Below are 66716 nucleotides of genomic sequence, written 5' to 3' on the forward strand. Positions count from 1 at the left end.
TATTGTTTCTTCAAGTTCGGCGGGCCGTATTGAAAAGCTTCACAGGCCACATATGGTCCCCAAGCCGTAGTTTGCCCATGCCTGAGTCAGCCGCTTATTCACAAGACCAATCAAATACGTGTTTGTTTTCTTACCCACCTGTAGCTGGACTTTGTCGCTGAACTTCCTCCTCTGTCGCTCACCGTCTACCATGTGACCAGTGCCGCCGCTGGCTCCTCCCACCGCGCTCAGTACACCGTCCTGAATGACGCCGCCCCACCGGGCGACGCGGACAAACACTTCCGGGTGTCACGCCCAGCGGGAGACGAGGCCGCCGCCCCTCTGTCGCTCAGCAACCAGCACGTCCAACTATGGAGTTCCCCGGACACCGGCCTGCTGCAGGTCAGAAGAGTGTCAGCAGCAAATCTCTTTGTTTTAACTTGTGTAATATTGACTTTCGTCATCTTTTTTGTTTCTTTTGTGATTTGCAGAAAGTACGCCTCCGTCGGTCTGGTCTCACCCGTGAGGTGACGGTGCAGTTTCTGTGGTATGGGGCCAGGTCGGGGCGTGACAGGAGTGGGGCCTACCTCTTCCTGCCAGAGGACAACGGAGCCAAGGTGAGAGTCCGACCTGGTTGCATCTCTCTCTCTCTCTCAATCTCTGATTCATTCTGAATGTGTCTCGTCCCTCCGCCAGCTCTACTCGCACACAGACCCGCCCGTTGTCCGGGTGTCCAGCGGCCCCGTTTTCTCGGACATCACTTCCTGTTTCCGACACTTCACGCACAGAGTTCGGATGTACCACCTAGATGGTAATGAAGGGTTTACGCTGTTCATGTGTGTATCCAGACCTGCTGTGTTAAGGTCTGGCCCCATCAAGTGGTCAGAAAGCACGTTGCATACAACGTTGACGTCGCGCTCTTATTATACCAGCTGATTTTCAGAGTAAAATCAATGAATCAATCAGTCAGCTGTTATTTGTAAAGCGCGAGAGTGAGTTCAAGAATCACCAAACCCGAAACCAGTGGTTTTCAACTGGTGCACTCTCAGGACCCACATTCTTTTATGCCCTAAAGCAAATCTATAGTTCCATTCATTAGTTTGGAGTCACCCGCTCATTTTAGCACCAAACTCCATCATAACCAGTTTCATGAAATAATGATCTGGATCACTCCGCCTTTGTCATCGTGAGTGCACAAAAAATCAGTATGAGTGAGTATATTGCGCGTTTTACTCACTGCTTTGCTACCTTCCAAGTGGACCTCATCATAATATTTGTCAATATGAATCACTGCCCTGATCCCCGACCAAACTCTCTCCTCTCGCCATCTGTCTGTCTCCCCCTTACTTACCAAGGCCACGCCGGGCGATCCCTGGAGGTATCCAACACGGTGGACATCAGGTCAGAGGTCAACCGGGAGCTGGTCATGCGGCTAGTCAGCCAGGTCGACAGCGGCAACCGTTTCTTCACTGACCTCAACGGCTTTCAGGTGTTTGTCTGTTCTCCTCGGGCCCTTTCTGACTGACTCTGATTGAATCTCTGACTAACTCTCAGACTAACTCTCTGACTCTTTCACTGACTCTCTGACTGACTCTGACTAACTCTGACTGGCGCTCTGATTGACTAACTCTGACTGACTCCCTGTCTCTGACTAACTCTCCGACTCTTTCACTGACTCTCTGACTGACTCTCACTCTCTAACTACCTTTTTGACTGACGCCTCTGACTTGTCTGACTGACTCTCTGCCTGACTCTGACTAACTGACAAACTCTGACTAACTCTCTGACTGACTCTCTGACTGTCTCTGACTAACTCGCTGACTCTCACTTGACTCTCTGACTTGTGGATGCAGATGCAGCAACGTCGGACTCTGGACAAGCTCCCTCTGCAGGCCAACTTTTACCCCATGACCTCGGCGGCCTTCCTCCAGGACTCGTCGTCCCGTCTGTCTCTCCTGTCAGCTCAGAGTCAGGGCGTCGCGTCGATTCGACCTGGTAAGCCTTGACCACGCCCCCTGCATCAGCCAATCAGAACGAGCCGAGACACAGCAGCAACGTAAGACACTGTGACGTCACGCTGGGAATATAAAACTCTTTTCTGGTGATTTTATGGCCTTGATCATTCTATTGGGGAAGATTAAAAGACCATCACATAAAAATCTACAATAGAAAGATTTCTTATGAACCACATTTAAAGTCAAAGGTCGTCCTGTCAGCTGTTTTACAGGCCTTTATTTTTGTATCGCAGTCTATGGGGGAAAAATGCTTTTGGGGGATTTTGGCTGCATTACCTCTAGTGGCCAATCAGAATTATTTTTTTTTGCTAGACAGAATATAAATTGGGTTGGGGGTGCTCTGCTCCCTCAATTGGTCGAGCGCCGGCAGTGTTCTCAGTGCGTCCCGTTACTTTGCGCAGGTGAGCTGGAGGTGGTTCTGGACCGGCGGCTGAGGCAGGACGACAACCGCGGCCTCGGCCAGGGCGTCATGGACAACAAGCTGACGGCGAGTCTCTACCACCTGCTGCTGGAGGACAGGAGGGGCGTGGCCCAGGTGCGTGCGTGGGAGGGGCAACAGAAAATGTGGTGGAGAAACAACAGAGCACTGCCTCTGGGATCAAATCTGGGGAAAATACACACAGGAAGGGCTGATACCTATTTAAAGGGGCATTTCAGCGAAAAATATAAAATGGAGCCACCTGTGGTTGCGGCCACTGTAGCACTGAGCTCTCTGTGTTCTTCCGCGACAGGAAGTGGGAGGAGCCGCCGTTGAGCACCTCTCGCTGCTCGCTCACCTGTCCTCGCTCTCCCTGTGCCACCCGCCGCTCACCATGGTCGCCCCCGCTGACAGCAAGCTGCCCAAGCTCCGCCCCTACCTGCCCCTGGGCGCGTCACTGCCGTGCGACGTTCACCTGCTGAACCTCAGGACACTGGAGGACGCTAAGGTAAGCACAGACAAAACAAAACAAAAAACAGGCACATTTCAGATTTCTTAGAACTCTAGATTTTTTTTTTTTTTGCACCGTTAGTTTGTAGTTGTTTTTTTTTTATTGACAAACAAGCAGACAGCGCACTGAAAAAATGTGCCCTTTTTTCTCTGTTTGGTAAACAGGAAGCTGGAAGTCCATCACAGGAAGTGGCTCTCCTCCTCCACAGGAAGGGCTTTGACTGTAGCTCCACCCCCCAGCCACCGCTGCAGTGCACATGGAGCGCACAGGAAGAGGTAGACAACATACACACTTGGAGTTTCCTGAAGTAGCTTCTCTTGATTTTTTTTCCTGATTTATGTCTTCACTTCCTGCTGTGTTGGCCGACTTCCTGTGCTCGTCTTCACCAGTTTGTTGTTTTTTTTGTCACCAGGTGAACTTGGAGGATCTTTTCTCGCCCCTCCAGTTCAGGTCGCTCCGTCCGTCGGGTCTCACTCTGCTGCGCGACGACGTCGAAACAGAATCTGCCCGGCAACAGCAGCCCCAGCGCATTGCTCCACTGCGACCAATGGAAATCAGTGCTTTCCGGGCGGAGCTACAGTGATGAGTGACGCGAATCAACCAGATTCGAATTTGTAATTTTCACGCGATGTGAAATGACAACCGGTAGCCAAAGGGAATCAAACCAACTGGAAAAAAGTGTAGGAATCAGGAGAGGATGCAGTTACAATTTTAAAACTGTTACAAAATGTAACCAAATCTTGGAAAGTTGCTGGTATGATGAGGAAATATGTGATTTATGTGGCGAGATTTGACTGAAATGTACAGGGAGATTATGACGTTAGAGCTGGGAATCTGAATGTCTTAAATGTTCTCATTTATAATGGGAGAGCTCAGCTCAAATTGCACAATGAGTCAATCATGTTTAGAAGATGCGACGGAAAACTTTATATTGTTTTATTTAAAAGGTGAACAGGGGAAAACACTGAAATGTGCCTTTTTAAGACACTGACAGGGTTGGCTGAGAATGCCATACTTTGCAAGGAACCAAACAAGGTGTGTGCGCGTGTGTGTGTGTGCGACCGCGTGTGCGTGTGTGTGCGTGTGTTCAGTTTTGCAAAGGCGATCGATTGATTCTAAACTGTGAAGATGCATCATAATTGCATGTTGTGATCTGTTAATATGCAGGGCTGGAACATGTTATTGGTTTGTCTAATTTTGTGTTGAATCTCAAAGAATGTTCCTGAAAGCACATGCCATTGAACTCTTTAAACCTATTTCTGTAATTATTTATCTGTGAAAGGGAAAATTAAGGTAAACACTGGGTTACAAATATTTTGGGTGATTTTTTTCCCCCATCCTTTTTGTTTCAAGATGTTGTGTATGTCACGCATACAAGACCTATCTCAAAGTATTAAGTGGGATGCAATCTTAGTTTTTGTAATTTTATTCTAAATTTAAACATGCTATGATTTCACATGTCGTGCCATGAACTTGGGTACAAATATTATATATTGAGATTAAAATTTAAATGTTGGTGTGTGTTTTTTTCTTTTCTTGTGATCTCAGTTTGTAGTTGCATACGTCACACGTGCACATCTTGAAGTGAAGATTGTGTTCATGTGAAGGGTGAGCCCCTAATGTGTTTGTTATTATTAGTTTAATTAATTCGTTTATTAATATTTATTAATTATTAACACGTGTTTCAGCTCGGCGGCGTCCTGTTAGTCGCGCACACTGTCTTCCATTGGACTATAAACTGAAAACCCTCTAGATGGCAGTGTTGCGACGCTTGCCCTGATTTGACTCATGGAATGGTAAGGGGAGGGGCAGTGGGGGTGGAGTAGCGGGGCAGCCAATCACAGCGCACTGCGGAAGTGTCCGCAGGAGAGGGTCGTGTCTGTATTTCTCTCCTCTCTGCCGAAGTTCTGGTGAGGAAAAGTTTCTTCGGATGAGCAGAATTTCGCCGCCTTCTTCATGACTGCACAGGTAAAGTTCGCGCCCGTGAGTGTTTATTGACACACGAATGTGACGAGCACTCGTGTTGTTTTTAACAACACAAACACCCGTGCCTCTGTTGACTCGTTCCAATAGTGTAGTCAACGTGATATGCGCAAACATACGTCTAATTTGTCTTGTGACTGACTGCTATTCGTCACTTCACGAAAGTCCAACTGTAAATGACTGTTATATGTTGTGTTGCTTGTAATACATTTAAATTCAGACAATACAGAATATGATATAATTTTTTATTGTCATTATATAGGAGCACAACGAAATTTAAAAGTGCCTTCCTACGGTGCATCCGTAATAAATTAAAAAGCAATACATACTAAAAACCATGATTAAAAAAAAAGAAAAAAAAGACACATGCCACAAGCAACCACATCACATCAACATTCTGCAGTTTTACGTCATGATTCATCTCGCCTATGTGTGTATGCTGGATACTTAATGCATTACTGAGCATGGTGGTTCTTGTTTTGTGTTGTGTTCAATTCGTTTTAAATGAAGGAATTCCTAATTGGGATGTCGGGGTATAGTAGTGTATTTGTAGTAGTAGTAGTAGTTGTAGTGTCATGGGCCAACGCGGTTCCTCGTGAGACGCACGAGAGGGCCCGTAACTGACGTCACCATCATGGTCGTCCTCATTTGAAACCTTATTTTCAGGTCACATGTACACCACCAGTGAAAAGTTTGGACACGTACTTCTGGTTTAATGGTTTTTCTTTCATTTTCATATGTAAATGAAAATGAAAGAATATATGTATATATCTCCCCTCACGTTACGCTGCTTCCTCCTCTTCCTTCAGGTGCTTGTGCTGTACTTTGCTAAGAGCGTGGAGCTGGCAGGAGTGAGGGAGGAGCAGGTCGTCTCGCAGACGCCCATCAGCAGCGCTGACCTGTGGCTGCTGCTGCTAGAGCGCCATCCCAGGTGCTCGCTGCAACGTCGGCTAGAACTGTCGACTACCGACGGTGTGCCGCCCGTGTTCACGCTGACCTGTTCTGTGTGTGTGTTTAGACTCTCTGTTCTGCAGGGTCAGGTTGTGTTGGCAGTGCGGCAGCAGTACGTCGCCATCGACGACCAGCTGCTGACTCTGGGAGACGGTGACGAGGTTGCCGTGGTGCCGCCGCTCAGCGGCGGGTAAATTACGGGGTGAGTGGTGGTGACGGCACTCTAGTGGTGAAACCATCGCAATGTGGTCACGCCTTTACGTCAAGACAGTTTAACAAATTGTAAAGTATCTTCTGTGTAAACCCCAGCGTGGGGGTCTCTCTTGTGTCAATGAAAGCATGTTGTTGCTGTTGTTGTTGCTGTTGGTGAAATGAAGGATGGCTGTCTTGGAGACAACCTGAACTGATTACTGACTGTACATTATTGATCCCAAACTGGGAAATTTCCACCACTGCAACTACGAGCCACTTTAGCTCAGTGTTCCCAATGTTTTTTTTCCCTCTTCAGAGAGATGGGCCAGTTGGGGACGGACACATTCAAGCTGACGCGCGATTGGCTGTCTGTACAGCAAGCGGTGGATGCCGTCAGTAGCCCGTCCTGTGGCGCCATTTCAGTTTTTATAGGTGAGGATGTATTCACATCTGCGCAATTTTTTTTTATTTTGACTGAAATCAGTTTATAAGCTTGTAATGCCTTAGACTGGGGTGGGCAACAATGGGTTCGAGAAGTTGACAGAGGGGGCTGGAGCAGCAACAGATAAATGGAGTTGGGGTTGTCGGTGGGGGGTGTGTATCATGTGTTCACAGGTACGACCCGGGAGGATGAGCTGGACGGCAGGAAGGTGATTGGTCTAGAATATGAGGCGTACGAGCTCATGGCCCAGTCGGAGTTCACCAAGTTGTGTGCCGACATTAGAGAGCGCTGGCCAACCGTGACGCACGTCTGCGTGCACCACCGGCTTGGGTGAGACAACGTTGTGTTTCCATAACCCCTACAATTGCACAGAACCTAAATATCGCAATAAAAAACTGGTCACGGAAACAACTTGGAAAAACCTCTCAAATAATCCCGAAAAGGTTTTGACACACTCATGCTGTAAACCGACCTCCAGTTTAAAAAGGGGGATTTGGCTCCTCAGGTGGGTCGAGGTGGGTCAGGCCAGTGTTGTCATGGCAATATCATCCCCGCATCGACAAGATGGTCAGCAGGCCATCCAGCACTGCATCAACCAGCTGAAGGCCAAGATCCCCATCTGGAAGAAGGTAAGGGAGTCTGTAAAATCCCACCACAGGTAGTGAGCCTGACTCCAATGCACACATGCATTGACTAACATCATTGACTGTCGATTGACAGGAAGTGTACGACACACAGGACTGCAGCTGGAAGGAGAACGCTGAGTGCTCGTGGGCAGCTTGCGGTCAACAGCGTTCAGATCCATCGTCCACAAACCTTGTATAAAATGCAATAAACAACTGCTGCCGGCATTGATTTTAATGTGTTTGAGATTCTGTGAAGCTTTGCAAGGTGTAAAAAATAAAAGTAGATTTATAGCTTTGAAATTGCACCCAAAGGTCTCATATGATCAAAGTGTCTTTCCCTTTTCAAAATACGCTACAAAGTAAGTAAGTAGCACAGTTTATAAAAGTTACGTTTATTAAAGCTAAGTACTAAGTTATGGAAAGTGGCTGATCTTGTCACTGTTTTCTTTATGCTGACACAGTTATAAGTGTTGGGCGTGGCCACGCCACGTGCCAATCTTTTATAATTTGTGTGAACTTTGACTTTGCCGCTGTTTATTATGTGTCCTGTCAAACAATAGCGACTCACCTGTCTGGGTGGGGCCTGTATACTTTAAAAAAAATAAAAGAAAAAGAAAACATTTGTAGACAGGATTAAATTATCAGCTGGTTCATATTTATCATAGAGGTGGGAGCATGTTAAAAGTGTGCGTGTTAGAAATCCTTAAGAGCAACTACACTCCTTATTGAAATCTTAAGACCAGTCAAGAAATTGCAAGAATTTGCATTTTGCGCTGCTGGATCAACAGAAGGTTCAAAGTAGAGCTTCAAAATGCAAAAAGAAGAAATGGAAGCAAGAGACCAAACATTTTTGAGCAGGCAATATACTGAAAACAACAATTTAACTAAAATACGCTCTTAAGATTTTAATCAAGAGTGTATGTAGCTTAAAAAACAAACCATGAAAGCGCTTTACTTTGAAACCGGAAAGGGTGCCCTTGCCACTCACCAGCGAAAGTGTCTACCGCCGCACCCCCCCTGCCTCGTCAGCTGACTTAGCAACCGGGTCTGGTGACCGACAAACCCGTGAATCTTGTGCCGTGAGCCGAAACATTTGGCACCGCCAGACTGCGGCTGCTCGTCGCGTCCAGGTGACTGGAGACAGGAGCTCTGGACAGAGACGAATTTTCCTTGACAACCCCCCGGAGGCCGGCTTCCGCTTCAGCAAAACCCAGCTCGTCGCTCCCGTCCCGGCGTGCACCTGCCATTAGTTCTCCCGAGGTCCGTCGGGCTCGTCTACTCGACCCGGAACCTCCGTGACCTCGGCCCCGGCAGAACCCTCCCCACCCGCTATGGCCCTGCTGGAGCTCGCCATGCAGGGGTTCGCCTTATTCGGCTTCATCCTCTTCTTCGTTTTGTGGCTCATGCACTTGATGTCCATCATTTACGTGTAAGTTCACCGCGAAGCTAAGCTAACTAGCAGGCTAATCAGCGGCGACGCACCTGCTTCCTTCTTCGTTTTATGTCTTTTTTTAATTGTCAAGTGCTAGTGATAATGTTGGATTGAGTACAAAAATAGTACTCATATTATTCCCGTGTGCTTTAATTTCTTCACGGCTGATAGTGTTCACAGATGAACGGTTGTCTCATGGGCGTTTTCCATGTCAACCGCTAGCCTGCTTAGCTCTTCCGCTTAATGTCACTAATTTATTCTGCTCGTCTTCCTAGAACGTAATTTCTAAACTTTTTCTTGTGACGTTTTTGTCGGCTCGGACACTAAAGAACGACTAGTATTTTCATTTAATCTTATTTTATTTCTTCATCTCGAAGGTGCCATTTTCGAAGTGTCTTCCTCGTCAGTATCGCGCTTGGTGCTTGCATTTCCTGTTTCCTGTTAACGAGGATTTACATTGGAAGGGGGGAAGAAACTTCGAAATTTAGTCACCTGAGATACGTGGTTAATAATTCCACTCTCGTAACTGTAAGCGACCACAACAATTCACTGTATTTGCCCCCTCTGGTTCCGTCAAATTCGCCAAATTTACACTACCAGTCAAAAGTTTGGACACACCCTATAAATGTAATGTCTTTTATTCTCATGACTGTTGACATGGCTGTTTCTCACTGAAGACATCAAAACTACGTATGAACACACATGGAATCATGTAGAAAATAACAAAGGTGTCAAATGACTCAAACACGATTTATATTTAAATCCTTCAAAATAGCCACCCTTTTCTTTGCCGTATTATTGCAAATATTTTGTTTGTTTATATATTTGATGTCTTCAGTATCTATCCGCAGTGTAGAAAGTTCTAAAGATTTTTATTTATTTTTTTTTAAACACATTTCTTTTGCATCAGATGTGTCCAAACTTTTTACTGGTAGTGTATTTATTTAGTGGGTTCACGATGCGGCTTCCAATCATCGGGAAAATTCTTACGTCCTCTTTCCAACGCCTCAAAACGTGTTTTTTAACTTGCGCAACATACTGGAGACCGAGTCCATCGTTGATTATCTGTATATGAACACGTCAAGCCTTGATGTGTGGGCAAACTATAGAATATACCGAGAAAGGGGCCCTCTGTCATCCCCAGAGATCAGAGGCTTGGTGGATTTTCTGAAGTATCTGGGATTGAGGGGAACCCCCTGATCTCCTCAGTGTGTCACAAGGTTGATGGCTTGCCGGTAATTCCTCTGCAAAGCAAAAAGGCTATTTCGTAAATACTGTGACGTAATGGCAAACCTGCTCTGGTTTTGATGGCTTGGAGATAAAGCTTTGTTTGGAATGCGGTGTTGCGCAATTGTGCAACATCATGGAGGGCCACAGATGAGGTGAGGCAACCGTGCCGGAGCGGCGCAGCCTCCTGCTTTCATCATCAGCTCGCCTTTGCCTTCGCCCGGAAAAATGTTGCCCATGAACCCCCTCGGTCCGTCACGGTCACGGTTGCAGTGGAGAAATTGAGCGTCGCCGCTGATGACTTCAGACGACTGACGAAGGGCTTTTTGAAATGACCATGGCTGGATGTTCAAGGTTCAAATGATAATGACCCATAAACACAGCAATGTGCTCCAGCTGACGATCACTCTCGACAGTGTGGCTGTGGCAGCGGGGCCTTTTTACCTTTTTGTTTACACCATGTATCAGTTCACATGGAGTTCCTTTCACTGCATGGAACGACCATGTCAGTTCTGAAAGAGGCACAACTCTGATGTCTTTTTTTTTAACGTAGTTACTGTGCGAAATGTTTGCTCTTTGCTATATTATGTTCATAAGATTCAAGCATCTTTTTTCCTTTCTCACTCTATAAATATATTTATATATAAATATCTTTTAATATGCTTTTCGACCTTTTTACAATATACTGTTACTGTAAGTATGCACATTTCCCCAATGTGGGATTGATTAAGGCATTTTATTTAATTATTATTAGTATTAGTGTTAGTGTTAGTATTATTATTTTTATTGCAGGCCGGTGCCATTGCAAGATTAGTTCCAACTGAAATCCTCTCTCCATTCTTCTTCTTCTTCTTCTTCTGCTGCTGCTTCTGTTTCTTCCACCACACGGCGCTGTCCTATGGCGTCACTGTATTTGCGCTTCCATGACTTTTTTCGCCGCAATTTAGAAGCAATATTTCTAAAATTTTGACAAAGCACAATTGCGATTCGCGTGTGTTTCCATTGAATGATGTGAAACGGCATTTAGGTTTGCCGCAATTCTAGGGGTGATGGAAACGCAGCTAGTGACTTTGTGTGTCGCCTCATCAATGCACCGAATCGCTTCTGTGGAAACATGGAAAACTGTCGGAACTAAAAAGAAAACTTGGCTCGCTTTGGAGAGAGAGAGAGAGAGAGAGACGCTTGTTTAAAAAAATCCCCCCCCAACTCTTCCAGGCGCCTCCACCTTCACCGAAAGAGGTCAGAGGTCAAGCAGCCATTCACGCAGATGGCGGGGGTCTCCCTGCTGAAGCCGCTGAAGGGAGTGGACACCAACCTCATCTCCAACCTGGAGACCTTCTTCACTCTGGACTACCCCAAGGTGAGCACCCCTCACTCACTCCCCAGCCCCTCACACACACACACACACACACACACACACACACACACACACACACACAAACACACACACGGCTCCCACGTGACCTCCACCAGCTGGTTGCTGCGACCATGTGACTGACTGAATGCCCCACTTGGCTGTCCTGCTAAATCCACCCCTAAAGGTGGGAGGGAGAGATTGGTAAATTATATATATATACATATATTATTATTATTGTTGTTATTTTGTTTTTCTTATTATTGTCACCAATTATGACAATTTGAATATTTCAGCCACTCCTTGTTTATGCACTAAGCTGCTACCAGTGAAAAGCTTGGACACATACTTCTGATTTAATGGTTTTTCTTTCATTTTCTTTTTTTTGTCATTTCATTTTTATTGATTTTCAATTTTTTGCATAAGAAAAAGAGTGAACATGAAGACCTTCAGACTAGTGCAAAAATATCACAGGGGAAGTAAAAATGTTTCATGACTATTTACGTTGTAGGTTGTCACCCAAGGCATCAAAACCATGTACGTGTGTGTAGAAAGTAGTAAAGATAAAGAAGAAACAGCACTTCTGACTTGTAGTGCATAAAGAACATCAATAAAACCTTGTTAAAGATAAACCGCTCATCACCCTCCCCCACCACACACACGCACACACACACACACACACACACCCACCCACCCACCCCTACACCACCCAGCAGGCAACAGTGCGTTCACACTCACTTCACACCTCCTACACCCCCCCTCCCCTCTTGTGTTGCAGTACGAGATCTTGCTGTGCGTTCAGGACCAGGACGATCCGGCGGTCGACGTCTGCAAGAAGCTGCTGGGCAAATATCCCAACGTGGACGCCCGCTTGTTTATCGGTGAGGCTCCTACACGTCTTTCTCACGCCTCTGTCAACCTGCGCCCGTCGGTCAGTTTAACCCTGCGTACCGTCAGGGTCACATCTCCCGTGGACGTTCAATCTGCAGTGAAGTTTTTTGTCGTTGAAAGATTCAAAGATTTATTTGTCACAAGTCGCATTACACGGCAGTGAAATGTTGGCGGGGCAGAAGCCGACGTGATGGCGTGACACGAGGAATAAAAGTGTAAAAAATACATATATATGGGAAAGTGACTAGTTAAATGTACGTTTTAGGTACGGTAAGGTGTTTCAAGGAATACTACAGAATATAATATAATCAGTTGCAAACAATGGACTGCAAAATACAGACATTATGCCATCATAATAGATAATAGTAATATATGAATCTACATGTTGTACAGTAGCTGTACATGAATCTACAGTTTGGTTTGGTTTTTGATGTCTTAGGGGGAAAGAAAGTGGGGATCAACCCCAAGATCAACAACCTGATGCCGGGCTACGAGGGAGCCCGGTACGGCCTGGTGTGGATCTGCGACAGCGGCATCAAAGGTACGTCGTGACGGCAGCCTGCAGTGCACTAGAGAGGGAAAAAAATACACAGATTCAAGAAAAAAAAGAAAAGAAATAAAACAAACGATTTATAGAGTGGACATGGACAGTTCTGTTTTTTTCCACGTCTGTCTGTCTTTGCTGCAGTGAAGCCCGACACGCTGACCGACATGACCAATCAAATGACGGAGAAGGTGGGGCTGGTCCACGGTTTGCCGTACGTGGCTGATCGGCAGGGTTTCGCCGCCACCCTGGAGCAGGTACGGCCGAAACACTTCCACTGCGCAGGCGCGGCCAAGCGTTTCAAAAGTATTATTATTATTATTATTATTATTATTATTATTATTATTATTATTATTATTATTATATTTTTTTTACAAATGGTGAAATACTTTTTTTTTTTTAAGAGGCTGTGTGGATATGCTAGTACACTCGTTAACATTAGAAAATGGGCTCAGCGATCTGGCGTTGATACATTGATCAGGTGTTGTGATGTCGCGTAACCTGACGCTGACTTCACAGAAGTGCCGTGCGACGCCGCAACAACACTAAACAGGGGGGGAGTTTTATGACCGTAGTTGGAAAGGTTTTATTGTCATAAGCTGCGTTTCCATGACAGTTTTTTTTTTTTGCAAAACAGAGGCGATATTTCGGAAAAAAAAATCGTTTTTCAAAGACATATCGGTCTAATTAATGACAGCGGGTTGCGGCTGAGGTGAGTTGAGATAATTGAGGTTGTGAGGTGCAGCTGTCAAAAAGCCTTGCGCTTCTGCGCTACTACACTACTGCTGTCTGCTCTTGCGTGGATCTGCTTGTACGACATGCGTGAACCAACGCTGACGCAAAAAAAAAAAAAAAACGTTTCCAGGTGTATTTTGGGACGTCGCACCCTCGCTCCTACATCTCTGCCAACGTGACGGGGATCAAGTGCGTGACGGGGATGTCGTGTCTCATGAGGAAGGACGTGTTGGACCAGGCCGGCGGGCTGGTGGCCTTTGCTCAGTACATCGCTGAGGACTACTTCATGGCCAAAGCCATCGCTGACAGGTGAGCGGGGACTCTCTGCTGCCTCCGGTGGAGTTAAAAGCAACGTCACTCTCACATCCTGCCTGCCTGCCTGCCTGCCCGTCTCCCCCCCTGCCCCCTCCCCCTCCCTCCAGAGGTTGGAAGTTCTCCATGGCGACACAGGTGGCGATGCAGAACTCTGGTTCCTACTCCATTGGCCAGTTCCAGTCCCGCATGATCAGGTGACTCCTCACATAGTGTATATGTATATATGTGTGTGTGTGTGTGTGTGTGTGTGTGTGTGTGTGTGTGTGTGTGTGTGTGTGTGTGTGTGTGTGTGTTTATCATCATCATCAAATATTTTCTTCCCCCTGAGAAATTTGAGACACTGAAATTTTTTTTTCTTTCACAACCACCTCAGGTGGACCAAGCTGAGGATCAACATGCTGCCCGGCACCGTGCTGGAGCCCGTCTCCGAGTGCTTCCTGGCCAGCCTCATCATTGGCTGGGCCGCTCATTACGTGTTCAGGTACGCGGGGCCGATCAGCTGACCCATCATCACGGAGCTGATCCCTGGTCTGGTGGTCAGCTGATGGCTGACTGCTTTGATCACGATCAGCTGACCGTTGTCACGGATCAGCTGACCATCAGCGATGAGGAAACACCTCTTGACTGTGTGTGTGTGTGTGTGTGTGTGTGTGTGTGTGTGTGTGTGTGTGTGTGTGTGTGTGTGTGTGTGTGTGTGTGTGTGTGTGTGTGTGTGTGTGTGTGTGTGTTGCAGATGGGACATGATGGTCTTCTTCATGTGCCACTGTCTGGCCTGGTTCATCGCCGACTACATCCAGCTGACGGGAGTTCAGGTGCTCAGTCGCGTCCGTCTCCAGCGCCGACCTCGCTCCAGCGCTGCCTTCTCAGTTTGACCATTCGATTCATCATTCATGCAAGTTGATAACTCCTCCCCCCTCCCCCTCTTCCTCCACCTCCCCCAGGGCGGCCCGCTGTGCTTCTCCAAGCTGGACTTTGCCGTGGCGTGGTTCATCAGGGAGTCGATGGCTGTGCAGATCTTCCTGTCGGCGCTGTGGGACCCGACGATCAGCTGGAGGACCGGCCGCTACCGGCTGCGGTGCGGCGGCACCGCCGAGGAGATCCTGGACGTTTAGGAGGGGGGAGCTGCTGCCGCCGCCACAGAAGGAGCGAGAGGAAGAGAGAGAGAGAGAAAAGAGACTGATGTGTTTTTTGTTGTTTTGTTTTGAATGGTGAAACCGAAGTGTGTGTGTGTGTGTGTGTGTGTGTGTGTGTGTGTGTGTGTGTGTGTGTGTGTGTGTGTGTGTGTGTGTGTGTGTGTGTGTGTGTGTGTGTGTGTGTGTGTGTGTGTGTGTGTGTGTGTGTGCGCCTGTGCTTGTTTTTTTTGTTTTTAAATTATTGATGTTATTATGATTATTATTTTTTTTTTTCGGTGCTTAAGTTAAACGATGCCAGAACAAGCCAACGAGAGCGCAGGAAGGGAAGAGAGCACGACTCGCCCCCAGAGGAGGAAAAATAAAAGAAAAAAATGGGATTGGCCAATCAGGAGAGAGAGGAAGCCGCTGCGTCGGTAAGCCGCTGCAGCACGGAGACATTCACTCACTCAGATTCCCAGATTGCAGCGAGGCAGCGCCGCCGCCGCCGCCGCCTCCTCATCTTCATCATCACGCGATTAGCACAAACCGCATTGTGTGTTGCCTTTGCACCTTTTTTTTTTTTTTTGACTGAGACTAAAACGAAAGTGGAAAAAAAAATGTCAAAGAAAAAAAAGTCCCACTGTGATGTCATCCACAGCCAAAAATCCCCCCCACCAAAAAAATATGTTGTCACTGCTCAGAACGGAAGCGCAACTAACTCACGAGCCGCAGCTGTTTTCTTTATGAACTGAAGGAGTTGGGAAACAAGTGGTGTGTGTGTGTGTGTGTGTGTGTGTGTGTGTGTGTGTGTGTGTGTGTGTGTGTGTGTGTGTGTGTGTGTGTGTGTGTGTGTGTGTGTGTGTGTGTGTGCAATGGTTCAGTTGTATGAAGGGAGCCATTGTTGCACTCAAAGAGCAGCTCATGTTGTCAAACATCCTTTTTTGTGTCCTTTGGTTGTCGGAACTGCTTTGGCAGAAGAAAATGAAGAAGAAGAAAAGAAAATGAATGAAATAGTCCAGGCGAGTCGACGCACGATATGTTCACCTCGTAAAAACTGGCTTCACGTCGGAAAAGTGTTCAGATTGAATTGAAAACGATTTTTAATCCCGGCTGGATTTCTTTTTTTAATTATCATCGTTATTGTGATTTTGAAAAAAAAAAGAAAAGAAAAAAAAGTCTCCAAGTCGTAGAAATGGCTCTCTGCAAGCTCACTTTTATAGTTGCGCCCACCTGTCTCTCAAGACTGAAAAAGAAAACAATCTTGCGCAATATGAAAAAAAATTTAAAAACAATCCAGAGATAAAAATGAAGAAAATGTTGAACTCTCGCATTTTAAGTAATAATAATTTTAAGAAAAAATCAGTGACTTTCACCCAGCTACAAGGTGGTCGACAAAAACCACGTCATTGGCTACCATGTCAGTGTCCACTAGGTGTCGCCGCTGCTTCTCTCGTCAGCACGTTTAATCCCAAAGTCCCCAGTTCCAAAAATATCTCTTATCTTTTTTTGTCATGAGAACACAGCTTTTTCACTTTGGACGCGGGGGAAGTTGCAGTCCACGTTTTTTTCTTTTGTATTTTCTTTTTTCTTTCCCGTCCCCCGTGTGGGTCTCATTGCGCGGAATGAATTGCGGGGCTTCAGTTAACTTCGACAATTAGCTCTTGCAGTTAGCTCCATTAGCTAGCTCTGGGAGTTAGCGCCGACAGTTTGCTCTTACAGTTAGCGGTCGTAGACATTTCAAATGATTTCACTTTAAAAAAAACAACAACAAACAAAACAAAAACAAAAAAGCCAAACGCAAATACCGGACCAAATTTTGAGGAACAAAATATAAGAGGACACAAAACAAACAAGAATTACATTTCTGACATGCTTTTTTTTTTTTTTTTTCGTTTTCTTTTATTTCTTTTTTTGTCGAATCCCAACACTAAACTGTATGCGTCTTCTCTAAGTTGTCACGTCACTGTTAGCTGTTACCATAGCGACGGCAGGTTCGGGTGAAGACTCGGTGCCGAGTCGGATGAACCTCAGCAGCCGTCGTCCTGTAGCGACGTTTGCAATGTTTGCTTCTTCTTATGTTGCTGTCGCTATTACTGTTGCTGTTGTGTTTTTTTTTTATTACCGTGTCAGTCATCATCTATCGTTGACAAAAGCGACCTGATCTCTTTCTCTGTCCATAGAGAGAGAGGTAGACAGCAGGAACAATAAAGTTTTATCCTTTCACATGTTGTTTCCACCTGGTGGTGGTTCTTGATAATGGGTACAGGGGAAAGAAACGGATGCCGCAGGCACTTTGTAGACAATTTATTGATTCAGTGACGATTCATGCTACGACTTTCTGTCACACTTTTTTTTTTAAAGAATAAATCAAGGTTTGTTTTCCCTCAAACACAAATACCACATCCACTCCCCCATAGCCGTCCACCCTTACCACTTCATGCAAGAATTTTTTTTGTTCTTAAAAAATATTTTATATACCAATAATGGCAATAGCAGTAATAGACCCACAATGCACCACAAGTACTTTTACATTCATGAGCATAAAACAAACAATACATTCAGGCGTTCGAACCAGCATGAGTTGGGTCTTTACGCTCCGTGAAAATGGTCGTAAAATGAAACCCAGAAAATGCGACACAAAATTATTTTCCATGAAACAAAAAGTATTTTTATAGGTGTCATATTTGCTTGACGTTTTTCTACATCTCCCCCCCCCCTATTTTTTTTTATGTATTCTTTCTTCGAGTAAAATGTTCTTGTTTTACCAACAAAAGAAGCCCCACACAATTTATTACAGTACGTGTGTAAGAGTCCGTAACAAACATACATACGTGTTACACATTATTTACAAAAAAAAAACACACTGCAGTTGATGAAATGTGGAGCGTTAACAAGGGTTCTGAGCCAAAAACAGGCATTTAAAGTAGAAACGTTCTGAACATGCTGCCAAGTGCTATCAGTACAGAAAGGGTGTAAAAAATGTGACATGTTTGAAAAATGCAACAGAATTTGTTAAATACTGCATTTTACAAAAAAATGTTTTAACATGCTGTGTATTTTATAAGTGTGACACATAAGTAGGGATTGAACAAAGTGGTGCACAAGTATACCGTACCATTGTGAACATTTGTTCCAGTTCAATGAGACGTGTTACAAGACATACGTGCAGTAACAACGTGACTGTACGTGTTTGTAAAACTTTTGGTGTAACATATCACAGTGGGTAATGTAAAATATAATAATAATAGGGAACACGTTCCTTAGTAGTTTGTGCGACACCAGTGTTTCACATAGCGAACGCAACACCGGATCCGTGTTACAATGTAACAGTATTCCTTTGCTGTAACATTCCCATTTATAAACAGGTTGGTTGACTGGCGACATTTCTCCCTCCACGGAGAGAGAGAGAACGAGCACTCGTAACAGCTCGAAATGCATGCTGGGAAGTTTAGCATAGCCTCTGAGGAGTGAGTTTCCAAGCAGCAGTGGTAACATTCCTTTGGTTACAGTCTGGGTTGTGTTACTTTAGTATGCAGTTCCCCTGAAACACTGACTGTTGTAATGATTTGACGCCACAGTGTGCTGATGCTCCGATGATGAAGATGCTTATTGGAAGGTTTAAAAAAAAAATAAAAAAAAAAAAACTTGAAACGAGTAACAGGTTACCTGAAACAAGTTAAGACATGAAAATATAATAGTCGGTTAACGTAGGCAGTGTCGCAGATGTTGGAGTACTCGTCAGAAGTGAAGAACATGTTTGATGAGCTGAATGAGTTGGTCCAATGAAAAGGCACGCACACTTTGGTTTTTGTCAGACCTCATCCTCCCCTCTGAGTGGCCCAAGGCTTAATTATTTCGAAAATAAAATGAAATAAAGGAAGGAAGAAATAAGCTACATTTAGAAAAAAAAAAAAGTTACTCAATAATTCAGATTTTGTTTCAGTCACCAATTTCATATATACAGATTTTATTTATTTATTTATTTTTAAATCAACTTCATGTTATAAAAACAATTTCTACGGTGCCACTTAAAAGGACATGAAGTGTGAAGCCTTCATGTCCTTTCATGAAGCTATTCTGTGTAATGTTCAACCAGTCAATCAACTCTGGTCAGGTCAGAGGTCAGAAGGCAAACTGGGAATCTGCAGCTTCCTGTTAGTTGTGGCTTATTTCCTGAAAGTAATTACTAACCTAACAACCAAATTTTACGTGTGTGAATATCTATCTATCTATCCATCTATATATATATACACATACTGTATATGAACAACTCAAAGGTGTCTATAATCATAGATTATAAAGTAATATAAAAACAACAGCTGTTAATGAATTAAATATATATTTAATGGGGGGAAAAAAGAGGGACAACCAATCACAGCTCAGCTTAAGATACACCCATACATACAGATAAACAGTGTGCGTACACACACACCTATAAATACACACACGCAGGAATGACAGGAGGGCGGGACATAGAAAGCATTACCTATTTCATGTCCAACAGTATAAATACATTCATGAATTAAAAAACTTAGTGGAAAAAACCAGAAACCAACACCAGAACATGGAACAAGAAATATATGTGTTTACCAAAGAAAAAGACCCCAAAAATAAGCCAAACTGACACAACCCAGCACCCAAAACCTCAGCTGAACAATATGAAAAGACAGAAACAATTAAAAAAACAAAAAACAAAACAAAAATTAGAATAACCAAGAAAATTAAGGCACAGAAGAAGGTCGAGTCCGCCGCCACCTAATATCCCACGATAACAATAATCCTCATAGTCACAATAAGAGATAATAAGAACCGATTGAAGTGCCGATGGAGAAGGCACCTTTGTTTAAAACTGGTTTTCTGAAAATCTCATTAAATCAGTAAAGGGTTTTGGGGGACAAAAATAATTGATTTTTTTCCGGAATCTTTCTTCCATTTAAAATGAACACGTTTGGAAATCAAAAGAAGGAATGTTTTTTGTTGTTGTCCTCCTTTTCCAATGGAAAAACAAAAATAATCTAAAAAATAAATTACTCCGGACCAGATAGAAGTTCATCTTCTGTCCATGCTGTGTAGCTGTTTAACTTTAAATACAAAAGAAGCCTAAAACAAAAAACGTCTTGCTAGTCATTTAAGGGAAAACTATTGTTGTCCTTTGTCTTTTTTTTTTTTTTACATTTTATTTTTTGAAGTTGAAATTTTGGAAAATGCCCCCGCTTAAACACCAAAATGTATCATTTAAACCCAACCCAATCCCTTCCCCTCTCCACACACCACACACACACACACACACACACACACACACACACACACACACACACACACACACACACACACACACACACACACACACAAAAAGGTTCAACTCACATTTGGCCCTTGATGGACTCCACTGCCCACAATGCATTGCTACTGGGCACTCAGTCGGCTCAAGAATGTGCTCTGTAACCACGGCGACGCCCCCTCCCCCTCCTTCCCTCACCTCCCCTCCCCCCGTCATGTTGGAGTGTTTGTAGGTGTTTGTAGGCACGGACTGCTTGCTTGGTATCTCCCGCTGGCTCCGCCCTCCCCCCGAACCCTCACCGACCTATCGGAGCTCCCACAGCCCTGGGGGGAGTCGGCCTGTCCGCTCTTGGGAAACCAAGGGGCGGCGGGGTGGACTAGGACTAGGATGTGGTGGGCGGGGCAAACCTGGTGATTGGCGGGGGAGGGGCGGGGGGGTGGGTGGAGTCAAGGGGGTGGGTCGGCGGTCAGGTGATGGGACTGGGAGAGAGAGCCGGAGCCGTGACGACCGACGACGACGACCCTGCTGGAGGTGGGAGGTCAGATGGTGGACTTGGAGAAGGAAACTCTGAGGTGCTGGTTGTGGTCCAGCTGGTGGTCGTGCAGGGTGACCAGCGCCTCGATGGCCTCCTCCACCGACGCCAGCTGCATCAGCGCCATCTTCCGGTCCTTCCTGCAGGTGTCGGGAAAAACACCCAAGTTTGTTTTTGGAGGTGGCAGCACAGGTTGGAGCACGTTGGGTGAACAACAACTCTGCCACCAGGGTCAAAGTGAAGGTCAGGGATGGAACCCCAGACCCAGACCTGCTGTTTTTTCTTCTTAAAAGTCTCCATATATTACACGCTGGACTTTGAAAGAAAGACCCCGGGAGAACAAAGACAGTGTTGCAGTGACTTACTGGAAAAACTTGAAGGCTTTGACTGTGAATCCGCTGGAGGAGAACAAATCCTTCAGGGCCTCCTCACTGACAGAGGAGCTGCATGGTGGAGACAGGAACACGTTGTTGACAAAACTAATTGGAAATTATGCACATTATCACAAATGATATGCATTTATAGAAAAATAAACAATAACAAATAGGTAAAAAAATAAACAAAAACAATCAAACAAAAGCCAAAAAGAAATTCAGAAGTGACTTTTTTTTCGATGTTTCAGAGAAGAAGAACTCCGAAAAATAATTTCCGAGAACCTTAAAGGGTCTTTCGTCAATTACAAAAAAAAATCCCCCAACAAATTCCAACTGGATTCTGCAACAAAGGTTGTGGCGCCATGCTAGTGTTGCGTCAGTGCTTAAAAACCTGGAAAATAGAAGGAGGAGGAGGACAAGGAGTGGAAGACTGAGGAGAGGAAGAGGGAGAAGGAGGAGGAGAAGTAGATGAGGAAAGAGAAGAAGGAGGAGGAGGTGAAGAAGAAGGAAGGGGGAGATAAGCAGAGGCAGAAGGAGAAGAAGAAGAAAGAAGGGGAGAGGGAGAAGAAGAAGGAGAAGGATCATCTCACGGGATGTTGGAGAGGTGCAGCGTGGCTGACGGCGGGAAGATGTTGTTGAAGTTCTTGGAGCCGGGCTTCTTGAAGCGGTGGAGGGCCGAGCCTGAGAAGTCCTGAGTCAGCGCCTGCTCCTCCTGGCCCGCCGCCCCGCGAGGCAGCTGCACCGCCGGGTGCTTGGAAAACATCACCCGGATCACGTTGCCGTGCAGACGCTGGCCGTTCAGGTGGCTCATCGCTGTGTTTGGACATACGAGACAAAACGAAAAAAAAAAAAAGGGTGAAAAGTGAGGGCCAGACGTCTCACCGCTGCCACCTGGTGGCCGCCGGGAGGCAGAATTCGCCCGGCGATAATTTCAGAAGGTGATGTGTTTCTGAGACCGAGTTGAGCTTGAGTGGCGTCGCTCATCTGAACCAGGGCGTTCTCCTTCTTGTTGAAGAGAATCTTCACCCGCTGGACGTCGCCGTAAACCCCTGTGAAGACACAACAGAGACACAGAGTGATGCTGGAGGCACACACACACACACACACACACACACACACACACACACACACAGTATAGAAAGACTGCAAAGGCAAATATTATGTTGCCGACACACATTTCATGAAGATGCAATAAAACATATTTTTTCAATGTAATGTAAATAAGTTGTTAAAAAAAATAGGACTGCACACCGCCGGTCAAAAGTTTGGACACACTATCCAACGCAATGTTTTTTATTTATCTTTAGTACTTTCTACACTGTAGATTTATTTTGAAAGGTGGCTATTTTGAAGAATTTAAATATAAAACATGTTTGAGATATTTTACACTTTTGTTTTTTCTCTTTGGAATTCATCTATTTTTTTCTCGTCTATTGCACTGCATGTCGCCGCAATGATGCACATTTCCCCAATCTGGGATGAAATACAGACATTCCAATTCTAACTCTAAAGCATCTCCATCCAGTGAGTACCTGTCCTCGTAAACTGTAGTCCTAGTACTCAGACTGCACTCCTAGTACTATTATTATTTCATATTAGTTATTCATTAACGAGAGGTTAATGATACTTGTACTGCATTGAAGTCAGGTACATACGGTGTTTCTAGGTCCTGTCAACCTTATTGGTTTTTGTATTGTGTCCTAAGTATGTATGTTCAAATAATTGCGTAATGTTTTTATTGTACGTGGAACCCTTAGGAAGATAAGCCATCCTGAAGAAAGAATGAAGAATCTAACAAATAAGAGAGTCAGCGGCTACACAAAGCCACCGCACAAGTTCTGCTGCCGTCTTACGGCACGTTCATTCCACAGAGGAGTGACGGTGCGGCGAGGGTCATGACGGGTCACAGTCTTTTTTTTTTTTTTTTTCTTTCTTTTTTTGTCAGCTGCTTCTTAAATATTCAAACGTTTCTCACCAAACAGGATGAAGAGGCAGTGTGGTGAGACGCTCTGTGGGGGGACAAGGAGTGTTAATCACAACAGTTAGTCGGGAGGAAGGCTGCAAGAGGCCCCTTTGATTAGTCAGTATCCGTGTGGCATGACCCCTGACCCCTGACCTCTGGATTCAGGTTGGACACCAGCAGCACAGAGTGGACAGCAGGGGGCGCCATCTGCAGGGAGACGCGCGGCGGCGACACCAGCGAGCCTGGAACTGCTGCCATTGACAGACCTGCAGGGACGAGAAAGACTACATATGTATATATATAAATAACATATATATGGCCTTTGTAATTAATTAATTGTAATTTCAGACTTGTATTTTAATCGCATTATCAATTATCGAGTTAGCAATGGGGTGAGAAGTACTTAAATATATATGTATATATATATATATATATATATATATATTATATGTACACACACATATGTATATGTGTGTATATATACACACATATACATATATAGATATAGATATATCTATATGTATATAGATATATAGATATATGGATGATAACCGCATTTCGTTGCTCTCTACTTGTGACATGACAATAAAGTTGACTATAATCTAATCTAAACAAAACAAAGATGCTTCATCTGATAATCATTCATGTCCTGCCGCTCCATCCTTTTTAACCGTCTTCATTTTCCAAAAGAGGACAAACTGCTTTGAAATAATATTTGTGTGTGCGTGCGTGTGCATGTGTGCGTGTTGCTGAGGGGAACCGGGTCTTTACTCTACAGTGGAGGCGAACCCTCGACACGACAACAGAGTGCACACCTCTGGCTGTGAAGTTGTCACATGGCAACGCGTCTGTGGCTGTCTCACCTGTGTGCTGGTGGAAGGTGGGCGGGAAGGGTGACGCCCCGTACGGAGGGAGGGACACACCTGTAACACACACACACACACACACACACACACACACACACACACACACACACACACACACACTTCATATTTATGACATGACCCCAACAACAAGGTCCTCCCAACCCCCACAAACACTCCACAAGGACCACATGAGTCGTCCGCAGGCCTGTTCTAAAAATAGCACAACTCGTGATAACAATACTGTATTACACAGGAAGTCTAGAGGAGTTTATGTGATCTCTGATGAACAGAAATGAAGTGTTGCGTATTGACATTATCTTTTTTCGTTGACTGGAGGCGGAAACACGCTATCGTTGTTGCGCTACGCTAACGTGTCGGCAAAGTTACGTGCCGCCAAAGTTTCGTTGGGAGGGGGGTGTTTATGACTGCCGGACAGAGACACGCAGTGGGCCGGATGTGGCGGGCGGGCTGCAGTTTGGCCATGCCTGCTCTAAAGTGTCCGTATGTGTGAGTGTGAGTGCCAACGCTCGTTTGTCTCTACGTGGCCCTGCAATGAACTGGCCTATGACACCTGGAGGAAGTCCCCAGCAGACCCCCCCACCCCACCACCACCACCCAGGAACCCTCCGTTAAGCCCCCTACCGAAGGCGGCGGTGGGGTCCAGCTCCCCGGTGGGCAGGTCGGCTCTGGTGAAGTCGCGGCTCTTGTCGTTGTTGTACTTGACGTTGAGCGCGCTCAGCTTGGAGAAGTCGATGCGCAGCGTGCAGCAGCCGTTGTAGATGTTCTGGCCGTCCAGCGACTGAAAGAGAGACGGGAAGGCAAAGCTGATTGGACAGGACCTTGTGGGTGGAGAAGGATGGGGGGCGTGGGGGGCAGTATTGTTTGACATTGAGCGAGTCATATTTTTTTTCTTTTTCCGACAGATGTGCGTGCGTGTGACTCACGGCCTTGGCATGCTGAGCGTGCACAGTGTCGCTGAACTGCAGCAGGGCCTGAAACTGATTGTTTCGGGTGAACGTGATGATCTTCAGCACGGAGCCAAACTTACTGAAGATCTAAAAAAAACAACAGTGACGACAGGTCGGTTAACGACGCCGCGGAAAAAACAAACAAACAAACAAACAAACAACAGGACAAGTCCACGCCGTGGACGATCGTGCCATACCTGCTGCAGGACCTCCAGCGTCACTGGGTAAAACAAATTCTCCACAATGATTCTCAGGACGGGACTCTGACTGGGGCCGAAGCCCCGCCCCTCCCCGCCTGATGCAATGTTCCCAGAATGCACTGTTGCTGAGCCAATGCCCTGCAGTGCCACCCTCTGCAAAAAAAATAAAAATAAAATAAAATACTAATAATATATATTTCTATTATATATAATACATACATATATGTATATATATATATATGTATACATATACAAACAAAAAGTCTTCAAATGCATGGATAAATATTTCCAGAACGCAACTCGAGATTCTGACCTGATTAGGGAGATTGTCAGTCTTGAGCTCGCGGTGGGTGGAGTACTGAATGAAGACTGGCTGGTTCCTGATGGTGGGTGGGGCTGTGGTGTAGTAGTTAATCATGGTGACTGCCGCTTCCTCTGACGCCATCTCTAGAAAACCCTGAAACAAAAGTTGACATCAAGTCTTCGAACCACGAGGATAAAAAAACAAAAAACAAAAAAACAAGCAAACAAACAAACAAACAAACAAAACTAAAAACTTACGCTGAAAACCCAGCCAGCCACCCAGCAAGTAACAACAAGCAAACAGGATGTTTTTCATACCAATGGCTGACTAGTTGTGAGGTGAACCTCTCACCCGGCCCGTCGCCACTCACCTGGTTTTTTGTCTTCAGCGTAATCAGCTTGCTCACTCGGCCAAAAGGAAGCGCCAGGGCAAGCACTTCCTGTTCTGAGACGTCGGCGGGGAGATGGCGCAGGTGAAGGACCCGACACGGAATGCACTGAGCACGCTCAGAAACACACAGCCTGTCAGTGCCATCCACTGTAAGCGGGAAAATGGGAAATCAGAACTTGAAAAAGTTCATATTTATTGAAACCAGAGTTCCCTGTCGGGACTTCATGGCTGCCTAATATATATATATATATATGTATATAAGTGAATGTCATTGAAACAAAAAAAAAAAAACACAGTGGGAACGTCATTGCCTTCATCGTTGCCAGTGATGCAGCCTCAGCTGTTCACCCAAGTTTGTGAGCGAAAGAAAAATAATCCTGCTTTTAAGTGTTCTTCTGTACTACTTCAAACTTTCAAGAACTGCCTTTAAAATATGTGGTTTATATATGATACGGCCTCTATACTGGAGGGAGCGACTGGTGGGATGCGGGGGGTGGTGGGCGGTGTCTCACCTGTGGACAGGTTGGAGGCGCTCATGTTCGCAGCGCTGCAGCTGGGGGAGGAGGTGAACACTGGTTTCTGCAGATGGCGAACAAACACACACACACACACACACGCAAATAACACACTAACACTGTAGACACTCAATTCACTCACTGCCTCAGAGAAGGGAATGCTCGATTTGAAAAGCACTTAAAAAAATCTTCCCATTACAAGTAAACATATTTCAATATTACTTTCACTTTTTTATTTTTTTACATAAATCAATGTGAAAAAAATTGTGTACAAGTAGACTTTAATTGGACTTTTGGACCCCAAACGATTTCTAATGATTGTTCTCTAAGGTGCACTATTGCTGTTTGTTCGCTTGTTTTTTAATCGACTAATACATGGAATAGAATAGAACGCCTTCATTAATCCCACGTTGGCTACATTTGCTAATTACAGAAACAAAAAGTAGCGCCAAGAGAAGGAAAAATGAAAAAAAAACAAAAAAAACAAAACAAAAAAAACCCCAAGACATTTACACGTTATGAACAACATCGATGGATAATTGCTGCAGTTCTTTATACCTCCCGCGGATCAAAGATTAACTAAATTAGCTTCTTTTTTTTTTTTTTTTAAAGTGGGAAACACTGAGCTGCACCTTCTAGATGACGCTCAAGTTATTGGAATTTTAACCGTGTGGCGTTTTACGTCATTAGACGACCACGGACGGCAAACCAGACCCCCCGCTGCTCTTGCTGTCTTTCTTTCTTTCTGTGTGTGTGTGTGTGTGTGTGTGTGTGTGTGTGTGTGTGTGTGTGTGTGTGTGTGTTCAACGGGTTCTCGCGAGACTCCAGCGCTTCTCAAATCTCGTGGATGAATCGTTACTGTTCGCTCGCGATACTTTGGAGGAAAAAAACCAAAAACAAAAAAAACGCAACAACCGCCCCCCCCCCTCCAAAAAAAAAACCCCAGGCTAATTAAACAACACAAAGCACGCGCGACGCAGAAGTAGTGACGCGCAGGGCGAAAAGTGGTCGTGAACGGATCGCAAAACCACACACAAAAAAACAGCAAAACTAAAGACGGTTCGATGGCGGGAGACGTGTCAGTACACAACAACAACAACACAACCAGCAGCAACAACATCAACAGAGGCGAAGAGAGGGGCTTGACGCCAGAGGCTCGCGCAGGTGCGGTTCAGTCGCCAAGGAAACACAACCGGACGGGGGAGGAGGGGTGTTGGGGGAGGTTGAGGGGGAGGAGGAGGGCGGAAGAGAGGCGGAAAAACGGCGTCGCTGGCCCGTCGGCGGGTGTTCGCTCGTCCCCCCCACAGGCGCGTCCCCGCCACTCACCCGTCCATGGTGCAAGCCGAACTCGGGGAGGAGAAAAGAGCGGCTCGGAGGCGTTGTTTTGGTCCGCGGGTCCACAGCCACCGCAGCCAGGCAGCGACCATGGAGAACAACGAGCTCACTTCCGGTTTGGTGACGTCACACGAGGGAAAACATGGCGGCGTCCCGGGCGGACACGCCTCAGATCGCGTCGAGAGAGAGAGAGAGAGAGAGCGAGAGAGAGTGTGACGACAATAGAAATACTGATAATAGGAAGGAGAAGAAATAAAAAAACAAAAAACAAACAGAAAATCGATATTGCTCGATATCTAAACTTAGATCCACTGAGACAATCTGTTGTTTCTTTCTTTGTTTTTTTTGCCGGTATTTATTATTTAGACACGCCCCCGTGGCTTTTTGACGTCTGGGCGCAACACCTACAAATTCTTCATAGAAGGGGAACAAGGAAGTAGTGGTAGTAGTTGTTACACCGGAGTTGGAGCAGGGCTGTTGTAAAGAACACGATAACGTCAAGACGTGTTTTTGTGTGTGTGTGTGTGTGTGTGTGTGTGTGTGTGTGTGTGTGTGTGTGTGGTTTGGCGATAGAAAAAGCCAATGAATCGTTGACACGTTTGTCAGGAAGCTGCAGTGATGTGTAGATGACGAAGGAATCCTCGTTGACAGTATTTTATTATTTATTTGCACGTAATGTTGGAAAAAAAGAAAACATTCAGTATAACATGAACAAGATCAGATCGAAAATGTGCAGGGTTAGAAGCCCAAAGGGCTTATCAAAGAACCTCCCCTATTCAGTTGTTCAGAAGGGATGGCCCTGTAACACAATGATAGGGGGGTATGATTGAATATCAGATGAGGAAAAAAAAAAAAGGCAAGTCAGGAGTGAAGTGTATGAATTTATACATAAAAAACCAGTTGTGTCTTCTGAATAAAGGAAGCTGAAGGGTCACATCTATCAACACTTGATTATAGAAGTAATATACATACATACATACATACATACATACATACATACATACATACAAACCCTTTCTTCAGATTAACCTTTCTGCTTTCTAACAGGAGGGCGACCCTCCAGTACAAACAAATTATTTTAGATTTACTACATGTTTTTCCTGTTTCCATATACAACGGCTCCTAATGTTTGTCCACAAGATGTAAAACCAGTCTTTGTTTCGGGTTCTCTTCACTGAAAATAGCTGTGTATTAATTCAGTCTGTTTACATGCTCATGTAAGCAGGCTCCGTAATTCACAGTTTTGGAACACCAGGTGGCAGTCACGAGCTCCAAGGTCGTTTTGTAAGGCTTGGCGTAAATCGGAAGAAGAAGAGGGGAAGTGGGTGAAAGGTGGAGAAGACGAACGAGACGTAATTCTGCCGCAGATACCGAACCCGTTCTCCTTCGCAGGTTCCTCGTTACCACAGACCCGAAGATGCTCCAGAACACCGGGTGAGTGAGTGGCCAGCTCGGCCACGTCAGGCTCGTTGGTCCCGCTAGAAAAGACCGTCGCTCGGTGCTCGGTTGTGTCTTGCAAAGAGTTCAGTGGGGGTGAAACGACCGAGGTGCTCAGTGCATATTTCAGCTATTGACTTTAAAAGCTATCAACACACGCTGAAATGTGTTAATAATCACAAATTAGGATGCAACAAAATAAGCCAAAGGTAGACTTTTTTTTGTCCCCTCTTGCAGTCTTCAAACTTTGACCCTTCAGGTTGCTCACCAGCCGACCTGTGTCCAATTTGTTTTTATTGTCTGCGAGGCAAAAGTATTTGAGGACCTCGGTGCATTCGGCTTTGTGACATAAGCCATCGCGTATTTCTGTTGTTTGTTTGTTTGTTTGTTTATTTGTAACTTTGGGTGTGTTTACGCAATTCATTCCCAAGTGCCTCTCTTTTAGAGCGGTACTATTTTTTTTTTCTTCCACAGAAACTTTTACTCTGACTCTTTTATTCCATCTATTCATATCGTCGTTAATCATACAACAGTTTTCTGCCACTGTTATAACTCGTGTCGTCACGAAAGTGTCTTAATATTTCCATAATAATAATAATAATAATAATAATAATAATAATAACAACAACATGTCAAACACAAAAGCCGTTTGAGCCTGCGGCTGTTTTGAAAAGTTTGTTTTTTAGATTTGGTGAAGACACCTGAACCTGTCAGCTCAGTTAGTGCTGCTGCTTCTTAGGGACCGTCGTTAAATTACAGGTAGAATGACGCCAAAATAAATTTTTTAAAAAAAGTTGTTTTTAGGTATTTTGCTTCCAAGATTCTATTAATTTGGCTCAACCTATGTGCCCTATATGCCACTAATGCGTCTGTAAGATATATATATATATATATATATATATATATATATATATATTTTTTTTTAGAATCAATATTTAAATTTAATATTTAAACAATTTTTAAAACCCACAGACTCCGTTGTGTGTTTACGCCTGACAAAAGTGGCACCTTTATGATGGGAATCGCATTTTAGCGTTTTAACACTTAATGTGGAATCTGCCCCGACATCTTTCATCCTCTGCGTTCTCCTCCTGGTATGTGGCAGCAAGTTAGCCGGCCTCACGCTCTTTGTCACCGGAGGGAGCCGAGGCATTGGCAAGGCCATCGCCCTGAAAGCTGCCAGAGATGGCGCCAACGTTGTCATCGCTGCCAAGACGGCTGTTCCCCACCCGAAATTACCAGGCACCATCTACACAGCGGCGGAGGAAGGTGAGCGACCTTGGCGGCATGAGCTCCTGATGGTGGGTGGTGACATTTTGGTGTTCCCCTGTTTTATTGAAACGTCCTGCTAGGGGAAAAAAAAAAGATTATTAGGATTTGTCTTTTATAACAGACACATGAGTAGAAGGTCACCTGAGTGGTGTTGCTGTCAAAATCTGACAGGTGGGTTACACCTTCATGATACCAGCTGATGTAACACAACACCACCCAGGTGACCTTCTGAGGAAGATCTCAAAACATCTTAAGAACATCTCAAAATAGTCATGTGTCTGTTATAAAAGGAAAATGCTAATAGACATATATCTTAGCAAGACACATTTATTTATTTATTTAGTTATTTCTCCCAACAATATTCTCCATTCTTTCTCCACATTGCTGCGTGTCTCAGTGGAGGCGGCGGGCGGGAAAGCCCTGGCGTGCGTGGTCGACATTCGCGACGAGCAGCAGATCAGCGAAGCTGTTCAGAAAGCCGTCGATAAATTTGGAGGTACCAAAGAAAAAGAAGAAGAAGAAATTCTTTTCTGTTTGTCCGTCCGTCAGTTGTAACTTGTGTACTATGAGCCAGAATGAACTGTGGATGACCTTGTGTGTGCGTGTGTGTGTGTGTGACAGGAATCGACATCCTGGTGAACAACGCTAGTGCCATCAGTCTGACGGGCACCCTGGAGACGCCCATGAAGAAGGTGGACCTGATGCTCGGGATCAACCTGAGAGGGACGTACCTCACGTACGTACGCACGCACGCACGCACGCACACATGCACACACACAGGCACACACACACACACACACACACACACCGTGCATAGTGCACACGAGCTGAGCTGAGTGTGTTCCAGGTCTAAGATAGTGATCCCTCACCTGCTGAAAAGTCGCAGCCCCCACATCTTGAACCTGGCGCCTCCTCTCAATCTCAACCCCATCTGGTTCAAGAATCACACAGGTAACCGTGGCAACCGGGCTGCCGTCCATCGTCCTGCCATGTCGACGCGTAGCTACAATATGCCTTCATACGTTTTTTGTTTTGTTTTTCAGCATACACAATGGCAAAGTACGGCATGTCCATGTGCGTCCTGGGGATGGCAGAAGAGTTCAGAGGTCAAATTGCTGTCAACGCCCTCTGGCCACGAACCGGTGGGTGAACTTGACTGGTGGGGCCACAATGGGCTTTACATTTTGGACAGACGGGGCCGGAGCAGGAGCAGATGCATGGAGCGTTTTGGTGACCCACCTCATCGGAGAAAAAATATATCATGGGATGTGTAAATGGATGTGCTTTAATGTCAATTGAAAAAGAACAAAAGCAAAAGTTACAACAAAATCAGTCTTTGAAGCCCCCTGGTATTTAGCTCTTTATTGAAATGACTCTTAAGACACTGAAAAAAAATGGATCAAACGCAGCTATTTTATGACTCACTCAGTATTACAATTTAAAAGCTTAATGGGCCACATATGGTTCCCCGGACCGTAGTTTGCCCGCACCTGACTTAAAACATGAGCCCTGCTAATAGCGTCTTTCGCTTGGCCAGGTTCCCGGCTGCTGACCTTGCCTTGTTTTTTTTCCTTTTTTTTTTGCACAGCCATCCAGACGGCGGCCATGGACATGCTGGGCGGAGACGGCATCAGCAAACAGTGCCGCACGGGCGACATCATGGCAGACGCCGCCTACGCCATCCTGACCAAGCCGACCGAGTTCACCGGTAACTTTGTGGTGGACGAAGACATCCTGAAGCAGCAGGGAATCCGAGACTTCGATCAGTACGCCGTCCAGCCAGGTACGGCGAGCAGCGCCGACTGACACCCCCAGTGAGGGTCCATAGCTCTCTGATTGGTTTATTTTTTGTTGTTGTTGTTGTTTTTAAAAAAAAATAAGGATCTCCATTAGTTTTCACCGTGTGAAGAATAACAGAGAGAGAAAACACAGAGTATAAAGAGGTTACAATGATTGCAAATCAGAGTGGCTGAAAATATTCACCCCCCAAAAAATTCTAAAATAATAAGTTAAAACAAAGACAAATCGAGTAAAAGAAAAATAAAACACCAAAATCAAACATCACAAGGAACAATATTTGCTGCTACTGCCAACCAATCTGTGTCCACTTATCAAAAATCAGAGACTATTTACAATAACGAAACACATATTTGCAAGGTTTACATACACTCCCAGTCAGAGGTTTGGACACACCTGTTTTTATCTTTTCTACAACACATTTGCAATTTCATTTTAAATATACCTCCCATTGACGGCACGCAATTCACAAAGTGTGCTATTCTGATTGGTCGACAGGTCACCCCTTGCTGCCCGACTTCTTCCTGGATGAGGCTCCCGAGGAGCTGGTCAAGAAGATGGAGCAGCACGGTGATCTCTCTTCTGATTCATAGAATTTTACCTCGCTTCACCTTCAAACCCGTCAGCGCCGTCTATGCACAGCGAGTTCCCACATTGATGTGCTTTTCTGTGCTTTGCTAGGCGCGACGCCAGCCTTTAAACCACCACCATCAGGAGCAGCAGCCGCCAGCGGTTCGATAGAAAAAACCTTCAACGCAATCCAAGGAGTCCTGAACGAGGACGTCGTCAAGTCGGTGAAGGGCGTTTACCAGTTTGACCTATCGGGTAACAGCAGGAGATGTGTGTCCAGTGCATTTCAAAATTTCAATGTAGTTGCTCCACCGGCATAGACGTGGGAAAGGTTTTTTGGCGTACACGTGATGCGCCACCCCCCCCATGGAACATGTAGCACTTCCCACCATGCCTCTTTAACTCCCATGATGCACCAGGAAGCATCAGCCAATCAGAAGGAGCCGAGACACAGCAGCAGCGTACGATGCATGGATGTATTAGAAAAACTGCGTACCGGACTGGCAATATGGCGGTGTGCCGTTTTTTTCCCAGTGGCCACTCAAAGTACTGCAGCAAAAAAAAATCCCATGGACCCAAAAAGCCTTTTCCCCCATAGACCGCAATACAAAAATAAACGCCTTTAAAACAGCTGACAGGACGACTGTGACCTGAAATGCGATTCAAAGCAGATCTTTCTATTGTAGATTTTTCAATTATGGTCTTTTAGTCATTTAATAAAAAAAGTGTTAACGGCCAGAAAATCACCAGGTGACGTCACAACGTTGTATATGCTTCTGTCTCTGCTCGTTCTGATTGGCTGCGTCCTGATGTGTACGTAAGTGACGTTCTCCAGAATCGTTCTGATTGCCCAAATAGATCATGTTAGTTGCAGATGCATGATGGGAAGTGACGCTACTCTGCACGCTCCATGGGCCTGTTAATGCAGAAGTCAAAAACGTTTTCAGTGTATGCGCTGGGTGAGCAACTTCTGTCATGTCATGTGACTGTCGTGTGTTTGATGTACGCGCCAGGCGAACACGCCGGTGTCTGGTTCCTGGACCTGAAGAGTGGCGCCGGCAGCACGGGGGAGGGACAGCCGCCCGCCAAGGCTGATGTGTTCATGTCGATGGACTCGGGCGACTTTACCAAGATGTTTGCAGGTGGGCTCTCGACGCAGCAGCGGCAGCAGCAGCAGCAGCCGCGTCTTGGTGATAACGGCCGTGTGCTTTGTGCTTTTAGGGAAGCTGAAGCCAACACTGGCGTTCATGTCGGGGAAGCTGAAGATCAAAGGGGACATGGCACTTGCCATGAAGCTGGAGAAACTCATGGGTCGCATGAATAAGGCCAAGCTGTGAAGCTCCGCCCACCGAAGCCTCGACTGAAACCTTCCAATTCAATTCCCTCCTGTTTGTAACTGTTTATGCGTTGCCTTAACAGCATTAACACCAATGATTAAATAAAGAGTTGTGAATGAAATAAAAAAAAATAATACTCACATTGATAACAAACTGTCCTGTCCTTCTTCTGCATTTTTCCGCTCATCCAAACCTCTCAAATCTTTTCAATGATGCTTTTGTAAAACCTAGGGTTCACATTCACACCACGTCACTTTAATGAGGGCCAATGCTGCTGACGAATGTTTCAAATAAAAGTATGATGGGCATCAAAAGTGGTTTATGCAGATTTGGCAAAGAGACAGGGATGCAACGGGTTGGGGACGGAGAGAGTTACAATTAATGAATGAATGAATGAATTAATAAATAAATAAATAATAAGGAGGACGTGGCCACTTTGGTACCCTTTGTGACATCAGAGGAGGGAGTCGTGTTTTAGCACACACTTGATGAAAATATAGCCAGCAGAAAAAGTAAAGACTGGACACGTTTCTAGGAGTTGGCTGATACAACGGCGATACTGATTATTGTTTAATAAACATGTTTTTGACCATACTTTGTTTTTGGTACTCAATCTGGGCCACCTGTATGCTGCATTTTCTTTTTCTTTTTAGCATAGTTTTATTTTAAAATGCTGAACAGCTTTCTTTTATCAGAAACAATACAAAAAGCACATGTGGTTTACTTTAATTACAAGTCTAAAATTAATAAAGGCTTCTTCTTCTTCTTCTTCTTCTTCCAGTTTGCGTTAACTCAGTTAATTCACTATTCACCATTTGCTGTGATGGATCCTGGGGCATTTTCACGACAGACAAAAATAAAATTGTTGTTTAAAAGTAGATCAAGCATGAAGATTTCATACAGCTGCAGAGGCCTCGCCGACACGTGAAAGAAAGCTCTAAACACCTGCTTCCAATCAGCAAATCACTGCATGGCTGCGTCCCGTTCGCCAGCCGTCACTATTTTAGCCACAGGTGTGCTGGTGTCCCTTATCGCCTTCCAGTCGGTCTTGGTGGTCGGCAGCTCCCGGGAGGATGAGGATGATGATGGCCTGGGTTTGGTTCACCCTGTTGACTCTAGCCCGGCTCAACACAGCGACTGATCCGCACCGGGGCCGCCGCCCGGCCGTTCTGGAGGCTCTGTTTCTGGGCACCGGGCCACCGACAGAGACCGCCGGCGGGGAGAAGTCTTACTATGCCCCTGTCTGGAAATCTCTGGAAGGTAAGAACCTGGCTTGCGTTTTGCACGGTTAGCGTCGAATGTTTTTAAAATGGTTTATTTAAATGGTGAAAATGCATCGAAAGCAAGTTTGTTCAGTATTTTAACGTTTTCAGAATTTAATTATTAGAGTAAGGTTCAAAAATTTAAGTTGACCTATACAGTTGTTAGGCCACAAAATATACCTGCAATGTTTACGAAGTTAATTATATACATCTATGTATGCTGTGTCGTGTTCTTTACGTATTTATCGGTTCAAATATTTACAAAAGTGAAGGTTAAACCAGTATTTAATTTGCCTCTGGTTTTAGCTAATTAGTCTTAGCTGCCTCACAAGCCAACCAATCACAAGCTACAAGTGTAGCTTGTGATTGGTTGAAAAAGTGTAATTTGCCTTGGGGACAATGAAGTGTTCCCGTTTGTGAATTCTGATGCCGGTATCTTCAGTGAACGTTCTGCCTAAGTGTCTTCTGTTTCCATTCTGCTATTATCTTATGAAGAGTGTCCAATTGCCACCCGTCAAACCCTTGCATTACAGTAGCTCAAAAATGCAAACGACATCTTAAAATAGGGTCACCAGAATCAACACAACCCGCACTATTTTGCTATTTATTTATTTATTTTTTACCACTACTGGCGCGCCACTAGCCTGTGAAGGCCATGGTCTCTAGCACTGCTAGAGGCGTCCTTTTAATTTTGTGAAAGAAAGTTGGCAACACTAGTTAGTCGTAGCAGATGACGCCAGTTAAGTCACCACAACATGCACACAAACGTCGTCCCGTCTCCGGTTGAAGGGTTTATCCAGAAGATTAGAGACCTGGATTTACTCATGTTTGGATGGGCCTGGCTGCATCCAACTGGGGCATCAATCAAATCAAATGCACTAAAGTAAATAAATGAGCGTTCCAGGGTGCATATGGAGAGCAGTCATGCTGAACATGCAAGGCAGAACCAATCTAGCCATGCAGCTAGACGAAGGACAGGCCTTTTCTTCATATGCAAATTTAAAAAAGTATTCCCTTTATTGATGCACTACTGAGCATACTATTTGCATGTAGCTTGATCATTAAATGTTGGACATCAGTTATTGTTTCCAGTACTCATTTCTTTACGTACTTTAAACACTTTAAACTGTATTCCTAATTTTATGTTGTGTATGTTGTCTGACTGTGACCGTATTTTGTTTGCAGTTTGTTTTTTCCTTTATTGTGGTAAGCCCTTTACTTGGCTTTTTTTTTTTTTTTTTTTTTTTTGTCAGAGCTCGGTGATCATGGAAAGGATGTGGATTTTGGCTGCCCTCAGTTCCGCTGCAGCGGTGTCTCACTCTTGGTTCGCTTCTCACTCATCAGACACTCTGACATCCATCTTGAGGGTGGGTATGACATGCTTGCTGTGTTTATTTATTCATCTTTTTAAGGCTGGTTTCTTGTAGCAAAAAGATGGATGGAGCATTTTTCAAAGAGGAGGCCAATGTGCAAGTCCCAAAAAGCTGCATTCTATCGTTTAACCAGTATAAATTGATCACTTAGAGTCTTGACAATGACTGGCAGTTAATAAGGAAAGGGCCTCTAAATTCATTTCATTACAAACTGCTTTGTGTGGCTAATAGATTTTTATTTAATTTTTTTTTAATGTCAATTATAGTCAGCTTACTGGTGGGGGTTGGGGCGCAAGGGAGCACGACTGCTGCAATCACTGTATACTGCTCGGACTGGTAACCTTTATGTGGTGCCGATCAGGTATTTGTGAATTAATTGGTGTTGACGCAACCATCTTCATGTACAGTCAATGGCTGATACTATTGAGTTTTTGTGCTGAGCTGTGAAAAATAACACATTGCAGTCAAACAAAAGTACTTATGAGGAGATGTGGTACTATTGCCTCTTTTTACCTGTGTGCATTTTTAAAGCACGAGATCACTGTAAACCTGCTGCCAATATTCATTGGAAAAATGTATCCAGTCATGCAAAGTTTACTAGGTTAAAAGTATAGGTATGAAGTAGAAAAAAAAATGTTGCTGTCTTTCATATTAAAATGACTTTTTAAATCTTATGCAAACCTATGTAAAGATCTTTAATTTCTAAATGTCCTTGTGCACAATGAATTTAACCAATTGCTTTTCTTGATTTAAGAGCTAAATCTTTCAAAAGCTGCAAGTGTTACACCCCATCTTCGAGAGCAGTACTGAAGTTTAATGTATTTTTATGAAAACAATTGTTTTTACAGATGGACGCAAGCTTTTATCCTTTGCAGATGCTCATGGATCTGTGAAAATTCTTGAGGCATGGCAACTGTTGGTGATTCCTTATACCAGCCCCCACATTGCCTCACAGGTAGAGCTGATTGTGTGGGTGTGTATTTTTTTGTGGTTCAAAAGAAACCGACTCAAATTTTACTCAAACTTGTGTTTTATGGCAGATTTTGAATGGAGCCCAGTTGCAACGATTGACGCTGCTTTACTTTGACCACCTGCTGCAAAGAAACGTGACTGGTTTAGCTGCATGCGCTATTCCAGAAACTTCAGATCAGCTACCATTTGTGATTTGCAGAAAAAATGAAATTGCTGTCGATCTGCCTTATGGAACAAGGTTGAATAGAATAAAAACTGTTGGGACGGGCATCCCAACTGGATTACTGCTTTCGAATCCAGGAGCGCAGTTTGTGAAGATCTCAACGAGTGAAGACAAGGTAAGAAGATGGATAGAAGATGTCGGGTTTTCTTTTTTCAGTAGTATTACTATTCTGTTTCTCCTATCTTACTACTTTAAGAAGGGTAGGCAAAATAAGCAAAGGCTTCAGCCTACACCTTTTTGGGTCGGTGTGTATTTTTTAATGTATAAAGCATGTACAACATTGAAAACGACAGAAATAAACTAATTGACTGTTTTACAGGATTATCTTTCTGAGATGATACTAGACACTGGTGGGGAAACCTCCTCGGTGCTGATTGCTTGTTTTAAAACAAGACAAAGTGGACATGGTCGTTACTCAAGAGATCTGGATCTCGATAAGCCCTGTGATGTCTGGGATGTTCCCGTTCTTTGGGATCCCTTTGTTACAGGAGAGACCCCAACTGGTCCTCCATTTGAAAGCGCTACATTGACACAACATGCAACATATGAAGATTCTACAACTGCCTTTCCTCCATACCCTTCCACAACAAGCACCCCTTGGAGGAAAACCATAGCAAGCCCTGCCACAAGTTCCTTCTCCCGTGCTGTTTCTACAACAATGGAACAGGGCTTAGTCTCAACAGCCTCTGGCTTATTGACCCCTATGTCGAGCTCTAGACTATTCGCTAGGGTTTCAACCACATTGTTCAGTGCCACAACATCAGCCACCAGGCCAACAGGCTTGACAAGCACTTCAACTGCTGCTAGCGCCTTCACTGCACAGTCCACCACTCCCGCAGGCTCATCCAGCTTGACGAGTCCAAAAAGGTTGTCAACGACCCGCGCCTCTGGCTCATCAATGAGGCCCAGCTCCACAACATCCATCGGATACAGCTCCATAACGTCAGCTGGCAGGAGGACCAGGTCCACAAGATCGACAAGGGTGCCGACAGCCACAAGATCTATTTCTACCATTTCAGCCAGGGGCTCGTCCACTCCAGCTGTAATCTCAGCAACAGGATCATCCACCACAATGTCCAGTGGCGGTTTAACCACAACAAAAACTGGCTTATCTACCACAGGATCCAGTTCTCCAACAGCCTGGGTTGTATCAATCGCATCTGCAGGCTCTACTACAGGGATGTCCAGCACCATGACCTCAGCGGATAGTTACAGCTCCATGACACCATTTGGGCCATCAACTGCCACAGTCTCACCCCCTATGAAGGCCAGCATAACAATACTCACTAGGATGTCAACAACCCCAGTCACTGGCTCAACAGGGTCCATCTCGATTCGGTCAGCCACAGAATCCAGTCCAGCAACTTCATCTAGGGATTTATCTAATACACAGTTTTATCTAACGATTGGCTCATCCACCAGGAGGACCAGGTTCACAAGATCAGCAAGGGTGCCGAAAACCACAAAATCTAGATCTACCATTTCAGCCAGCGGTTCGTCCTCTGTCTCTGGAATCTCAGCAACGGGATTATCCACCATACTGTCCAGTGGAGGTTTAACCCCAACATCCACTGGTGTTTTGACAAGAGGATCCAGTTTTATTGCATCCATGGGTTTAGCCACTGGCTCATCATCCACGGGTTTATCCACTGCAGCCTCTGGTTCATCCACAATGGGCTCCAGTACATGGTCAACAGCTCCAGCCACTGGTTCAACCACTGCCGGATCCAGTTCTACAACTTCCGCTGGGGGTTCGTCCACCTCAGCTGCTGGGTCATCCACAGGGATTCCCACGTCCGTGACATCAGCTCAGAGTTCATCTACCATGGCTACTAGCAAATCCATGATGGCGTCTGTGTCCACAACATCAGCTGTGCCGTCATCTACCGCTGCAACGTTGCCTCAAAGTTCATCCACGATGGCCTCAAGATCTTCAACACAGGGATCTTCCTCAACCAACTCTGCAGTAGGTTCAGCCACAGTAGGGTGCACTGGAGGTTCTACCACAGCAACTGCTGCCTCCATGACATCTCCCCCTGGTTGTGGTGGGCCACCCACAACGGCTATTGGCACATCTACTGTAGGATCAAGTTCTACAATGTCAGCCACGGGGTTCTCCACGATGGGGTCCAGCACATTGCCCACAGTGGAGTCAACAGCTTCAGCCACTGATTCCACCACTGCCGGATCCAGTTCGACAACTTCCGCTGGGGTTTCGTCCACCTCAGCTACCGGGTCATCCACCTGGATTCCCAGCGCCGTGACATCAGCTCAGAGTTCATCTACCATGGCTACTAGCAAATCCATGATGGCGTCTGTGTCCACAACATCAGCTGTTCCGTCATCTACCGCTGCAACGTTGCCTCAAAGTTCATCCACGATGGCCTCAAGATCTTCAACACAGGGATCTTCCTCAACCAACTCTGCAGTAGGTTCAGCCACAGTCGGGTGCACTGGAGGTTCTACCACAGCAACTGCTGCCTCCATGACATCTCCCCCTGGTTGTGGTGGGCCACCCACAACGGCTATTGGCACATCTACTGTAGGATCAAGTTCTACAATGTCAGCCACGGGGTTCTCCACTACAGCCACTGGCTCATCCACGATGGGGTCCAGCACATTGCCCACAGTGGAGTCAACAGCTTCAGCCACTGATTCCACCACTGCCGGATCCAGGTCTACAACTTCCGCTGGGGTTTCGTCCACCTCAGCTACCGGGTCATCCACCTGGATTCCCAGCGCCGTGACATCAGCTCAGAGTTCATCTACCATGGCTACTAGCAAATCCATGATGGCGTCTGTGTCCACAACATCAGCTGTTCCGTCATCTACCGCTTCCACGATGGCCTCAAGATCTTCAACACAGGGATCTTCCTCAACCAACGCTGCTGTAGGTTCAGCCACAGTCGGGTGCACTGGAGGTTCTACCACAGCAACCGCTGCCTCAACAACAAGCTCCATGACATCTCCCCCTGGTTGTGGTGGGCCACCCACAACGGCTATTGGCACATCTACTGTAGGATCAAGTTCTACAATGTCAGCCGCGGGGTTCTCCACGATGGGGTCCAGCACATTGCCCACAGTGGAGTCAACGGCTTCAGCCACTGATTCCACCACTGCCGGCTCCAGTTCGACAACTTCCGCTGGGGTTTCGTCCACCTCAGCTGCTGGGTCATCCACAGGGATTCCCAGCGCCGTGACATCAGCTCAGAGTTCATCTACCATGGCTACTAGCAAATCCATGATGGCGTCTGTGTCCACGACATCAGCTGTTCCGTCATCTACCGCTGCAACGTTGCCTCAAAGTTCATCCACGATGGCCTCAAGATCTTCAACACAGGGATCTTCCTCAACCAACTCTGCAGTAGGTTCAGCCACAGTCGGGTGCACTGGAGGTTCTACCACAGCAACCGCTGCCTCAACAACAAGCTCCATGACATCTCCCCCTGGTTGTGGTGGGCCACCCACAACGGCTATTGGCACATCTACTGTAGGATCAAGTTCTACAATGTCAGCCACGGGGTTCTCCACTACAGCCACTGGCTCATCCACGATGGGGTCCAGCACATTGCCCACAGTGGAGTCAACGGCTTCAGCCACTGATTCCACCACTGCCGGATCCAGTTCTACAACTTCCGCTGGGGTTTCGTCCAGCTCAGCTGCTGGGTCATCCACTTGGATTCCCAGCGCCGTGACATCAGCTCAGAGTTCATCTACCATGGCTACTAGCAAATCCATGATGGCGTCTGTGTCCACAACATCAGCTGTTCCGTCATCTACCGCTGCAACGTTGCCTCAAAGTTCATCCACGATGGCCTCAAGATCTTCAACACAGGGATCTTCCTCAACCAACTCTGCAGTAGGTTCAGCCACAGTAGGGTGCACTGGAGGTTCTACCACAGCAACTGCTGCCGCCATGACATCTCCCCCTGGTTGTGGTGGGCCACCCACAACGGCTATTGGCACATCTACTGTAGGATCAAGTTCTACAATGTCAGCCACGGGGTTCTCCACTACAGCCACTGGCTCATCCACGATGGGGTCCAGCACATTGCCCACAGTGGAGTCAACGGCTTCAGCCACTGATTCCACCACTGCCGGATCCAGTTCGACAACTTCCGCTGGGGTTTCGTCCACCTGGATTCCCAGCGCCGTGACATCAGCTCAGAGTTCATCTACCATGGCTACTAGCAAATCCATGATGGCGTCTGTGTCCACAACATCAGCTGTTCCGTCATCTACCGCTGCAACGTTGCCTCAAAGTTCATCCACGATGGCCTCAAGATCTTCAACACAGGGATCTTCCTCAACCAACTCTGCAGTAGGTTCAGCCACAGTCGGGTGCACTGGAGGTTCTACCACAGCAACCGCTGCCTCAACAACAAGCTCCATGACATCTCCCCCTGGTTGTGGTGGGCCACCCACAACGGCTATTGGCACATCTACTGTAGGATCAAGTTCTACAATGTCAGCCACGGGGTTCTCCACGATGGGGTCCAGCACATTGCCCACAGTGGAGTCAACGGCTTCAGCCACTGATTCCACCACTGCCGGATCCAGTTCTACAACTTCCGCTGGGGTTTCGTCCACCTCAGCTGCTGGGTCATCCACTTGGATTCCCAGCGCCGTGACATCAGCTCAGAGTTCATCTACCATGGCTACTAGCAAATCCATGATGGCGTCTCTGTCCACAACATCAGCTGTTCCGTCATCTACCGCTGCAACGTTGCCTCAAAGTTCATCCACGATGGCCTCAAGATCTTCAACACAGGGATCTTCCTCAACCAACTCTGCAGTAGGTTCAGCCACAGTAGGGTGCACTGGAGGTTCTACCACAGCAACTGCTGCCTCCATGACATCTCCCCCTGGTTGTGGTGGGCCACCCACAACGGCTATTGGCACATCTACTGTAGGATCAAGTTCTACAATGTCAGCCACGGGGTTCTCCACTACAGCCACTGGCTCAGCCACGATGGGGTCCAGCACATTGCCCACAGTGGAGTCAACAGCTTCAGCCACTGATTCCACCACTGCCGGATCCAGGTCTACAACTTCCGCTGGGGTTTCGTCCACCTCAGCTACCGGGTCATCCACCTGGATTCCCAGTGCCGTGACATCAGCTCAGAGTTCATCTACCATGGCTACTAGCAAATCCATGATGGCGTCTGTGTCCACAACATCAGCTGTTCCGTCATCTACCGCTTCCACGATGGCCTCAAGATCTTCAACACAGGGATCTTCCTCAACCAACGCTGCTGTAGGTTCAGCCACAGTCGGGTGCACTGGAGGTTCTACCACAGCAACCGCTGCCTCAACAACAAGCTCCATGACATCTCCCCCTGGTTGTGGTGGGCCACCCACAACGGCTATTGGCACATCTACTGTAGGATCAAGTTCTACAATGTCAGCCGCGGGGTTCTCCACGATGGGGTCCAGCACATTGCCCACAGTGGAGTCAACGGCTTCAGCCACTGATTCCACCACTGCCGGATCCAGTTCGACAACTTCCGCTGGGGTTTCGTCCACCTCAGCTGCTGGGTCATCCACAGGGATTCCCAGCGCCGTGACATCAGCTCAGAGTTCATCTACCATGGCTACTAGCAAATCCATGATGGCGTCTGTGTCCACGACATCAGCTGTTCCGTCATCTACCGCTGCAACGTTGCCTCAAAGTTCATCCACGATGGCCTCAAGATCTTCAACACAGGGATCTTCCTCAACCAACTCTGCAGTAGGTTCAGCCACAGTCGGGTGCACTGGAGGTTCTACCACAGCAACCGCTGCCTCAACAACAAGCTCCATGACATCTCCCCCTGGTTGTGGTGGGCCACCCACAACGGCTATTGGCACATCTACTGTAGGATCAAGTTCTACAATGTCAGCCACGGGGTTCTCCACTACAGCCACTGGCTCATCCACGATGGGGTCCAGCACATTGCCCACAGTGGAGTCAACGGCTTCAGCCACTGATTCCACCACTGCCGGATCCAGTTCTACAACTTCCGCTGGGGTTTCGTCCACCTCAGCTGCTGGGTCATCCACTTGGATTCCCAGCGCCGTGACATCAGCTCAGAGTTCATCTACCATGGCTACTAGCAAATCCATGATGGCGTCTGTGTCCACAACATCAGCTGTTCCGTCATCTACCGCTGCAACGTTGCCTCAAAGTTCATCCACGATGGCCTCAAGATCTTCAACACAGGGATCTTCCTCAACCAACTCTGCAGTAGGTTCAGCCACAGTAGGGTGCACTGGAGGTTCTACCACAGCAACTGCTGCCTCCATGACATCTCCCCCTGGTTGTGGTGGGCCACCCACAACGGCTATTGGCACATCTACTGTAGGATCAAGTTCTACAATGTCAGCCACGGGGTTCTCCACTACAGCCACTGGCTCATCCACGATGGGGTCCAGCACATTGCCCACAGTGGAGTCAACGGCTTCAGCCACTGATTCCACCACTGCCGGATCCAGTTCGACAACTTCCGCTGGGGTTTCGTCCACCTGGATTCCCAGCGCCGTGACATCAGCTCAGAGTTCATCTACCATGGCTACTAGCAAATCCATGATGGCGTCGGTGTCCACAACATCAGCTGTTCCGTCATCTACCGCTGCAACGTTGCCTCAAAGTTCATCCACGATGGCCTCAAGATCTTCAACACAGGGATCTTCCTCAACCAACTCTGCAGTAGGTTCAGCCACAGTCGGGTGCACTGGAGGTTCTACCACAGCAACCGCTGCCTCAACAACAAGCTCCATGACATCTCCCCCTGGTTGTGGTGGGCCACCCACAACGGCTATTGGCACATCTACTGTAGGATCAAGTTCTACAATGTCAGCCACGGGGTTCTCCACGATGGGGTCCAGCACATTGCCCACAGTGGAGTCAACGGCTTCAGCCACTGATTCCACCACTGCCGGATCCAGTTCTACAACTTCCGCTGGGGTTTCGTCCACCTCAGCTGCTGGGTCATCCACTTGGATTCCCAGCGCCGTGACATCAGCTCAGAGTTCATCTACCATGGCTACTAGCAAATCCATGATGGCGTCTCTGTCCACAACATCAGCTGTTCCGTCATCTACCGCTGCAACGTTGCCTCAAAGTTCATCCACGATGGCCTCAAGATCTTCAACACAGGGATCTTCCTCAACCAACTCTGCAGTAGGTTCAGCCACAGTAGGGTGCACTGGAGGTTCTACCACAGCAACTGCTGCCTCCATGACATCTCCCCCTGGTTGTGGTGGGCCACCCACAACGGCTATTGGCACATCTACTGTAGGATCAAGTTCTACAATGTCAGCCACGGGGTTCTCCACTACAGCCACTGGCTCATCCACGATGGGGTCCAGCACATTGCCCACAGTGGAGTCAACAGCTTCAGCCACTGATTCCACCACTGCCGGATCCAGGTCTACAACTTCCGCTGGGGTTTCGTCCACCTCAGCTACCGGGTCATCCACCTGGATTCCCAGTGCCGTGACATCAGCTCAGAGTTCATCTACCATGGCTACTAGCAAATCCATGATGGCGTCTGTGTCCACAACATCAGCTGTTCCGTCATCTACCGCTTCCACGATGGCCTCAAGATCTTCAACACAGGGATCTTCCTCAACCAACGCTGCTGTAGGTTCAGCCACAGTCGGGTGCACTGGAGGTTCTACCACAGCAACTGCTGCCTCAACAACAAGCTCCATGACATCTCCCCCTGGTTGTGGTGGGCCACCCACAACGGCTATTGGCACATCTACTGTAGGATCAAGTTCTACAATGTCAGCCACGGGGTTCTCCACGATGGGGTCCAGCACATTGCCCACAGTGGAGTCAACGGCTTCAGCCACTGATTCCACCACTGCCGGATCCAGTTCGACAACTTCCGCTGGGGTTTCATCCACCTCAGCTGCTGGGTCATCCACAGGGATTCCCACGTCCGTGACATCAGCTCAGAGTTCATCTACCATGGCTACTAGCAAATCCATGATGGCGTCTGTGTCCACAACATCAGCTGTTCCGTCATCTACCGCTGCAACGTTGCCTCAAAGTTCATCCACGATGGCCTCAAGATCTTCAACACAGGGATCTTCCTCAACCAACTCTGCAGTAGGTTCAGCCACAGTCGGGTGCACTGGAGGTTCTACCACAGCAACCGCTGCCTCAACAACAAGCTCCATGACATCTCCCCCTGGTTGTGGTGGGCCACCCACAACGGCTATTGGCACATCTACTGTAGGATCAAGTTCTACAATGTCAGCCACGGGGTTCTCCACGATGGGGTCCAGCACATTGCCCACAGTGGAGTCAACGGCTTCAGCCACTGATTCCACCACCGCCGGATCCAATTCTACAACTTCCGCTGGGGTTTCGTCCACCTCAGCTACTGGGTCATCCACCTGGACTCCCAGCTCCACGACATCAGCCGCAGAATCCAGGCCACCAACTTCATCTGGCGGTTTATCCAAAAAAAGGAATGGCTCATTCACTCGTAGGATCAGAATCACAAGATCAGCAGGGGTGTCACCCACCACAGGATCTGGTTCCACCATTTCAGCCAGGTGATCGGCCATGATCTTTTAAAGCCGAGCAAGGGGTTTAAAGGCCTAGGGTTCACTCATTAGCTCAACAAGTCCAGATCAATGTCAGTTATGGGTTTAGCAACCCTGACCACCAGCTCACCAACCTTGAAGTTCAGCTACGCAGCATTGGCCAGGTGTCTAGCCATCATGGACACTTTGCACAGCCTTTATTGCATTAGCTTGAGTGTATTCATGTGCCTTGTCAATCACATGCGTGTTTGCAATGTATTTGTGTTTAACTGGATATGAAATAAACTTTCCACTGCCTTTCATTCGTTAAGTACTGTTATTGGTGAGTACAGTAAAGGGGGAGCATTTTATCCTTGACTTTTTTTCCTTGCAAGAATTCCATTAGAATCTGTCATCAGTTAAAAAACAAATGCAAAATTCCAATTCAGAAAATTTTATTTCTCATACGAGATTCAGTTTGTCGCTCCCAGTTCTCATAAAAGCACAATACAACACTTGTTCACTGGTCGTACAACCCTCTTGCTCATTTGTTAGTAAATCACATGGCTGCCATTCTGATAACGAGGTATCCTTTACTGATGTACTGCACAAAGGATGTCAACACCTCGTCCCGTGTTTTGGAATCATTTGTGGTATTTAATGGTACAAGTTGGTAATTTCCCCTGGGGATTATCAATATAATGATGACAAATGATTTAGTTTCAGCTAACTTCTGTTTAACATCTTAGCCTTGTTTATATTAAAAATACAACTTGTGAACAATCCTGCTAGATGAGTGCTATTTAGGCAATTGTTGATCGAGTGTTGCAAGGATCTGTGGTAACTGGAACGTTACAATCTTCATTTCCCCCGACAAAATTATAAAAATTTCTTTTAATAATTGCATTCTGAAGGCAAAGTGCCCCTCCTCTTCTTCTGTACTGGGTTGGTGCCCTGTTCACATCGACAATGCAGACCCAGTTGTTATTTTGATTTTTAGCCACACACCACTTGGAGTGGTCACAGGACGGCTTCCAATCACCCACACTAGTATGAATACTTTTCACGTTGTACACTTTTGGCAGGTTCGTCACACAGTAGGATCTGGAACGATCACGCTGGCCTCCCCATGTCTGAGCGAATACATCACTGCCGATCAGTCGTCCGATAGTGACGTAGAGATCTCCATCTGAAAGAACATCCCACAATAAAAATTCTTTCAAGGAACCTTGTACGACTCGTCTTACAGGTTGTTTTCTAAATGTGTATTTATTATAAAGCTTTGATGTTTTGTTGCATTTGGATTAGCGGTAAACATCAAACCTGTGTACATATTTAAACCCTGGTCTTGGAGAGACCTTCACACTTTAATTTGCAACACCATTTGCCAGTATTAATTAGTATTTCTTTTGATGTGCCTGGAGGCACAGGAGCTTCTTTAATTACCAAAAGCCAAAGATTTATTTAAACCTGCATTTTTTTCTTTTTTCACGAAGGAGCGGAAGCTGTCCTGTCCTGCCTCCCCTTCAATTCCTGCACGGCTTTCCAGCACGCCCACTTCACTTGTTTCAGGTATAGTTTTGTTTTACATTGTCCAAGGTTTATTGCTTTCTTTTGGACTGGCCAACCAGATCCATTAATTTTACAAGAGTCCCTGGGAAACATTTGGAATGGAAAGGCCCATTCAGGAAATAGAACAAAGAGCCTGAAGGAGTTGTTTTTTTAAGATTGGTGTTCAAGATGATCTGAAAATGTGAATGCTTTCCAAGCTTACACACTAATGGGTGAATAATTAGATCAATGGATATGTCAACTTAACATATAGACATCTCACCCTTTTGTTGTTGTAACTGCTGTTTAGCTACTGCGTGAAATTGATTGTTTCCAGCAGTAGTCAACTGCTGAAAACTGCTGACCGGGTCAAGCTTCTTCCAGTCAACAGCTTCAATTAGCTGTCTGTGGAAGTTGGCTGGAACATCATGGTCAAAGGAGAAAGCGTTGATATATTGGAGATGTAGACCTAAGGGCAGCACAAAGTCAATATCAACAGTCTTAACAGTGTTGTGACACTTCCATGTCTTTTATGCTTCTTTGAGTGGAAAATTTACCAACGTATACAAACTGGTTGTAGGGGAGGGTGACGCAGATGAAGGTCTGAGCATTAGCTGCCCCAGAGGGTGGCCAAAAGTTATTTATATTTCTTCTGTAGGGAAACTGTGGTGTGCTGTGCATCAACCAGACTCCGTAATTCCGACTGTCCACCAGAAGAACCCCTGTGGAGAACAAATACTTGTCAAAAAGTGATGGTCGCTTCTTGGTGGAAGTGAAGTCCTGAAGATGTGACTGCAGTCTAGTCAAACCATCTATTTTTTCAACAGGATACAGGCCTCGGAGTGCCAGTAAATGTGGAAGCTAATGTCCAGGTGGCTGTTGCACCTTTGCTGTGGCCGAACTCCTGATCAGCGCTCCAGCCCGGAGGTTGATCGCTGTAGCTAATATAGCCGAAAGTTGGTAGCTGTAAAAGTGAAAAAAGAAGCAGAAGCATTACTCCAAATGTGTAGCTGCAGTGTGAGTCAAAGATTTTCATGCCACATAAGGGTCTTTTGAGGTTGGTGACACCTGTTCACCTCCAGACAGTGTTGTTTGACAATGACATTTTTCATATTGTGCTTAGTTTGTCCCAGGCCGATCCCTTTTTCTTTTTCATTTTAGCTGAACTGGGCCTGACTTCTAATAGATCCAGCCAACATCCACTTTATCCTGTCAATGTTTACCAACACCATCGTATCTGTTGCTGTCCCAGCAGTTCACCCGTCTCACCATTTGTCTGACGGGGGTAAGTAGTGGCCTTAGGGTGTTTGCCAGGATGCCCCTCGGGTCGTTGATGAGCTTATTGTTGGGCGTCGACTCCGTGGCTCCAGTCGAATCCATGTAAATGTACTGCAGACCAGTCAGCAGTCGACTTTTGACAACAGGGGTCTTGTATATGATGAACCTGAGGTTCACAAGGGAGGGAGTTTGGAAAAAAAACGGTTGTCATATCATTCAGTAATTGTGTTTCCTCACCAGTCCACTACAGCGTCATTGTTGTTTTTACAGGTCACAGCCGCCTCAGACGCCCAGCAGAGCAGACTGATAGTCAGGACAAACGTCCACATGGCTCCCTGGAAGAGACACAATCACAGCCGAGGTACGGTAGCGTGTTGTCTGAACTATCAAATTAATAATGATAATGATGATGACAAGAATTCAAGCACAGGCAGCTCACCCCTGGCAGTCGTTGAAAAGCCACAACAAGTTGTCTGCAGCTTTCAGTCTGAAATAAAACTTGTTACCGTCAATGTGCAACAAAAACAGTGATGCACTGCGATGCTTCGTCCCAACCTTTTGTGCCTCCTCCTTCGTCGGACCAGCCAATCCTCTTTCACAGTCTTTTTGCAGCTGTGGGCACTGTGATTATGTCCTGTGCCAGGGTAAATATTGAACTGGCCCTTGGGTTGTTTGAGCAAACCAAAATTACCTTTGACCTGGTCCTTGACAAATCTTTTTTAGCGTCCCTGAAGCCACTGACTAGCTGAAGCAGCTGATTGTCTGCCAGAGAAAACATTTACGGTAAAACAGGAACGATGGAGGAGATAAGGCCTGGAGCTGTTGACATGCGGCAGGGGAGCTTCAGATGGTTGAACTCTGGTCTCGTGGGCTTTGGGTCACAGCTACGTTTTTCTTCATTTGCAGTGTCGAGCAGACGGATGGTGACACAGTCAATTAAAGACGCGAAAGGTGATTTCCTGCACTTTAGTGGCTCCGCTAACGTCTCTGAGCTGGTCTCCTTGTCCTCTGCTGCAGTGTCGGCTGATGGAGGAGCTTAAGGTCTTTGAGACGTGGAGGTCTTGAGAGGGTCGGTGTCGAGTCCCTGGTTGAGTTCCTTTTGGTTGGTCCTTGCCCATCCTGATGGCGCGCGCAAAGCCCCTTTTTTGCACATTTCACTGAGGCAACATACAAGGATGTGAGTGAATGACTAGTGTCAACGTGTGAATTATGAGCCTCAATGAGACAAACAAGTTTTTATTCTCTCAATCTAAGACTTTCCTAGTGGCAACAGGGACATTTAAATTTTTTGTAGGTGGTGCTACAGAGCAGATTTTTGTCATTTTTCGATTTAGTTGACCACTCTTGATCTGTGTACTAAATTTTGTGAGTTTTGGTGCCTTTTCAGGGGGTCAAATTAGCATCCAGAGAGACGTCAGGGAATATTACAATACCCAATGCCCTCAGACTTTTTTTGGGTTTGGTCCTGAATTTCAATGCTGATAATTATAGTTATTAAAAAAACAACAGCAAGGGATGAGGGCCTATGAAGGCGTAATGAAAAGACAGTTCCTCTTCCTCAGTAGAGGCATTGATAAAAGAAAAGACAAAGTAAAAGCAAATGTTGGGTAAACAATCTCAATGGACTCGCGGATGGAGATAAATAGGCTTAAAAAATATCACAAGGCCTGAGAAAGAATCATAAAGTAGTATTTTACCAAAACTGTTGAGACACTGTATCTAAGATAGAAATAGTGAACAAAGAATCAAAGTCCTTTTATCCAAAAGGTGTTTTTATTCAGATAAATCACAAGAAAAACACTGTGTGTGTTGTCTGCAGGAACTCAACCATTTTTTCTTTTGTTTGTTTGTTTGTTTTCATGACGAGCTACTATCACAGGAAGCTGTGCTGATTGGAGTGTTGCAATTCTCATAACCAACCACAGAGTCCCGAAATACTGTTTTAGCATTCTCGTCCTCGATGCACAGCGCGCCCCCGCGCCTCAAATACTGTGACTCTGACCTGTTCACGTCGCCGATGCAGACCCAGTGGTTGTTCTGACTATCGAGCACACACCACTTTGAGTGGTCACACGACGGCTTCCATCCACCCACATTGTTAGAGATGTCTTTGACATTATACAGTTTAGGCAGGTTGGTCATGCAGAAGGATTTGTCACGATGCGGCTGCCCCCCCCACGTCTGAGCGAAGACGTCGTTGTTGAAGTGTCGCCCAATAGCCACATAGAGATCTCCGTCTGAAAGAAGCAGAGTAGGAGATTTGGGCCACCGTGAGTCGTTGAGGCAGCAGGGAAGGTGCAGACATGGAGAACCTGCAATTTGGACTAGGGGCAACTACCACCAAGCGACTTGACATCCATGAGGTTTGACGCAGCTTCACCAACTTATGTTTTCTGAAGGGGAAAGGAAAGAAGGTAGTGACCAGCATCTCACTTCTTGCTTCGTTGTCCATATTTTTAGCAAATATGCGAACTCGAGAGTTGCCTCTGATGGTGAGGGGTATGGTGCTGGGCGGCTGTCGATCTATCCAGTCGTCGACAACTTCCCTCAGGTCTCTGTGGAAGTTGGTTGGAATATCATGGTCAAAGGGGAAAGCCTTGATGTACTGTAGATGTTGACCTGTGGGCAGCACAAAATCGGCATTGAGAGATTGAACAGTGTTGCGACATGTCTTTTACGCTTCTTTGAGAGGAAACTTTACCGATATATGCGAACTGGTTGTAGTGGAGGGTGACGCAGATGAAGGTCTGAGCATTAGCTGCCCCAGAGGGTGGCCAAAAGGTATTCATATTTTTTCTGAACGGAAACTGTGGTGTGCTGTGCAACAGCCAGACTCCGTAATTCCGACTGTCTACCATCAGAACCCCTGTGGACAACAAACACTTGTCAAAAAGTGAAGTGACCTCCGGCCTCTTGCCTGTTGGCATTTTAAATTGGATTATCTAGCATCCCTCTAACGGCTTCTCCTCTCCTAACATCTGAACATGGTTCAAAATAGTTTTTCTGATGGCGGCTCACGTCGATTCGAGCCCATTTCGGAAGCTCAACTTACAGCTATGCACCTGACTCAGCTCCTGGTTCTTCATAAACGAGCCAAAGTATTGGCTCATTGTCCCTTTTTTTTAGACGGACTTTGCGTTTTGTGACCCTTGACGGCTGTTGGACATTGAAACGGTTCCTTTAGGCATGATTTGATGCTGTCATACCCTTCAATTTCTTTCCTTGACACTGCGTGAGATTTGCGTTTCTGAGCCAACCACCTTCCTTCATTTTGAAAACCATGGGACATGGAAAGCTGTGCTCAACTTTGCCACGAGGTGGTAGTGTTTGCCTTTAGAATGGCTGACAGCCAGCTGTGGCTGTGAGCGGGTGTGCAGGTTCACCTTTGCTATGGCCAAACATCTGATCAGCGCTGCCGCCTGGAGGTTGATCGCTGTAGCTGATGTATCCAAAAGTTGCCGGCTGTGAAAGTGCACAAAGAAGAAGGAGAAGAAAAAGAAGTGTTGGCTTGCGTTAGAAGGTCGTGGCCACCCGGCATGCCACCATTTCTGTTGCTGTCTCATAAAAGTTAACCCATCTCACCGTTTGTCTGATAGGGGTAAATAGTGGCCTCAAGGTGTTTGCCAGGGTGCCTCTCAGGTCGTTGATGAGCTTATTGTTGGGTGTCTCCGTGGCTCCATTCGAATCAATGTAAATGTATGTCAAACCATCCATCTGTCGACTTTTGACAGCTGGCGCCTTGTATATGATGAACCTGAGGTTCACAAGGGAGGCAGTTAATTAAGTGTATTTCACACTCCAAAAAATGGAGTGTGAAATACCCTTGTTCCATCACGCTGTTATTTAGTGTTTCCTCACCAGTCCACATCGGCGTTATTGTTGTCTCTACAGGTCACAGTCGGCCAAACCGGGGGCTGTGAAGCGGTTCCCCAGCAGAGCAGACTGATGGTCAGGACAAACGTCCACATGGCTCCCTGGAACAGACACAGGCACAGCCGGGTACGTTAGTGTGTTTTCTGAGCTATCAAATCAATAATAATAATAATAATAATTAATATTAACAATAATAATGATGATGACAAGAATTCAAGTACAGGCAGCTCACCTCTGGTAGTCGTTGAAAAGTCACGACAAGCTGTCTGCAGTTTCAGTCTGAAATAAATCTTTTTTCACCGTCAATGTGCAACAAAAACAGCGATGCACTTCGATGCTTCGTCCCAACTTTTGTGCCTCCTCCTTCGTCGGATCAGCCAATCCTCTTTCAAATTCTTGTTGCAGCTGTGGGGACTGTGATTATGCCTTATGCCAAGGTAAATATTGAACTCTGCCCTGGGTTGTTTAAAACAAACCAAAATCAACCATTGACCTGGCCCTTGACACACATCCTTTTAAGAAAACAACAACAAAAAACAATATTTCCCACTCCCTCATCTGTGTGCAGAGCTTCTGATTTATGGAAGGAGCCGTTTCAGATATTATTTTACTACTTTGTGGCAAGTGGGTGGAGCTCTGTGTCACATGGCGTTCCTAAAGCTGCTTCCTAGCCGAAGCAGCTGAACCTCTGCCAGATGTTGATTTAGCAAAAAACATTTATGGTAAAAAATTGAGCAACGGAGGAGATAAGGCCTGGAGCTGCTGATACACAGCAGGGGAGCTTCAGATGGTTGAACTCACGTCTCGTGGCCGTTGGGTCACAGCCATGTTTTCCTTTATTTGCAGTAACGAGCAGATGGATGGTTACACAGTGAATTAAAAACACAATAAAAGTTGATTTAATGCACTTTACTGCTTTGCTGAACTGCTAACGTCACGCTAACACAGGGGTCACCAACAGTGCCCCAGGCACCAGGTGGCGCCCCCAAGTACCACAAATTGCCCACAGGCCAGTTCAAAAAATAGCGCAACTTGGTGAGCTTCGTCTAAAATTTAATCGTATTCTGTTGTTATTCTCTCGTAAAAACACTTGCATTCATATAGATTGGGAAATGGCTCTTAAAAATAAAATGATTAAAAGAGACAAATTTATTTATATATTTATATATCTGATGAATATAAATAAAGTGTTGAATATTGATGTTATCTGTATCCAACCTAGTTAAGTCATTGTTAATTTTTGTGAGGAATCAACGTTATCAGTGTTCAAAAACCTCCTTGGTGACCCCTCTGTTAACATCATGGTGTGAAAAGCGAAACGCAGTCTGCCTGCTCAATGAATACGTGAAGCAATCAACCCGACGAGGAGACTGGATGCTGCGAGAGTGTTCGACTTTGTTTGTACTCGAGTCAAAAAGGGTGCAGAGGAGAGAGAGGGCGCTGTTCCACTGCCATGCAATTTTATTCCAGTGCCGTGAATCTCGTACACAGTCGGGGATTTAATACTTTATTGAAGAAGAAGAAGAAGAAGAAGAAGACGCTGAAGAAGATGAAGAAGAAGACTTTGATCACATGGCATAAACACGACACAAACTTCTACACCCTACGGTATGCTTTCCTGTGGGCACGTGGCAGTGCTAGCTGTAGCATAGCAGGAAGTCAGAGCCTCCCCGCCCCCCAACTCCTCTGTCCTGTGGGTGGAGCAGTAGATGGTGGCAATCTCTGTGTGCCGCCCCCGGGGGGGGGGGGGGACAGCTGACAGCACCGCTGCAGCTGCAGCGAACGTTCGGCAAGAGAGAAATGACTGTATACAGGAATAAATAAGTTTGGAATCATCTATGTTGCTAGTGGAGACGAGGGTTACGCACGCGGACAGCTTTCCTTCCTGTTTGGCTATATGTGGGGGTGGTGGTGGAGGAGGAGTGCGCCTCCCGGTGGTGTGATGGTGAAGGATGTGGCCTTGATGGAGGAGAGCGGTGTTGTTGTTGTTGTTGTGCATCCGCTGTGATCGTCCCATGACTGCCTCTTCTTCTCCATTCCGGCCTGCACGGACGTGTCTGTTTGGCCGAGGGTCTCTAGGGGGTGCTGCTGCCAGCGTGTTAGGGGGTCAGTCAGTCGGTCGGTCTGTCTTTCTGGTGTCTTGTGCTGCTGTCGGCTCTCTCCCTCCGCCCGGTCCCAGGACTCCCCCACTTATAGAGGCAGGCGGATGTGCACGGCAGAGCTGTTGGGGCGCGCGGCCAAAATGTAGATGGCGCTCTCCCTCAGAAAGTCTGCCCAGGTCACCAGCCTGCGACGGCGAAAAAGACTCATTAATTTGTAGCAAACTCATCAAACAGACTCGCGTCACGCCAGCGTCTCTCTGTTCTTCTTGAGGAACTGCTGGTGTTGGCGTGAAATGTGTCCCGTGGCGGTTTTCTCATTTTTACTATTTAACTATAGTCGGACATTAGCGACAAACATGGCTGTATTTCTGTATCGCTAAAAAAAAAATTAAACGCATAAAATCCAGAGGAAACACTGACAATGCTGCCAAAGGTTTCACTTTCAGCAGTAGCTGAAATCTCACACCACACCCACAGGCCACAAACCTGTTTTCCTCCGTCTTGCTCTGCTCGCTGCCGGAGCTGGTTGGGCTGCTCTCACACATGGCTCCCACGTGACTGATGCTGTGGTGAGGACACAGGAAGGAGACGGTTCATAGTCAGACAGGAGGTTGATGATTGACCTTCGTCTTTTGAGGACGCACAAATTTTTATGTGTCCTGATCATTGACGGTATGACAAAAGGTTGGCGGAGTTCCAGGGGCGGGGGGGAGGCTGTCGCACACTAGACTCACGCTCCAATCACTGCCCACCTCCTCTGGCACCACCCATCACGTATGGAGTCTTCTGGTTTTAAAAACGGACCGCTGACTGTGAACTCATCCACTAGGCCAGAGCCACTGAGTGACGACACCATGACTCTTCCCATCTTTTTACGTACGGCCAGCATGCATTGTGGAAAGTCAACCTCCCGCTGATTGTCACATTCTGAAGGATGTGAAATTTATCCTCGGCATTCGACCCCTCCCTGAAGTCCATCCTACTAATACTGAGCGCTGAGCAGGGACGCTATGGGTACCATATTTTTTAGTCTTTGGAACGACCAGGCCGGGTATGTAGCCCACAAACCTCCCAGTCTCAGGGACACTCTAAACCAGTGTGCTTGGATCCGCCGGCTCACCTCACACTGCACGAGTCCTTGTTGAGCTGTTGGAACCAGGACTGCTGAGCCTGCCGGCACTCGGCTCTGCTGAGGGTGCCGTCCTTTTCCAGTCCGACGAAGAGGCACCGCGCCTTGTCCCTCTCCTTGGCGGTCAGCAGGCGCACCAGCGAGTTCTGGGACAAACAAAGGAGGTGTGGGAGGGAAGGGGTTTTGGGGTGGCAGGGTAAGGAGGCAGCTAGCTCTACTACAACTACAACCAACTCTTTGGTTTGGTTTGTTCAAGGAGTTGATGGAAGACTCCCTGTTATTGCTTATTCCCGTCTCTGGAATACCTCACTGTTTGGTCTATCTATCTATCTATCGTTTTGTGTTGTTTCTTTTAACGGCAACGAAAAAATGTTAAAGCCGAATTTTGACAGGTTGTAATTCACACCACTGACCACTTGGTGGCAATGAGCATAGTGCAAGGTCCCTTTCTGACACGCGGCTTAAAGATGTCAGACTTTTGCTTTGCTGACCTCAGCCAGTCACAAGTGTGTTGCCTTCACTGGTCAAAACTCACCATCAACATCAAATCAACACAGAGCAGAGCAGAACCCAAGAGAGCACAGTCCAACCGACCGTGACCATACTAATTGGCTATTGTCTCTCTTGATGCATGACCTCGGTAGCTTCACTCCGAAGAAAAACGTTGCAGTAGTTGAGTGTCAGAAGTTTCTTGAAAAAGCCCAATTTGATGACACACTGGTGGGCACGCGATTCAAGTGCATTTGGACCAGGAGGAAGGTGCGTTCAGGGCACAGCTGGTGAACTGTTCAGATTTAATTTGCCCCCAGAGCCACAAGGAACCATGGGGAAAATGTGTTGTGAGAATTATGTTTTGTGTTGCGGTTCAAGTGCAAATATGTGAGTGTGTTACGTTAAAGTTATAACACAACTTGTCTTAAAAGAATGGTAACTTCTTAATAATATTTAAATTCGATGAATGACGTCATGGAAATTTTACAACTTTATCAGTCAAAATGTCCGGTAGTAAAAAAGTCTTGCGGGACCTCCATGTACATATATCTTAGCATCGACATCGTTCAATTTTACATTGACGTTCAGCAGCTGCTAGTGGTAGAAAGATCTAGTCACCTCTGTGCGGAGCTTCTTCAACACTGCCAGGGACTCAAAGTAGAGGAAGTCGGACCACTCGATGTGACCCTTCTTCTCCGGATCCAGAGCGGCGAACTGGGCCAGGACTTCCTCCTCCTGGTCGTCGCTCAGGTCTTTGTCGAACTGCTGCTTGGAGGTGAAGTGACGGTACTGCAGCAGCTCGTCAGACACCAGACAGGACTCTGCAAAGGGAAGCATTGGGTTTTGTCACGCTCGGTTCTGTGGAGGAGAAGCCGTCCAACCACGGCTTGCCCTCAGTGTGCTGGATGTCACGACAGACCTGGGATGATCTTGCACTGCTTGAAAGTCTCCACCAGGCTGTACATCTCCTCCTCCGTCAGCAGCAGGTTCAAATTGTCCTACGGGGGACATGGAATGAACATTGAGCCGTGTGTGATGGTGCATTCAGGACCACAAGTTCTCCCACGGGAGAAGTTTTACTCTGTGGGACTCCGTCAGGACTGGAACCCGAGGAGAACAAACTTTTGGAATTCACAAAGAAGCCTGTTGTTTTTTTTCCTCGCTTTAAAGTCACTCATTCTAAAAATAAGAAGAAAATTCCAAAGATATGCTGTTGTAGAAGTTAAAAATGGGCTCTTTTGAAAGAGATTCACGGCCGTCCAACAAACACCCTGTGACAGGGTCTGGGGAGCAGAAGACAAAAGATATTTTTAGTAACGCTTTTAAACGCGGAGAGCGTTTTGACGACACTCCGATCAGGCGACGGCGTCTTCAAACGTCTTGAAATAAAAATGAAAAAAACTCCCCGTGTCCCATTTTAGCAGCGAGGCAGCAAAACAAATTGTTATTGACGTCAGAAGGCTGCAGGGTTCTGTGTCTGTGAACAAGTCGTTAATAAACCACCGCAACGAGTCATAAAGGGAGATAATCAGCTCACAGCCCGCCGCCTCGCAATAGTATTTTCAGCACCTGCCTGGAAATGTGCCGAGGCCACGCTGCTCCCCTGCAGCTCAGCGCCAGACTGCTCCCCCGCTGGGGTGCAGGACGCATCAGACAACCAGAACAAGCCGAAACACAGCAGCAACGTACAACGCTGTACGACGTCCTGCTAGGCATATTAAACTTTTTTGCCCAATTTCTGGCCTTCATAATTCTTTTTGAAAGACTGAAAGACTATGACTAAAAAAAATTTGCAATAGAAAGATTTATTAGAAACTGCACTTCAGGTCAAAGGTTGTGGTGTCAGCCGTTTTACAGGCGTTTCGTTTTATTTTATATTGCGGTCTATAGGGGAAGAATGCTTTTTGGGTCGTATAGGGTTTTGGCTGCAGTACCTTGAGTGACCACTGGAAAAACATTGTTTTGCCGCTTTATTGGCACTGCGGTTTTTGAGGTATCAGTACTTTGATTGATTTTTTTCTGACAACTTTATTACTTTTCCTCTTTGTGCACAGATATCTGAAAACATCCTGGTTACTTTTTTGTTTAAAACTATATTCAAAGTCATACAGTTATTTATCAAAGTTGTCAGCCGTTTTCGAGGAGCTTCTTTTCGTATTGCGATCTATGGGAAAACATGCTTTTTGGGCCAGATGGGGGTTTTGGCTGCAGTACCCGTAGTGGCCACTGGAAAGAAATTGCAACATTTCAGAGGTATCCACTTCCATGGCCCAAACACATTGACTGAAGGGTGACGCAGGTAAAAAAAACAAAACAAAATAAAGCAAACGACATATTCTGGCGGATGTGCGGACTCACACAGTAGTAACAGCTCCAGCCGGTGGCGCTGTGGGCCGTGTCTCGCATCTCCTGCAGGGCTTCGGCGCGCAGGTAGCCCAGCTCCCGCAGGCAGCCATCGTGGAAGACCCTGGTGCAGGTCCGGCAGGGGTAAAGGTCGTCGGCCGTCCACACCTCGCACACGTCGCACATCTCGTCGCTGGGAGGCTGAAGTCCGAACCGGGTTAGCGAGACACAGAGCAGAGACAGCGACACGTGACGGGTGGGTGGAGTCCCAGCCTGGTCGGCTAGCGGCGGCGTTGAGGAGCAGTCACCTTGTGTGTCAAAGGTCACACGCGCACACATATACACACTTATACACACTCATATACATACATACACACTCATACATACATATATACCCACACGCGCACACATACAAACATACTCACATCTACACACATACATTCATACACACACATACAAACACACAAGTACATTGTTCACATTCCCTCATTCCCCTTGGCTCCTCCTCTCTGTGGCTCTATCTCAAGTCCTGATTGGTGGTCGTCTGCTGTGAGCCCCGCCCGCCCCCATCCCCTGTGTCGTGCCTGGCGCCGCTCCGTGGGCTACCTGCTCCCTGGTGTTGAGCTCCACCTCCAGCGGCTGGTCGTCGTCAGCCTCCCTCTTGGGCCGGACGAAGGCAGGTGGTGTCAGCTGGTGGCTCTTGTCCAGCTCCTCTGGCTCCACCCCTTTGCCGTCCCGCAGGCGGGACCAGGCCTCCTGGTTGACCTTGCACTCGTCCCTGCTGGCCGCTGCCCCCTGCTGGGAGGTGGATGGGCCGGTGCTGCCCTCCTCCCCCTCCTTCTCCTCCTTGTCTTCCTCATCCTCCTCCTCCTCCTCCTTCTGCACCTCCTCGCTCTTCTTCTCCTGGGAGGTGCCTGCCTCCTCCGTGGCCTCCTCCTCCACCCGCTTGGTGACCACCTGCCGGTCTTTGACGCCGGCTTGGAAGGCAGAGATGACAGATGTGCACTTCTGCACCTTCTCCACCTGCTGCTTCTTGGACATAAGGACCCCCATGGCTGTGGAAAGAGAGAAAGGTCAGAGGTCGCCATGAAAGGTCAGAGGAGAGGTCGTCATACTATAAATATTTATATGTACATATATATATATATATGTATTCATTAATGCTGGGCATTGATTAATGTTTTTAATTGCGATTAATCGCACTCCAATCCGGGGGTTAATCGCAATTAAAATGGCTCATTTGAAGTCTGCCAAAGGCATTCAAAATATGTGTTTGCAACATAAATAATGACCAGAAGTAAGTCCTTGAGGACGGCTTTCTGTTTATTATTCAAAATAAACATGCATAGTAGGCAAGTTGGCTGGGGCGACATGTAACTATCAGGCACACAGGTCTGTCTTATGTGGACAAAGTTCTTTCATGAACTACCTGGAATGACCAACAGAGGGTGCAACAACACCGTGTCAGCTGGCGTTTGATGTCCACGCGTGCTGCGTTACTGCGAGACTATATATTGATATTATATTCATATATATATATATGTATATATATATATATATCGATATTCATATATATATATATATATATATATATTTATATATATATATATATATATATATATATATACATATATATATATATATATGTATATATATATATATATATATATATATATAGCCACCATCCATCCACCCGTCCATCCTTCCATCCTTCCATCCATCCAGGCTCCTCATAAGTGCTGCTGTGAAATTCAATCCCATCCATCCACAGTGAAACAGGAGTTTATCTCTCGTCTCTCGTCTCTCATCTGCTCTAATAGCCAATTGTTTTCCAGGTCGGGCAAAGCTCTCACCCCGCCGCCACCCCTCCCCTTTCAAGGCGATCGGGTCACATGGCTGCGGAGCTCCTCAGTGCTCAACTCCATTGATTCCTGCCTCCCGGAGGGGAGGTCATAGGTCAGGGCCACCTTCTACATGCGCACGTGCTCATGCTTATTCTGAATGGGGGGGTAGGAAGGGGAGGGGGGGCTGCTCGCTCTGAGACGTTGAAGAGTTGGAGACGGCGTGCCGCCGCCAAAGGTCTCTGGTTTGGTGAGAGAGTGAGAGTGAGTGAGAGAGAGACAGAGAGAGAGAGAGAGAGCAGACGTCGGCCTCGCTTACTCATCAGAGAAGAACCCAACAAACTCCCCCTGTTGACCGGTGTGTGACTTTTGGCTGCAAAAACAGCAAAACGTGACCACAAGAACACACACACAAACGCACGTGCACACACGAGCCTGGGCAGCACAATCAGCCTCCGACCTTGAAGCTCCTGGAACGACTGAATCAGTTCGGCAGCTGCGATGCTGCGGCGCTCGCTGTGACCATGACGGTGGGGGGAGGGGCGGGGGCAGGAGGGATCGGGGGAAAGTGGGGGGGGCGGCAGAGACATGTTCTGTCCTCACTGCAGTCATCATCTGGCTCCTTTTGGCGGACTGGTGTCTGTAGCTGCATTTCCATTACCACAAGAATTGCGCAAAGCTTAAATATCGCACTAGAAAAACTGGTGATGGAAACGCCTGAACTTATCGCTAAAAGGTTTTGACGCTCTCACGAGGGGGTTTCTCACAGGTGTCGATATGGAGATATATCGCAAAAGTGTCATGGAAACACTTGTTTCGCATTTACATTTTTGTATATAACAACCATTCTTGACAGCAAACAAATGTAAACAAACAAAAGCAAACATAATTCTCATAAAATCTCATGGGACGAGATTTTACGAGAATTACTCTCTTTGACCACCAGGTGGAGGCCACGAGCCTGGGTGGGCTGGGCCCAGCTGGGGGTCTGAAGGCAAGGCATCTCCAGGCGGTGGCAGTGGTAAGTGAACCTTCAACCTATTTGTCGAATGTGCTGGTCTGAGGCTTCAGTATTCCTCCTCCGACTGACGCGATGATATTTTCCCTGTCGCTCCGACACAGGAAGTGAAACACAATCAGTCTGAAAGCCTCTGACCGTTCAAACGAGTCACGACTCGAGATCGCGTCCGAACGACGGGGCAATGATGGTTTTCTTCCTCCAACAGGAAGTGAGGCGGGCGAGCAGGATCACGCCCAGCAAGTCGTTTTCAGCTTAACTCATGAATTTTAAACGGGGCTGCTGTTTTTTTTTTCCCCTTCTCCTCGTCATACACCACCACCACCTCCTCCTCCTCCTCCTCCAGCTCCATGTTATACATCTCCTCCTCCTCATATAACACCTCCTTCTCCTCCTCCTCCTCGTCATACACCTCTTCCTCTCCCTTCCTCCCCTCCTTCTCATCCTCTTCATATTCCTCCTCCTCCTCCTCCTTCTTGTGCACTGCTGGATTTTGACACAACTGGGTCAGTGGCTGATCTGGTGCCTCCCGTCATCGCACCGAGACGTGTCACCTGCCGCCACCTGGCCGCCGCTCACCAGAGCAGCTCAACCCGCAGGATGACGGCTGTTTAGCCTCCACGTCGTCCCTTTTTTTTAAGCCGTCGGTGAAAGACGAGAGCAGGAAAAACAAAGCTGTTTGACAACCTGAACTACCTGCGTTCGGCCCCACGGAGCAAATGGCCTCAAAACCGGATGAAATAAATAAATAAAATAAATAAAAGTTTAGTGTTTTGCCAATGCTACGCTAGCTGACAAGCTGTCGGCGTGGAGAAAGGGCTTAAAACGAAGATTGCCTCCTAGTGGCTGGTTGCAGTACGGCTCCTGAACCCCTCTCTCCCTCCCTCAACACCAGCCAACATTTTTTTTTTTTTTTTTCTTTCCCCTTGGAGAAATGCTGCTCGCCGACGTGTCTGCTGAGTAAATCTGTGGCGCGAGACGGCGCCATGCGCTTCCAGAGTAACGGAACTTACTTACAGTATATGGATACAGAGAGCGAGAGACAGAAGCTGTCTCCTCTATTTAGGTCACGAGGAGCTGCAGCAGCAAATGCAGCGGGGCGACTCTGTACAGCCTCTTTACTCTCCAGTCGGATGTTTTTGATTTCCTGATAATGACCAGACCTTGACCAAGAGAGGAAGAAATATCAATACATCAAAATATCAGCGTATCTATCTCTCTATCTATCTAGCTGTTTATCTATACATATACACATATACATATGTATATATATATATATATACATATGTACGACTGGCAAGCAAATGTTCCTCCTTCTTAAAGTTAATGTGATGGTAGTGGGGCTCAGCAGCGATGAGGGAGTGGTGGGGGTGAGAGGGGTGGGAGATGCTGGAGCTTCCCTGGGGCTCCTGCAGGAGCAGCTGGCTCCTCCTCCTGCGACCCCTCAGGGAGGGGCCGGCTCAGGGAGTCTGTGATCTGAGCTTTTTTCTCTTTTTCTCTACATTTTCATTTTCACGGCGCCTTTCAGCTTTAATCGAGTATTGACAATTTGCGTGCGCCGAGACACGAGAGTGCTCCTGATATCCTCCCGGGTGGGGGGTTTGAAGTATTCCTTCATGTGACGGCGCCACGGGGCCTCCGTCAAACTCTAAACTAAATGCGCTTCCAAGCTATTTGCTTTCCAGTTGGATGGGAGCAAATGTTTCTCCTCCTGCTGCTGCTGCTGCTGCTGCGCTGACTCTGGGAAGCAGGAAATTCATATTTAGTTGAGTCCGGTTGTCACTGAACGAGAGGCAGCGTTAGTAGGTGGGACGTCCTTAGGTGAATATTAGTATTCCGTCCCTGTGTCGCGGCAGCAGCAGCAGCAGCTTTAGGATGCTGCTGCTGCTGCTGCTGCGGTGGCGTTGGTCATCAGGTGAAGGTCTGCAGGCGTCTGGATGTAGCAGATTCAGCAATTCATTTATTCTTTTTTTCCCCCGCTTGTTCTTTTCAGCTGTTTGAGAAGAATAATTGTGTATTTTTTTCAGCGTCACAATGTCAGTAAACTTGGAACAACAAAGCGAAACAGGAGCCATGATTAGCAGGACTTTTGTTTTGTTATGTCAAGTCTCCGATTAGAGGAAGTTGACGGGCTGAAGGAGTGAAGCCTGAATGCTATTTTCTCTGGGTGATGATTGAACCCACAGTAGAGGCGCAGTGCTGTGCTGGTTGGTATAGCGCTCCCTGGCTAGCAAGACAGGGAAGTGAACACATCAATGATGCCAGTGGTTCTCAGCTGGTGGAGTCTCGGGACCGACACGTCTGGTAAATAAATGATTGAAATTATTGAATTGAATTCTGTGCCCTGAAAAATAAATACCATTTTCTCTTTCAATATATATTTTTAAGTCCTTTTTTTTCAGGGGAAAAAAAGGGAAAGTGCTCACGAAGCCGCAACCCACTTAAAATAGATCCGTGACCCACTTTTGGGTCGCGACCCACCAGTTGAGAAACCCTGAATTATGCGCGACCAATATTTTATTATTATTCTTTTTTAATCATTGGAGTCCTAATGGATTGTGTAATTGCACGTCGTGGCCACTAGAAAAATTTATGTTTTAAAATCTCTTTTATTTAGGGGAAAAAAGGGAAAGTGCCCACGAAGCCACGATCCAATCAAAATAGATCCGTGACCCACTTTTGGGTTGCGACCCACTAGTTGAGAAACGCTGAATTATGCCCTACCTCAAAATTTTATGTTATATAAATATACTGCATTATATTATGTTATTATCCGAGTCCAGATGGATAATTGCACGTTGTGGCCACCGTGTGACAGCGTCTTTGCTCAGAGACTCGAAAAATGTTTGTTTTTTTTACGTTAGTTCAGCCACTTGCTGGCGGATTTTTCTCGTTGTGTCTCATTGACTCACAACTGCTGCGCTGCAAAGGCAATGTCAGAGGTCCCAGTATGCCGTTCTTGCTCTGCTAATTTACGTGATCGATTCGCTGCCGCTGCCGTACCACAAGTTCGACCCCTCGGTGCACCGCAACCATCCGCAAAATTGACAATCAGCGCCGTCGGTCGCACTTGATGTCACGCACCGAGCGGCGTTGAGCCCAACGTGCGACATCACGCAAGGTTTTTGGCCACTTTTAGTAACGATCCCGAAGTGTGAAGCTCCCCCTGGTGGCCGACCGGGGTCACCACACGCTTCCTGGGAACACAAGCGGCTGATCGGAATCCCAACCAGACTTTTCTTTTCAGCACTTCTTGCAGGAGTGAGTGACTGAGTGAGTGAGTGAGTGAGTGAGTGAGTCGGGAGGTGGAGGGTGGGAATGGTGGGGGGTGAGCTTTTGAATGTGAGCCTCCACAAAGGAAGCCTTGTTGATGGGAACCAGTTCCTCACCCACGGACCAGGAGGGGCGAGGACCTGGAACTAATTCCACTAACGAGTTCATCTCCACGCTGTGCGAGTGGGAATAGTTAGAAACGTGTTCACACACACACACACACACACACACACACACACACACACACACAGGCACACACACAGGCACACACACACACACAGGCACACACAGACGGGCGCACACCCGCACAGTTCCCCTGCGAGAAACTGCTGCAAACTGTTGACGGAACGAGTGAAACATTCTGCACAAACGCCTCAACATGCACACACACGCACACACACACACACACAGGCGCTCTGGATTCAGCTCACCGAGACAAAAACAGGCGGCTGAATGGAGGAGGGAGTTCAGTGTGCAAAGAAACCATCATTAGGCTGCAGACATTCAGGCGCTGCCAGCATCCAAGTGTGTGTGTGTGTGTGTGTTAGTGCGTGTGTGCGTGCAAGTGTGTGTGTGTGTGTGTGCGCGTGAGCGTCTGTGTGTGTGTGCCTGCCTGACAACCCTCCCAAACAACCTCCAGCAGTGGGAGCGCCAGTGAACGGATTCTCGCTGTGGGACGCTGAGGGAGACGCCGTCACACAACTTCCTGTTTGGGATGGACGACGACGACGACGACAGCAGCTGCAGCTCCGACCCCGATCCGCCCGCACCGCCACATTACGCAATGCCGAGTGTGCGACTGTCGTTCCTGCGGACTCACCTGAAGAGTTGCTTCTGCTGCTGCTGCTGCTGCTGCTGCTGCTGCTCCTCTCACTGGCTCCGCGTTTCTCCGTCCAGCATGTCAGGAACTGGGATGATGGACTCTGGTGTGTGTGCGTGCGTGCGTGCGTGCGTGCGTGTATCTGACTGTGTGTGTGTGTGTGTGTGTGTGTGTGTGTGTGTGTGTGTGTGTGTGTGTGGGAGGGAGTATCTTCTCTTCGCAGCTCTTCTTCTCCTTCCTGCACAGAAGCAGCTCCGAAGCAGCCGAGCAGAGTCAAAGCTGAGCGGACAGCTCCGGTGCTGAAAGCTTCCACCTCCTCCTCCTCCTCCTCCTCGTCCTCCTCGTCCTTCTCCCCCACCTCCTACTCCTCCTCCTCCCCCTCCTCCCTCTCCTACACCTCCTCTTGGGCTGAGCTGAGCTGAGGGGTAGAGCAGCGGCAGCAGGAAACAGACTGGAGTGGAATCAGTCGATGCTGCGTTGTATCCGCGAGAGATAGAGAGAGGGAGGTGGGATGGGGTGGTGTGTGTGTGTGTGTGTGTGTGTGTGTGTGTGTGTGTGGGGGGGGGGGGGGTGCGTCTTGCGCGTCCTGATCATTCAGGTTATTAACTTCTGTGTCGGAAGCTGCTGCGTCGTGATTGGCCGAGAGACCTCACAGCTTTTGAAAAAAAAAAAAAGTGGGCGGGAGCAGCCAATGATGTCACGGAGGAGTTTGAGGGAGCGGGAGCGGGAGGGGTGGTGTGTGTGTGTGTGTGTGTGTGTGTGTGTGTGTGTGTGTGTG

General features: G+C 46.8%; 8 protein-coding genes and 1 long non-coding RNA gene across 15 annotated transcripts in view; 5 read left to right on the forward strand and 4 right to left on the reverse strand.

Annotated features, from left to right (window-relative positions):
• Window positions 1–4439, forward strand: part of man2a1 (mannosidase, alpha, class 2A, member 1) — a 12082-nt gene extending 7643 nt beyond the window's left edge. For all 3 annotated transcript variants that reach the window (XM_076029027.1, XM_076029026.1, XM_076029025.1), the window contains 9 exons: window positions 145–381; window positions 471–596; window positions 676–790; window positions 1335–1468; window positions 1833–1974; window positions 2396–2529; window positions 2726–2920; window positions 3088–3198; window positions 3336–4439. In XM_076029027.1, the coding sequence (XP_075885142.1) occupies window positions 145–381; window positions 471–596; window positions 676–790; window positions 1335–1468; window positions 1833–1974; window positions 2396–2529; window positions 2726–2920; window positions 3088–3198; window positions 3336–3506 (1365 nt within the window). In that variant the 3' untranslated portion in view covers window positions 3507–4439. The remainder of the gene's footprint in view (window positions 1–144; window positions 382–470; window positions 597–675; window positions 791–1334; window positions 1469–1832; window positions 1975–2395; window positions 2530–2725; window positions 2921–3087; window positions 3199–3335) is intronic.
• A 329-nt stretch (window positions 4440–4768) lies between these two features.
• On the forward strand, window positions 4769–7352 carry mocs2 (molybdenum cofactor synthesis 2). 2 transcript variants are annotated; one of them, XM_076029028.1, is made up of 5 exons: window positions 5925–6059; window positions 6366–6481; window positions 6665–6821; window positions 6997–7120; window positions 7212–7352. In XM_076029028.1, exons 2-5 carry the CDS (start codon window positions 6370–6372, stop codon window positions 7314–7316), a joined length of 498 nt encoding a protein of 165 aa, XP_075885143.1. In that variant the 5' UTR covers window positions 5925–6059; window positions 6366–6369; the 3' UTR covers window positions 7317–7352. The 2 variants fall into 2 exon arrangements, with proteins under 2 accessions (XP_075885144.1, XP_075885143.1); XM_076029029.1 differs by lacking the exons at window positions 6665–6821; window positions 6997–7120; window positions 7212–7352 and adding exons at window positions 4769–4891; window positions 5716–5837 and having other exon boundaries at window positions 6366–6487.
• A 769-nt stretch (window positions 7353–8121) lies between these two features.
• Window positions 8122–16952, forward strand: ugcg (UDP-glucose ceramide glucosyltransferase). Its single transcript, XM_076029034.1, has 10 exons — window positions 8122–8546; window positions 10992–11136; window positions 11909–12011; window positions 12461–12562; window positions 12710–12822; window positions 13431–13609; window positions 13723–13809; window positions 13989–14096; window positions 14349–14427; window positions 14557–16952. The coding sequence occupies exons 1-10, from the start codon at window positions 8449–8451 to the stop codon at window positions 14725–14727; spliced, it is 1185 nt and encodes a 394-aa protein (XP_075885149.1). The 5' UTR covers window positions 8122–8448; the 3' UTR covers window positions 14728–16952.
• A 2097-nt stretch (window positions 16953–19049) lies between these two features.
• On the reverse strand, window positions 19050–27609 carry LOC142890178 (polypyrimidine tract-binding protein 3-like). Of its 2 annotated transcripts, none has more exons than XM_076029030.1 (14): window positions 27447–27609; window positions 26118–26184; window positions 25586–25752; window positions 25225–25368; window positions 24909–25064; window positions 24688–24798; window positions 24386–24542; window positions 23741–23800; window positions 23031–23161; window positions 22890–22923; window positions 21871–21963; window positions 21505–21727; window positions 20906–20983; window positions 19050–20680 (listed from the first exon to the last, which is right to left on the reverse strand). In XM_076029030.1, the coding sequence occupies exons 2-14, from the start codon at window positions 26140–26142 to the stop codon at window positions 20548–20550; spliced, it is 1512 nt and encodes a 503-aa protein (XP_075885145.1). In that variant the 5' UTR covers window positions 26143–26184; window positions 27447–27609; the 3' UTR covers window positions 19050–20547. The 2 variants fall into 2 exon arrangements, with proteins under 2 accessions (XP_075885145.1, XP_075885146.1); XM_076029031.1 differs by having other exon boundaries at window positions 23031–23143; window positions 27447–27606.
• Window positions 27610–28728: 1119 nt separating this feature from the next.
• On the forward strand, window positions 28729–34021 carry hsdl2 (hydroxysteroid dehydrogenase like 2). The gene is made up of 11 exons (XM_076029033.1): window positions 28729–28889; window positions 29998–30161; window positions 30562–30660; window positions 30786–30900; window positions 31012–31115; window positions 31208–31306; window positions 31753–31947; window positions 32460–32531; window positions 32643–32786; window positions 33545–33673; window positions 33753–34021. The coding sequence occupies exons 1-11, from the start codon at window positions 28873–28875 to the stop codon at window positions 33866–33868; spliced, it is 1254 nt and encodes a 417-aa protein (XP_075885148.1). The 5' UTR covers window positions 28729–28872; the 3' UTR covers window positions 33869–34021.
• Window positions 34022–34825: 804 nt separating this feature from the next.
• On the forward strand, window positions 34826–38414 carry LOC142889880 (uncharacterized). The gene is made up of 5 exons (XR_012927014.1): window positions 34826–35128; window positions 36384–36497; window positions 37352–37458; window positions 37544–37813; window positions 38018–38414. It is a non-coding gene; the product is annotated as an uncharacterized LOC142889880 (long non-coding RNA).
• An 8504-nt stretch (window positions 38415–46918) lies between these two features.
• On the reverse strand, window positions 46919–49685 carry LOC142890188 (deoxyribonuclease-2-beta-like). 2 transcript variants are annotated; one of them, XM_076029046.1, is made up of 8 exons: window positions 49603–49685; window positions 49487–49534; window positions 49285–49382; window positions 49039–49213; window positions 48655–48733; window positions 48327–48491; window positions 48053–48238; window positions 46919–47407 (listed from the first exon to the last, which is right to left on the reverse strand). In XM_076029046.1, the coding sequence occupies exons 3-8, from the start codon at window positions 49374–49376 to the stop codon at window positions 47022–47024; spliced, it is 1083 nt and encodes a 360-aa protein (XP_075885161.1). In that variant the 5' UTR covers window positions 49377–49382; window positions 49487–49534; window positions 49603–49685; the 3' UTR covers window positions 46919–47021. The 2 variants fall into 2 exon arrangements, with proteins under 2 accessions (XP_075885161.1, XP_075885160.1); XM_076029045.1 differs by having other exon boundaries at window positions 49487–49644.
• Window positions 49686–50801: 1116 nt separating this feature from the next.
• LOC142890187 (plancitoxin-1-like) lies at window positions 50802–53374 on the reverse strand. 2 transcript variants are annotated; one of them, XM_076029042.1, is made up of 7 exons: window positions 53153–53364; window positions 52906–53021; window positions 52630–52801; window positions 52431–52509; window positions 51749–51913; window positions 51481–51666; window positions 50802–51284 (listed from the first exon to the last, which is right to left on the reverse strand). In XM_076029042.1, exons 2-7 carry the CDS (start codon window positions 53013–53015, stop codon window positions 50905–50907), a joined length of 1092 nt encoding a protein of 363 aa, XP_075885157.1. In that variant the 5' UTR covers window positions 53016–53021; window positions 53153–53364; the 3' UTR covers window positions 50802–50904. The 2 variants fall into 2 exon arrangements, with proteins under 2 accessions (XP_075885157.1, XP_075885158.1); XM_076029043.1 differs by lacking the exon at window positions 51749–51913 and having other exon boundaries at window positions 53153–53374.
• A 984-nt stretch (window positions 53375–54358) lies between these two features.
• On the reverse strand, window positions 54359–60039 carry phf24 (PHD finger protein 24). The gene is made up of 7 exons (XM_076029041.1): window positions 59593–60039; window positions 59002–59187; window positions 57563–57641; window positions 57262–57464; window positions 56143–56297; window positions 55509–55586; window positions 54359–55207 (listed from the first exon to the last, which is right to left on the reverse strand). Exons 1-7 carry the CDS (start codon window positions 60037–60039, stop codon window positions 55111–55113), a joined length of 1245 nt encoding a protein of 414 aa, XP_075885156.1. The 3' UTR covers window positions 54359–55110.
• Between the last annotated feature and the right edge of the window lie 6677 nt (window positions 60040–66716).

This window comes from Nelusetta ayraudi, unplaced genomic scaffold (genome assembly GCF_046127955.1).
Source record: "Nelusetta ayraudi isolate G7.1 ecotype Tasmania unplaced genomic scaffold, CSIRO-AGI_Nayr_v1 ptg000026l, whole genome shotgun sequence".
NCBI lineage: Eukaryota > Metazoa > Chordata > Actinopteri > Tetraodontiformes > Monacanthidae > Nelusetta > Nelusetta ayraudi.

What these genes read in the sequence shown, in the direction of transcription:
- mocs2 (XM_076029028.1), top strand. Translation starts at nt 6,370, where the DNA reads ATGGGCCAGTTGGGGACGGACACATTCAAGCTGACGCGCGATTGGCTG. An exon ending in CGCCATTTCAGTTTTTATAG is followed by an intron (nt 6,482 to 6,664) that starts GTGAGGATGTAT and finishes ATGTGTTCACAG; the next exon opens with GTACGACCCGGGAGGATGAG. An exon ending in AGATCCCCATCTGGAAGAAG is followed by an intron (nt 7,121 to 7,211) that starts GTAAGGGAGTCT and finishes GTCGATTGACAG; the next exon opens with GAAGTGTACGACACACAGGA.
- ugcg (XM_076029034.1), top strand. Translation starts at nt 8,449, where the DNA reads ATGGCCCTGCTGGAGCTCGCCATGCAGGGGTTCGCCTTATTCGGCTTC. An exon ending in TTGATGTCCATCATTTACGT is followed by an intron (nt 8,547 to 10,991) that starts GTAAGTTCACCG and finishes CAACTCTTCCAG; the next exon opens with GCGCCTCCACCTTCACCGAA. An exon ending in TCGCCGCCACCCTGGAGCAG is followed by an intron (nt 12,823 to 13,430) that starts GTACGGCCGAAA and finishes AAACGTTTCCAG; the next exon opens with GTGTATTTTGGGACGTCGCA.
- LOC142890178 (XM_076029030.1), bottom strand. Translation starts at nt 26,142, where the DNA reads ATGAGCGCCTCCAACCTGTCCACAG. An exon ending in CTGCCTCTTCATCCTGTTTG is followed by an intron (nt 21,964 to 22,889) that starts GTGAGAAACGTT and finishes GTGTCTTCACAG; the next exon opens with GGGTTTACGGCGACGTCCAG. An exon ending in AAAGCCTTCAAGTTTTTCCA is followed by an intron (nt 20,681 to 20,905) that starts GTAAGTCACTGC and finishes CGACACCTGCAG; the next exon opens with GAAGGACCGGAAGATGGCGC.
- hsdl2 (XM_076029033.1), top strand. An exon ending in CTGGTTCAAGAATCACACAG is followed by an intron (nt 31,116 to 31,207) that starts GTAACCGTGGCA and finishes TTTGTTTTTCAG; the next exon opens with CATACACAATGGCAAAGTAC. An exon ending in TCAGTACGCCGTCCAGCCAG is followed by an intron (nt 31,948 to 32,459) that starts GTACGGCGAGCA and finishes ATTGGTCGACAG; the next exon opens with GTCACCCCTTGCTGCCCGAC.
- LOC142890188 (XM_076029046.1), bottom strand. Translation starts at nt 49,376, where the DNA reads ATGTGGACGTTTGTCCTGACTATCAGTCTGCTCTGCTGGGCGTCTGAG. An exon ending in AATGACGCTGTAGTGGACTG is followed by an intron (nt 49,214 to 49,284) that starts GTGAGGAAACAC and finishes TGTGAACCTCAG; the next exon opens with GTTCATCATATACAAGACCC. An exon ending in CAACCAGTTTGTATACGTTG is followed by an intron (nt 48,239 to 48,326) that starts GTAAATTTTCCA and finishes TGCTGCCCTTAG; the next exon opens with GTCTACATCTCCAATATATC.
- LOC142890187 (XM_076029042.1), bottom strand. Translation starts at nt 53,015, where the DNA reads ATGTGGACGTTTGTCCTGACCATCAGTCTGCTCTGCTGGGGAACCGCT. An exon ending in GATGTTTGGCCATAGCAAAG is followed by an intron (nt 51,914 to 52,430) that starts GTGAACCTGCAC and finishes TGTTGTCCACAG; the next exon opens with GGGTTCTGATGGTAGACAGT. An exon ending in CAACCAGTTCGCATATATCG is followed by an intron (nt 51,667 to 51,748) that starts GTAAAGTTTCCT and finishes TGCTGCCCACAG; the next exon opens with GTCAACATCTACAGTACATC.
- phf24 (XM_076029041.1), bottom strand. Translation starts at nt 60,039, where the DNA reads ATGGGGGTCCTTATGTCCAAGAAGCAGCAGGTGGAGAAGGTGCAGAAG. An exon ending in AGCTCAACACCAGGGAGCAG is followed by an intron (nt 59,188 to 59,592) that starts GTAGCCCACGGA and finishes TTCGGACTTCAG; the next exon opens with CCTCCCAGCGACGAGATGTG. An exon ending in TGAAGAAGCTCCGCACAGAG is followed by an intron (nt 56,298 to 57,261) that starts GTGACTAGATCT and finishes TGTTTGTCCCAG; the next exon opens with AACTCGCTGGTGCGCCTGCT.